Raw genomic sequence first — 72,089 nt, forward strand, 5'->3', positions numbered from 1 at the left:
GCATATACACGGTATCCATGTACACGTCGACCTATTTTCGCTTAAAAAAAACATCCCAGAATTCATAAAAATGGCATTGCGCACACTCTTGACTTTATCTTTGTACACATTGACCTATTTTCACTTAAAATGTCAAAGAAAATTGACAAAACTCCAATTCTTCTTACTCTTGTTGAAAGGGCCAAACAAATAAGTGGGCGATTCTGCAGCAAAATTGTTTCTAAGTGCTTATTAGCTAAAATCCCGATTGGAATTTTCCGAAAAATGTCGCATTACATGTCTCATGATCTCTCATTTCTCTGAGACAAAATAATCTGTGATTCGAACTGTGTACTTCTCCGATTATTGCTAAAGTCCTAGCTAGTAACCTTTATCGCCTTACCAAAATGTCGCCAAACTACCTGTTACCATATTCCAAAGATTAGCCAACTTTCCCCAAAACGAATTATAAAACAAATTGAAAATGGATTCAGAAAAGAATTTTTTCGTAGCGTCTGTACATAGCTCAAAAACGAGTAGCCTTAGGCCTTTAGAATTTTGAATATAGTTCTTTTATAATTTAAATGTGCATCACCCTTTTCCGTTGCAAACGGCTGCAACAAAAGTATCTCAATATACACCCACTCTGTTACTCGGCTCCGTGAGATCAGTTTTTTTATTCTTATATGTTGGTAAATTGTGCATTTTTTGCTTTCAAAATAATTGAATTATGTTGTTCTCATCTTCCGGTTAAGGTTTTCATGCCTTTAGTTAATCTGCAAGCAATAGTTGTAGAATTATCAACAATTTAAAAGTTGTTAAAGTGCGGCTAAGCCTAATTTTTGTTTACCATAGTAGCCATATTTCTTTACATTTGAAACTTAGCAGAATAAAGAATTCAGCACCTGCACCTTCAGTGTCTTTCTGCCCCCCCCGGGGGTCGACGTAGAGAATTCTGCGAAGCTACTGGCTAGGATCTATACCTAGGCAGTCTCGGCCGCGGGGGTATAAAATTTATTAACTTGGTGGTTATGAAGGCTCTGGGAAAGGTCGCTTATTGGCCGGCCCCGGAGTCTGGCACGTCCTAGCGCGGCGTCGTTCTAGTAACCCGGGGGTCTTTCCCTGGGTCGCTGGATAATGTCCCGCTGCGACGGGCTCGCCCAAGCGACTGGTAGGAGCATTAGACGACCGGTGCTGCCTGGGGCTTATCTCCAGGTGGTGCGCTGCTCTCCTGGAGGGTAATGGTGGAGGTTGAACCTCCACGATGTGCCCAAAGGAGGAGTAGACCTGTAGTGGGCTTAAGTTCCCGGAGCAGGGAAGCCAAAATCCTCTAGTGTCTTTCTGCCAAAATTAAACTTTCTTTTTTGTGCACGGAAAATCTACGTTGTTGCCTGCTGGCCGAATATCTGGTTTTTGCGTAGAAACTAATTTTTATAATAAACATTGTTTTTGTTGATTGTTTTAACTGCATTTGGTGTTTTATTTTATTTCTTTATTTTTCAATTTTTAATGGAGATGAGTTTTTATGCATTTTTGCCTTGCCGCAAACTGAGAACAGAATTAATTGAATGGGAAATGTAACTCTAATGAAATTTGAGGAAATCTGTTTAATGACCTGCAGCAAAAAGTGCGTATAATTTAATTCCGTACAAGGAAATCGTATGGCGTACACATCAGATTTTTTTTCTTTATAGTCACACTAAATTTTAAAAATAAAAGTACGTTAAATTACAAAAATAACGTTTTTATAAAAATGTAACATAGTAATAATATTACTTTTAATGCTAAAATCTCACAATTTGTATCAAGTTTAAACATTTAAATACCTTGAAAATATTTCATAAATCTAGTTCCAAAATATCTGCTTAAAGATATGAATTTCTTAAACTGGAAACAGCAGGACAAAATAAAATACCAGTTGTCTGCAGGGCCGGCGCTAGGCATTTTGGCGCCTTCCCCCCCCCTGTGCGATCTCTGCGGCTCCTGAATTCTTCTGCCTAAATTCTAAACATTTTGCCGCCTCTAAGTTTTGCTGCTTAGTTCCTCCCCTAAGTTATAAAAATTTTGCCATCCCTAAAATTTTCTGCTCGTTACATATCTGATTTCTAAACATTTCGCCGCCCCTATGTTATGCTGCTTAGTTCCTACTCTAAGTTATAAACATTTTGCCAGCTGGTGCGACGGCACTGGTTGCACTGTCCTAGAGCCGGTTCTGGTTGTGTAAAATTCGTGAAGGGCATAAAACCCAGCATGGATGAATAAATTTGAAATTCTAATCGTTTTATAATCAGTTGGAAGAATTTCAGTTGATTTAACAGTTTAATTTTAGAGACGTGAAAAGCTGAAGGATTCTGAGGGGTAGGTGGGATGGGTCTTTAGTTAAGAATCTAGCAGCTCTTTTAGTACAAGCTTCATAGTGATTTAACCTCTATCAGGCTCTCGAGTAATGAAAGTATTTGTATATGATGGAATTTCGTACAAGATACAATCCCGCGAAGTTAAGCCTTTCCAAATCGGGATTATTTGAGGTTCTGTTGTTGTTGCTTGACCAGCGAAGGCGTCTCCAGACTCGGCTTCGCTGGTCATCGGGGCTCATCACTGCAGAATATTCTACTACAGTCAGTGACATTCCAGTGGAATGAGCCCGACACTACTGCAAACGAGCTTGACGTTGTACAGAGGTGAATGGTAGTCGGCGCAAGGGGCGCCGTGACCTCAGCCCCCTTTCTGTGAGCCGTCCATGAATAGTCCTTGCGGTCACTGAAGCACTAGTTGCTCGTACAATCCATGATAATGATGTATCTGGGGCTGTGGTGACTGCCGCTCTGACGATTGCTCGGTCTTCACGTTCTGCCGTTTCTCTAGGCCTACTGCTTCACTCTTGACGCTGTGTGCAGCCATGGTTCACCCATTCCTGCCAACATCGTCTAATAATGGCATCGCTCCTGCTCAAATGTCGAGCTATTCGCCGATAAGCCCAAACGGCTTCTTTGAGTCCAACTAGACAACCTCTCAAATTCTGACATCTGCGCGTATAGTTCGCGCACCTGTACGCGAGGCATAGTTACTGTCTACCAGAGTACACGGAATGAAATTCGTGAAGAATTTATGACCTGGAATTTCCTTTTCCCACTATTGCCGTGTGTAGCTTGCAAATAGCAAGCTGCATACCGATCTGTTATGAATTAATAAGTACACTGCAGGTATAGCAAATGCATGAGTGTGTCCGGAGGACAGTATGCAAAGTGAAAGAGGGCGTGACTACTTTGTCACGTGAGGCTATAGCGGCGTCTGGTAGGCTGGAGAGATGCTGGTCCAAGTTTCAGGAACAGAGTGCATTTTTACAAATACTCAGTGCATTTTTCTCAGAATTAGAAAGACTATATACAAAAATAAAATACGTATTTACAAAGTAAAATTATGTAGGGAGTCCAGCAGAAGCAGTCAAAGATATCTCTTAATAGAGGTCTTTGATTGGCTGTTGAGACGTGTATGCGAAAATCATGAAAAATTTGCTATTTACAAAATATTCAATTGCAGAGACATAAAAAACATATTTTTCCAGTAAACTAGAAGTTGAAAATCGTAATTTCTCCTCTTAAATATCCTGCCAGTTGCGCAGATCAGGTGCGCTGTAGCGACCGTTCATTCCTTGGCAGCCAAACTGTAAAATGCTGCATTTTCCGTCGAAACCTGTATGCATATCAATTTGTGCCCAATTTGCTTTATATCTTCTCGGTGCGACGTGGTGCATCGTTTTTATTTATTTATTTATTTATTTGTCTAAGGGTGTACTTTTGAATAATAATTGCTATCACACTTAGATATATGCCTTTTCCGCCATATAATTGTTATTTAATCGATGTTTATACAACCTTACAGAATTGTACGAATTGCTACTGATGCCTTTGGGCGGGGGGGGGGGGAAGAAGTGATATATGGAAGTTCGGCAGTTCAGTGCGATGTTAAGCTGAACGCGGCGTTCAATGTTTTTAATTGCCTAATTTCGCTGTACTTTACGTGAAGTAAGTTTTTAATTTCGTGTCATTACATACTTTCCTGCATTAGTCCTCTCTCTGAGATATATAACTAATATCTTTCTGTAACTAGCCTTAAATAGAATTTTTGAAATTGGTAATCGCGTCACTAATAGCCTGACCCTTTTCAAGCCCCCTTTTAAAGCCTGAGCACTTTTATAGAAGGCCGAATAATTCTGTAGTCTGGATGGTGGTCTTAGATTCACTATATTTCAAAAGGAAACAAAAGAACAACGCAAGGACGTTACAAGAAATTACTTAAGAGAACAAACACTTTCGGTTTATGCATATAGATGGCAGCACAGTTTAGTGAACCGCAATTCACATTAAGGGGACGGTGGACTTTAAAATAGCTAAAAATCAAACAAAATATTGAATTTGTTTTACTCTCATAATATTCCATATGCGTAACTACATCGTATGAAGGAAACCGAGTTCAAATATTCTAATTTTTAAAGAAGTTACAAGCATTTAAAATGTGTAAACAACGTAAACTTTGTTCTTTAAATTTGGGAGAAAATGTAAAAAAATGTATTTTAACAGTTATTTACTGATGTAATAATTATATATTTGCCCAAAAGAAGTGTTTATTTCTAAAAAAAAAGGCTAGAAATATCAAGTATTGACAACTATTAATGAATTTAACTTGCGTAGAACAGGAAAAAACAAACTCGTTTTCTCTACTTGTTGCAAAACAGCGTGATCAACGTCACTTGAACCAAAGCAAAAAGAGAAGTTTACCTGCTTGGAAAAGACAGAAATAGTAAAAAATATTCTAAAGAATTAAAAGATAATGTAAATGTAATAAATGGAGATCAAACATATGATGCGAGTGAATTTTAATAGCTTCATTGTATATAATGCATAAATTGTTTCTACTTCTAACTTCGAATCACATACCAATTGGCGATATGTTTATTTTTGTCATGTTTGATATTATGAGATTAAAAATGGTTAAATGATACGAAAATGTTATCTAGTGTCTTGAAAATGCTCCTTGCGTTTCACTTTTATTTAAAAATGAGTGATACTTGGAAGAAACTATCATGTTACATGTTACAATAGATCTGTGTATGCATTTTTAGATATGAAGTTATTAAGAAGTTTAAACTTGTGATAATGTTTAACAAAAGGTGACATTTTTCCAAAAACTGGGTTTAAGTTCACAAAATTCCTTTTTAAAAGTTTCAGATCCATCGTATTCAATAACGGATACACAAAAGCTTTTGTGAAGTCTTTATAACTAATTAAACGGAAAAATTAGGAAAAAATATTGAAAATTAGAGCGCAAAGAGCATTTTAAATCTTTAAAATATTTAATTATTTGTTATAAAAATTTTATTTCAATGTAAATTGAAATTTTGAACACATATTTTTATAAACTGATGTTATAATACGTATATGTATATAATTTCTTGTTGAAAACACAAAAACTTAAAAAATAATTTTTAAAGTCCACGGTCCCCTTAAAATGATTTTAATTTTAATAGGGCGGCATTGAACCTTTTTTCAGTATAATTACGAGTACGAATCTATCTTGCATTAGTATAATTAATGTCTTTAACTAGCCTCAAATAGATTCTTGATTTATTGATTCTTATTCTTTATATAGTTTAAATGCGTACTATTGTATATATTCGTATTATATATATTGTTACGAATTTGGTATTTAAAAAGCTAATATTAGTTCAATTATAAATTAATTGGTTTTATTTCTCGCGCAGTGCAGCGCGTGACGAATATTAAAAGAAAGCTAAGCCGGAAAATTGAAAATACAAGAGCGCGTGCATTAAATAAATAAATATCTCTTTTTGATTTCGAGAAAGTACTGGAAAATTCTAGCGCGTGATTTTAAAATCTTATAAAAGGAGGAAAACATCTCAGTTTGTAGTAGTTGCTTAGTTTGTTGTTGTTTAAAAAAACTACTGTTGTTGATTGTAGCGAATTCGTGGATTAGCGTTCTTTAGCTGTTTTGAATTACGTTCTATTGGACATTTGAGTAGTTAAAAGAAAACTACTGTGAGATATTGTAATACTGCGTGATAATTTGAGAAAATTTAAGCATTTTTGTTGTGATAATAATAAATTTTTGTTCATTTTTTTTTCATCCGACTTGTGCATTCATTTCATAACGAACCCGTACGCACGCAACAATTTTTGGTGTCAGAAGTGGGGTTTGAATGCCAATAACAAGAGCGATGGAAGAACAATTCAGGCAAATGATGACTGCATTTGCTGCTTTCCAAGAAAAGATGGAAGGGGCCGTCAAATCCGTTAAGGAAGAAATGAAATTGGGCCAGGAATCCGTTAAGGAAGAAATGAAATTGGGCCAGGAATCCGTTAAGGAAGAAAAGAAATTGGGCCAGGAATCGGTTAAGGAAGAAATGAAATTGGGCCAGGAATCCGTTAAGGACGAAATGAAAGCCGTTCAAGCTGGTCAAGAAAAGATTGAAGCATGTCAAGAAGAAATGAAAAGAGAAATTACCTGCATAATAGAAAATAAATTTGAAGCTATGGAAGGCAGAATTGACACAGTTGAAAATAAAGTTGGACAAATTGAAGAAAAAGTTTCTTTCGTAAAAGATCAAATTGAAGAAAGAGTTTCTTCGGTGAAAGAAGAAATAGAAAAAAAAGTTTCTTCTGTAAAAGAACATATAGAAGGGAGAGTTTCGGCTGTGGAGGAACGAATTGAAGGAAGAGTTTGTGCCGTCCAACACCAAGTCGAACAACAAATTGATGAGAGAGTTTCTGCAGTTGCCAAAGAAATGGAAACGTTAAAGAAATTCGTAGCGACGGCAGGGAGCAAGAATGATGATTTTAAATTCTTACCGATGCCTGCTCGTCCATTTCTGAAGCTATCCACATATGATGGGAAGACATCCTGGCAAGTGTACAAGACCCAGTTTTCTATCGTTGCGGATGCGAATGGATGGGATTCCCAAGCTAAGGCCTGTCATCTCGCCGCTTCTTTAAGAGCCGACGCAGCGGATATCCTTCAGACTCTTCCCGAAAACAAAAGGTTAGATTTCGAAGCTCTGTCCGGCGCTTTGGAGCTGCGCTTTGGCGAGAAATGTTTAAAAGACTACAGCAGGCTTCAATTAAAATCCCGTCAACAGAAGCCCACTGAATCACTTCAGGAGCTCGCCACGGATGTTGAAAGGCTGTCACATCACGCCTTTTCGGAGTGCCCGACAGAAACAAGGGAAATCCTGTCCCTGCAATATTTCATCGATGGCATCCGGGATATTGAAATACAAAAAGCTCTACGAATGGCGGATGTAAAAGATTTAAAAAGCGCTCTAGTGTACGCCATGAAATTCGAGGCAGCCCAGCAAGCCACTCATCGAGACCGCCGCCACCCAGTCAGAGCTGCTCAAGTCCAGGAGCCAGGGGATCAAGTCACCGCTCGTCTAGACGATTTAACTAGACAACTGAACGCCTTGAGACGGAATATTGGTGAGAAGAAACCGACCGTTAAGTGCTGGAACTGCGGTGCTGAAGGGCACATACGACGAAACTGCAGAATACCCCAGGGTACGGATGTTAAGACCGCTTCTAACAAGCAGCAGGGAAACTAATTAGTGGCCATCTCGCGGGGCGGAGGTTGCCAGATAATGAAAAGCCCCAGTTTAAAGCGCTTCAGATTTCTGCAGTGAGAGGCGGCAGTAATGGACTTTTCATAATAGGACATATTAACGGACTCCCCTGCAATATGACGATAGACACAGGAGCCAACGTTACCATCATCCGAAAAGATTTGGCTCAACAACTGGAAAGCAAACTTATCTGGACGCCGCCCTGCGTTACCCTACAGACTGTGTCCGGTGAGAAGATCGACATCAATGGGAAAGTAAATGTTAACATCACGTTTGGAAGTGCCGCTTACCATCACACGGCATATGTAGCAGAGATCACTGATTCTTGCATACTCGGATTGGACTTTCTAAGGAAATACAATTTTTCCTTGGACTTTAAAAATAACGAATTGCATTCTGCGTCTGAGAACATAACGTTATTTGGAATTAATAATGAAGAAGTTAAATCTGTCCACAGAATCATAGCACAAGACAATATCACAATACCGGCAAGAACAGAAATTTTACTCCCTGGATCTATAGCCGAAAACAGAGATTTCCGCTACGGCATCATAGAATATCCCAATAACTGTAATAGCCCTAAAGGAGTACTAGTAGCCTCAACACTCGTCGACCTATCGAGAATGGTTATCCCGGTGAGAGTTGCCAATGTAACTGAGAAGGCGAGAGTTATTAAGAAAGGCGACGTGGTTGCAGCATGTACTCCAGTAACCAGCGTTGAAAGAAAGAGCAATATCCAAGAATCCGTGTCCTCATCAGAGAGCATTACATCGGAGTTATTGCAGAATGCGCAATTGAACGATGAAGAGAAGAATGCTGCCGATCGCGTCATCAAAGATCTTCAAGTTGTTTTCTCCTGCTCGTCTTCTGACGTGGGTCTAACTAGTTTGACACAACATAGAATAGATACCGGCGATCATCCCCCGATCAAGCAACATCCAAGACGTCTACCGTTTGCTAAACAGGAAGAGGTGCGAACACTGTTAAAAGATATGGAAGAAGGCGATGTCATCGAGCCTTCAGCAAGTCCATGGGGATCTCCCATCGTTCTCGTCAGAAAGAAAGACGGCTCAACAAGATTTTGCGTTGACTATCGCCGGTTGAATGAGGTTACGAAGAAAGACAGTTACCCTCTTCCTAGAATTGACGACATTCTAGACACTCTTTCTGGAAGCAAGTGGTTCTCAACACTTGATTTAAAGAGTGGGTATTGGCAGGTAGAAATACAGCCTGAAAACCGAGAAAAGACGGCATTTACTACGGGACAAGGGCTTTGGCAATTCAAGGTGATGCCGTTTGGACTGTGTAATGCGCCGGCAACATTCGAACGTCTTATGGAGACTGTTTTGAAAGGTCTTTCCTACGAAGCCTGCCTGATATACCTGGACGACATCATCATCGTCGGAAAGAGTTTTGAAGAACATTTAGAAAATCTTAGGAAGGTGCTTCAGAAACTGAAAGAAGCCAATCTGAAGCTGAGTCCCGCTAAATGCAAATTGTTCCGAAAGGAAGTGACTTACCTGGGACATGTCATCTCTGCAGAAGGTGTGCGCACGGATCCTGAAAAGGTATCAGCGGTTAAATCCTGGAAACGACCTGAAAATGTCCATCAGCTGAGAAGCTTCCTAGGGCTTTGCACCTACTATAGGAGATTCGTGAAGGACTTTTCTTCCATCGCAAGACCCCTTCACAAGCTGACAGAGAGCAAGCAAAGATTCTTGTGGACAAAAGAATGCGAGGATGCATTTAACAACTTAAAGGAAGCTTTAACATCTGCTCCAATCCTGACGTATCCTCAGCTCGACCGACCATTTATTCTTGACACCGACGCGAGCAATGAAAGTGTCGGTGCTGTTTTGTCCCAAGAAATAGACGGCCAAGAACGTGTAGTGGCCTACTGGAGCAAGTGCCTGTCTAAACCGGAGAGGAATTATTGTGTCACCAGGAAAGAGTTGCTCGCCATAGTCAAAGCCGTAGAACAGTTCCATCACTATCTATATGGCAGAAAATTCCTGCTCCGCACCGATCATGCATCATTGACCTGGCTTTTAAATTTCAAGAATCCTGAGGGTCAAATAGCCAGGTGGATACAGAGACTCCAAGAATATGACATCACTATCCGTCATCGTAAGGGATCATCACACGGAAACGCCGACGCCCTGTCTAGAAGATCTTTCCAAGAAAGCTGCCGATATTGTTCCAGAGTGGAAGCGAAATACGAGCTGCTGACTCCGGTCGCAAGACAAATTACAACATCAACATCGGCTGATCGAGAACCGTGGAGTGATGATGAAGTCAGGAAAGACCAGCTGGAAGACCGCGACATTAAACCGATAATTGATTTAATGGAGTCATCAACCAGAAAACCTACCTGGCAGGACATTTCTATCTGTAGTCCTACAACCAAACAGTATTGGGCACTCTGGGATTCACTTCACATTCGAAACGGCGTCTTATACCGGAAATTTGAATCGGATGATGGGAAGACGTTCCGATGGCAGCTGATACTTCCAAGATCCCGCATTCCTGATGTCCTTAAAGAACTACATAACAGCCCTACGGGAGGTCACTTTGGAATAATGAAGACCTTACAGAGAGTTCGTGAGCGCTTTTACTGGAATAATGCAAAGGATGACGTGCAAAAGTGGTGCCGATCCTGCGATGCCTGTGCAGGTCGGAAAGGACCGAAGAGACGCAGCCGAGGCAAGCTGCAACGTTACAACGTAGGGGCGCCTTTTGAACGTATCGCCTTTGACATCTTAGGACCTCTGCCACGAACTGCTGATGGCAACAAATACATACTCGTTGTCATTGATTACTTCACCAAGTGGCCTGAAGCGTACCCTGTTCCTGATCAAGAGGCTGTCACAGTAGCTGAGGTAATGATACAGCACTGGATTTCCAGGTTCGGAGTGCCTCTTCAGTTACATTCCGATCAGGGAAGGAATTTTACCTCGGCAGTAATCAAAGAACTCTGCAAACTACTCGGCATTGACAAAACTCAAACGACGCCATTGCATCCCCAGTCGGACGGCATGGTAGAGAGGTTCAATCGAACCATCCTTAATAACCTCTCATTAGTGGTTTCCAGAAACCAACAGGACTGGGACAAGAAATTACCACTCTTTTTACTGGCTTACCGCAGTGCTGTCCACGAGACTACCGGCTATTCTCCATCACAAATGCTCTTCGGTCGTGATCTTCGTCTGCCTTGTGATCTATTGTTTGGCCGCCTCCGGATGCTCCTTCATCGTCTGAGGAATATATTCAAGATCTCCAGGCCCGGTTTGAAGTGATGCACAACTTTGCACGAGAGCGAGTCAACTTGGCGACGGAGAAGATGAAGACCCGATACGACACAAGAGCTACTGAACATCAATTCCACGAAGGAGACAAGGTGTGGCTGTGGAATCCGACTCGACGGAAAGGACTTTGTCCGAAATTACAGTCACCTTGGGATGGCCTGTACACAGTCCTAAACAGGCTGAATGACGTCGTGGTTCGGATTCGTAAGTCTTCGAACTCTAAACCTAAAGTCGTTCATTACGACAGGTTAGCACATTACTATGGCCATAGTACATAATGTAAATAATTGTAAATAGTATAAGACCATGGTCCTTTTTGTTTATAAATGTGTATTTGATTTGTATTTAGTATTTGATTTGCATTTAGTATTTGATTTGTATTTAGTATTTGATTTGTATTTAGTATTTGTTTCGTATTTAGTATTTGATAGCATTTGATTTGTTCAAGTTAGTTATTGCATTTATTGTTTATATTGTTTGATATTGTAATGTAATGTTTATGCCTCAGTTGCATTTATGCCACAGTTGTAAATTTAGCTTCCTGTCCAGGGATTGTACTGCCCGGGACGTGCAGTCCTTGGGAAGGGGGCAGTGTTACGAATTTGGTATTTAAAAAGCTAATATTAGTTCAATTATAAATTAATTGGTTTTATTTCTCGCGCAGTGCAGCGCGTGACGAATATTAAAAGAAAACAAAGCCGGAAAATTGAAAATACAAGAGCGCGTGCATTAAATAAATAAATATCTCTTTTCGATTTCGAGAAAGTACTGGAAAATTCTAGCGCGTGATTTTAAAATCTTATAAAAGGAGGAAAACATCTCAGTTTGTAGTAGTTGCTTAGTTTGTTGTTGTTTAAAAAAACTACTGTTGTTGATTGTAGCGAATTCGTGGATTAGCGTTCTTTAGCTGTTTTGAATTACGTTCTATTGGACATTTGAGTAGTTAAAAGAAAACTACTGTGAGATATTGTAATACTGCGTGATAATTTGAGAAAATTTAAGCATTTTTGTTGTGATAATAATAAATTTTTGTTCATTTTTTTTTCATCGGACTTGTGCATTCATTTCATAACGAACCCGTACGCACGCAACAATATATATATATCAATGTGTAAGAATACTTATATAGGCAATAATATGTGTACGTAATACATAAAAAAATTGAATATTAATTGAGAAATTTTTATATTTTTCTTAAATTTTTAACTTATTTCTGAATTTGAAAATTTTTGCTGTATTCATGCCACGGCTTGGGTGAAGAGAAAATGAAGTTATCAGACAAAAAGATGCTCTAAAAATAATTTTCACCCAGATAAAAAATATATAAAAATCTGAAAGCTTTCAGACTTTACATTACGCCCAGAGGGGCTTTTTTTAACATTTTGTGTGTTTCCTTTATTTATTAAATATCAAGTTCTTCGCACTTAAGTCATAAATTTCAGTTCAACAGCAATGGCGCAAAATAATTTTTAAATGAGTATATCTTTACAATTTCCGATACACAGTCTCGCGCGCTGCAGATTTTTTTTTTCCTTACAGTGTTGCCATTGCTCGCTTTCAAATCGTTGAGTTTGTTAATCAAAAATTCGTTAAAGTTTTACAAAATATGAAATCGATATTGAAACCAATTCCAAATTCTGGTTTCTAGATGCCCATATTCGGGTGGAAACGTATGTTATTCAAAATTGGATTGTTCTAGTACCGTTGTTTTATCACAATGCGAGAAACCTACACATATTTATGCAGATTTTTCATTATTTAATTCCTTTAAATATAATACAGGGCCCTAACATTTGGTGGCAACAATTTGAAAAGAGAATCAACGCAAAATTCGAAAACGAATCTGGGCAAATCGCCCCATTGGACTAAAGAAAAAAAAAAAAAAAAAAAAAAAAAGATGACGAAAGTTGTAAATTATGTCAGTATTACAGAATAAGAATAATAAGAAATAATATTCGCAGAATTTTTTAACAACGAAAGCCACGCAGGCCTACTTAAGCCACTCTAGCACCAAATCCGAAAGATGTGGAAGAAAGGAAAATAATACTTTAATAAACATATAAGCAATCTTAGCAATAGTTTATTTAAAGGTGGTGGCAACAGTTCATTTTAAGATGGACCATTAGAAAATATCTCATTTTTTTCTATTGGTCTCATTATTAATACGTATGATGGATAAATAATTCTTTGCGCATGCGGAAAGTTTTATACACGTATTATTGCGATGAAATAAATTTAAGCCCTGATTATACGGTATAATGTGCTATTTCAGGGGTTGATAGATACAGAAAACATTCTTTTTCCTGCATGCCAATGAAAAAAGATAAAACAAAGTGTCACGAGTGTAAAGTGACCACACGTCCCGATTTTGGCGGGACCGTCCCGCTTTTTGGAGGACAGTCCGGCGTCCCGCCGATTTTTAAAAATGTCCCGCTTTTTAGAAAACATCTGCATTTCTTATTTTAAATGTATTGTAAAATCCTATTACCTATTATTTATTAATTATTATAGTAAATATAAAGAAATAAAAAATACATAAATAAAAAAACACATAAAATGCATGCAGAGTAAACTAAAATAGGCGATATACTGAGTAAACTAAATTAACGGAGGAACAGCTAGCATTAGCTGAAGGGCTATTTGCTTTCCACACCATAAACCAAAATCAAATCTTCAGATCAATTGATTGTACGTCGCAAACGATCAAAACATTGTACGACAAAAAATTTGCACGTGCAAGGACAAAAACCGAAGCAATTATTTGTAATGTTTTTTCACTATATTCGTTTTCACAATTACAGGAAGAATTAGATTAAATACACATTTATTAGATTAAATACACATTTATATCCATATATTATGATGCTTCCAACAACAAAGATTTAAAATTATTTCCCACAATTGTTAGACTTTTTGATCCAGAAACAGGTATTAAAATTAGAATATTATATTTTATTTCATTGCCGGATGAAACTTCACAAATAATTTTTGATTCAATAAGTATTATTTTAAAAAAATAATTTGAACAATAAAATTATTGCCTATTGTAAGGATAACACTAACGAAACTTTTGGTGGAAAAACTAGAAGAGGCATCAATAACGTTTTTACGAAACTTGACGAACATTTGAACCAAAAAATTATTGGAGTAGGTTGTGCAGGGCGCATTCTACACAATACTATTCAAACAGCATCTGACTTACTTACAGTGGATCTTGAAAATATTATTGAAAACTTTTATTCGTATTTTTATACATATACACTGTCGTGTTGAAAGTTGGAAGAATTTATGTGAAAGCGCAGAAATCTCTACATATAATAAAAGAAAGAGTCTGTCTGTGTGTGTGTGTGTGTTTCGTTTGCCCTGCGCGTAAGCTAATAGACCCACGGCTACGAAATTTAGTACATACACTAATATGCAAAAATTAAGGACGAAGTCTAAAAATTAGCATATCAGCTGAACGAAGAGGCAGAGCGGACAGAAAGACCAATCAGGAGATTAAGTAAGGTGATGTACGGTAGCCCATGCGCAGATATACAGGTAGACGTAATGGGGGAGTGTCTGAGTAGTGTTGTCGGTGTAAGATCAGTATTTCTGGCAAAGAAATTGCACGCGGTATAGCAGTTAAAATCACACCAAGTGGCTGCCTCAGCGAGAAATGGCGAATAATCAATCTGTTAGACGACATCTGGATGCTTTTACCCGAGGTCGAATAATTGGGAAGTTGGAGGAAGGCCGCAGTGTGACAAGTGTGGCTGCGGAGTTCGGAATTGCTCACAGCATCGTTTCACGACTTTGGAGACAATTTCAAACTACAGGAACAGCTATCCGGGGGTTTAGTAGTGGTCGTCCACTAGGAACCACACCCGCAGATGACCGGTATATTGCCTTACAGGCCAGAAGAAACAGGCGGCAGACAGAAATCGCTAGACACACGACACAGGCGACTGGACGACCGATATCGCGTTTTACCGCGGCCAGAAGACTGCACGGTGGTGGTCTGTTTGCACGACGCCCTGTACGGTGTGTACCTCTAACGCCTGCCATTCATTGTCCCTCCAATTCCGGTGTTCCCGGCACCACAGAGAACGCCTGCCCATCGGAGAAGGCGTTCTCTGTGGTGCCGGGAACACCGGAATTAGAGAGACAATGAATGGGGACGAGTACTCTTTACAGATGAGAGCAGATTCAGTCTGAGTAGCGATTCTCATCGCATACTCATCTGGAGAGAGCGGGGAAGCCGCAATCATCCCTCGAACATCATTGAAAGAGACAGGTATGGAGGTGGCGGTGTTCTCGTTTGGGGAGGCATCATGCTTGGTAGTTGTACAGACCTTCACATCTTCGACGCAGGTTCAGTCAACGGGATCCGTTATTGTAACGAGATTCTTCTTCCATATGTGTGTCTTTTTAGAGGCGCTATGGGTCCGCAGTTCCTTTTCATGGACGACAATGCACCATGTCATCGCACAGTAGCTGCCGAACAGCTCTTAGAGAGTGAGGATATTGAACGTATGGATTGGCCGGCACAATCTCCGGATCTGAATCCCATCGAGCATGTATGGGATTTTCTAGGCAGACGCTTGACAGCTCGTACTTTACCACCAGTAACGATTCCGGAGCTTCGATTGGCGCTGCAAGACGAATGGGCAGCAATGCCTCAACAACTCATTGACACCCTCATTCTCAGCATGGGCAGACGCTGTGAAACCTGCCTAGCAGTGAGGGGAGATCATATCCCCTATTAAAGACCGGATGTTTCTTGCTGGACACCCATCACAGGGATGTTTCGGCCTTCAGTCGCATTGCGCTCCATGCTACTTTTTCAATAAAGCTTCTTTTTATCCCTCTGATTTCTCTTTTAGTAAGTGTTGCTTACATTACTCATGTCCTTACGTATTGGGGATCTTACGGTATTAAATGTGCTGATTTGGAAAGCTTTTGTACAAAGTTATATTGAAAAAAACCGTCTCGTCCTTAATTTTTGCACACCAGTGTAGGTGCATGTAGACAAGAGCCAGTGCACTTCGAAGCGATTTTTTCGAATTTCGAATTAGAATTTTTTTTTAATTTTGTGTTTTGTGATGAAATCGCGTCATTTTGAGACATAATGGGCTATAGGAAAGCGAGATTTTACCCTACACCATTTTCACATCGTCATGAAACGTAGGCACTTAGCTATTTTACGAACTTTAAGTAAATTTCATGTTTCAATAAATCGACTCAATACGTATTTATTTGACAAAAGGAGCTTAACAAAGCTTTTTCTAAAAAAAGTTTATTTTTAAAAATGTACAGTTTATTTTTCTTTGATTTTGGGACAAGTTAAACTTTTATCCTTGCGACTACTTTTACAAAAAGAATTTTGGAAAAATGATAATATTTTGTATTTTTAAAAAAAAATTTAAATGAAGCTTCCGAGTACACTGTGATACTTCTTTGGCGAAATGAAGCAACTCCATTGATAGAACACAGCAATAATTTTTATTTAACACTAAAAAAAATGGCGACATACAAACAAGAAGAGAAAACATATTCTAACATTTAAAAATAAATTACATTCTTCGTGCGAGAGTCGCACGTGGCACTCGAGTCTGGTTTCAAATATTGCCATTCACAAATACCTTAATGTTCATCTATTTAAATTATTTAAACTACAAGATTTTAATACTATTTAAAGCTGTTACAACCTCTCCTCCAACGGAGAGACTTTTTCCGAAGGGAAAAGTTCTGTAAAATTTGACAGTTTAATAAGCTCGGCTTGCTCATTTGCTTAAAGAGAAAAGGTAACTTCTCTCATAAGTTTCCAAATTTCAGGTAAAAAATTTAAAGTTTTAAACAAATACTTTTACACCACATTTAAAAAGAAAAAAATGGAGAACGTTCAAATACATCAGTTGATCATACATTAAATAATAAAATAAATTCTGAACGTAGTTACATACACTAAGAGTTATTACATTACTTAATTCTACTCAGAACATCTACGATCTTGTGCAAAGATCCTTTGCGATGAATGACCTTAAAATTATAAGGTTGTAATGAGAGTTCCCAGCGCATCAATCTAGAGTTACATTTGGCGTTGGATTGTAGCCAGACCAAAGGATTATGATCAGTTTGAATCAAGAATTCTTGCTGACCATCCAGATAAAAATGCAGTTTCTTGATAGCGTAGATGATAGTAGCGCACTCCTTTTCAGTAGTACAATAATTCTTTTCAAACTTAGTAAATTTTTTGCTTATATACAAGATAGGATGTTCACGTTGTTCATCATCTAATTGGCATAGTACTATACCCATGCCATTGTCTGAGGCATCGGTTTGTCTAATAAACCTTTTTATCAAAGTCGGGAGCATACAGAATTGGTTTCTTGCATAGCAACTCTTTTAAATTTTTAAAAGCTTTGTCACATATTTCAGACCATTGTATATTTCCTTTTTTTGTTACCCCCTTCAAAGCGTCCGTGAGGGGTGAAGCAATTTCCGAAAATCTCGGAATGTACTGGCGATAATAGCCTACCAGTCCTAAGAAAGCACGTACTTCTGTTTTGGTTTTAGGTGTAGGATACTCCTTTACAGCCAGGATCTTTTCTTCATCCGGGGTTCGTTGTCCTTGTTCCACAACATGGCCTAGGTATCTCACTTGATCTTGTGCAATTTTACATTTTGATGGTTTTAGTCGTAAATTTGCTTTCTGTATTCTCTCTAGAGCAGAAGTTAAGTTTTTAAGGTGCTCTTCCCAGTATTCCGAGTAAATGGGAATGTCATCCAGGTATGGTACAGCGAAACCTTCGCATCCAGCCAGGACGTTAGTCATAACTTTGCTAAAAAAATATGGCGCATTTTTATCCAAAGGGTAAACGTAGAGGCCTGAAACTTCCAAAACTAGTTACAAATGTTACATATCTTTGGGCTCTTTCTGTTAACGGAATTTGCCAGTAGCCTCTAGATAAATCTAATAGGGTAGTATATTTTGCTTTTGCTACAGTTTCGATACGTTCTTCGATATTAGGCAAAGGATAGTATTCAGTTTTAGTAACAGCAATGAGTTTACGATAATCAATACAAGGCCGAGGATCCTTTGATGAAGATTCTATCAAAATCATGGGCGATGTATAGTCCGATTCTCCCGGCTTTATAATTTTAAGATCGAGCATTTTCTGGATTTCCCTTTTGAGAATTTCAGTCTGTCGGGGTGACAGTCTGTATGGCTTTATTTTTATTGGTTCGTTATTTAATAGCTCAATATCGTGACAAACTAAGTTTGTTAGTCCAGGATTACTTGAAAAATAACCAGAATATTTCCATAAAATCTTTCGTAAATCTTCTATTTGCTCGGATTTCAACCTTTTCTCGAGTTCATTCTCCTCTATGATGTCCGAGAAATTTAATATACTTGGATTGGAAGGTAAACGAGGAAGGTCCATTTCTAAGTCTCCTTCCACTTCAGTTATCATATTAATCATTTCTGGTCTTTTGTAATATGGTTTAAGCATGTTAATGTGATATACTTGATTTGGCTCATTTTGTTCCTCGAAACCTACAATATAATTGGTTTCTGAAATTTTCTGCTTTATTTTTCCAGGTCCTTTCCACTGTACTTCTAGTTTATTTTGACGATTCGTTGATAAAACAAGAACTAAATCTCCTCTAGCAAATTTTCTTTTCACTGCGTTTCTATCGTACCATGTTTTCCTCCGTTGTTGAGGTTCTTTCATGTTTTCCACGGCAAGTTCTTGGCATTTCTTCATTCGATTAATAAGTTCGAAAACGTAACTGACAACATTATTACTTTCTTCAATCGGTTCTAGCCACTGCTCATAAAGTAAAGTGACTGGCGTTCGTAGGTTTTTGCCATGAACTAATTCTGCTGGTGTAAAACCAGTGCTTTCGTGTGTGACTGTTCTGAGAGCAAAAAGAACTGATGGTAGATAATTCTGCCAATTCGAAGTCGCTCCTCTACATACGACTCTTAACACCCTTTTTAGCTTTCTATGGAATCGCTCAACGGGATTACTCTGCGGATGATACACAGAACTTCTTACATGTTTAATGCCGAAACGCTCTAAAAATTCCTCAGTCAAAGCACTGACGAAAGAGGTCCCCTGATCTGTTTGGATCACTTTTGGGAAACACATACGACTGAAAATCTGTAAGAAAGCATCAGTCACAGATGGCGAAGAAATGTCTATCACCGCAACAGCATCTGGATATTTGGACGACATACACAGAACTGTAATAATATGCTTTTTTCCAGTCTTTGAAATAGGTAGCGGACCAACGGCATCGACATTTATTTTAGTGAATATTTCGGAAATTACTGGTACTAATGTCATTGGAGCTTTCCTTTTGTGATTTCCTTTTCCAGCGCGCTGACAAGCATCACAGGTTCTTACAAAATCTTCAGTTTCTTTGTAATACCTCGTCCAGTAAAAATATCTAGCAAGTCTGTCTTTGGTCTTTTTGACACCCAAATGACCAGAAGTTCCTTCATGGCACATCTTTATAATTGACGGCTTGAGTTTTTTAGGTATAACGACAAGCTGTCTTTCAAAGCCCATTTTATCCGTCGTTTTTTAACTAAAAGTGCTTTTCCTGTCAGACTATAGTTCTCATTTTTGCATGTACCTTCTTTAACTTCTTGGATGATTTTAGACAGTTCCTTATCAGTAAGCTGAAGTTGTGCAATTTCTTCTGAGTCAATGTTTACCAGTTTCATGAGAGTTTCATCTTCCGAATTTAGCTCGAATTCGGTAAATTATCTTCTTCTTCAAAAACATCTCTGGATGCTCTATTTTCTTCCTTCATCGGTTCCAAGATCTTCTCTTCGGCTATTTCTCTTTTCTTTTGAGCACTAGTAGAGACAGCATTAACCTGGTGAGGACAACTATCAGGTTCCTTTCCTTGTTTATTCAACAGTGCAAAAGTTCGATTGCCTAATAAATACCTTCCTTTGTCGAGTTCATTTCTAATAATGGCAGGCTTAGTTATTACTCGCCCAAGATCGCAATTTAGTTTGATCTCAGCCAATGGTAAACAGGTTGGATTCAAATCTAATGGCTGTTGCACCCACACATTTTCACCTGTGAGCATTTCCGGCGTGATATATTTGTGACAAACTATATCAATACTAGCACCTGAATCCCTTAATATAGAAATTTTATGACCATTTACGTAACCCATACTAGTATAAGGTAATAGAAATTTATCCTCTAGTTTTGCACTAATTCTGTTAAGATTAGCAGGAGATTCAGTACTATTCTTAAGTTTTGGACATTGGGGTCTTTAATGTTGATAGGACTCACACTGATAGCATTGTGGCGTTTTTCGTTTTTCATATTTATCATCTGGACGTGGACTTCTAGGTCTATGAAACCAGCTTTGCGAATTAAATCCTGATGACAATTTTTTTTCAGTTTTATTTTTATTATCTGAACTCAATTTACCTTGAGTTAGTGCATTGTATCTTTCTTTCTGCCGATCCACTACAGGCCTTTTTTGAAAGTTTCCGCAAACGTTTTCATAGGCATCAAGTTTTTCAGCTAATTTTTCAGATGAAATCATCTTTACCCATTGATCAAGAAAATGATCTCGAATTTCAGGAGGAACTCGACGTTTAAGTTAGTCAATCACCATCAAATCTAGCAACTGATCAAAAGTCTTAACTCCTAGACCAGTCACCCATTATTTGCAATAATTTTCTATTTCATAATTGAAATCCACCCATGTGGATTCGGTATTCTTTTGATGTTTCATAAATTTCTGCCTACACTTTTCCGGGCTTAGTTTAAACCGTCTTAACAATAAATTTTTCACGTGTTCATAGTCTTTAGCTTTATCGGAGGGTTCTCTATCTATTAACTGGGTTACTTCGTAAGGAAGTAGTCCTAGTAAATGAGATACAAATTCTTCTTTATCAATTTTAGCCCATTCTGCTTGCCTTTCAAACAATAGCAAATATAGACTCATATCTCCTTTCTTGTCATCGAATTTCTGCATAAGGTGACGCAGCTCCGTTTTCTGCCGGATCTGTCCGGTATTTTGAGACTTTTGTCTCTGCTTCAAGTCTTAATCTCTCTAATTCATACTGTTCGTTCCTTCTCCGCTCTTCTGCTTCTTCCTGTCTCCTACGTTCTTCTCTTTCCCTTTCCTCCCTCTCTTTCCGTTCTTCTCTTTCCACCCTCTCTTTCCGTTCTTATCTTTCCTCCCTCTCTTTCCTTTCTTCTCTTTCCCTTTCCTCCCTCTCTTTCCGTTCTTCTATTATTGTGTCTAAGACTCCTTTGACGAAGACTTCATCATAATCTCTACTTTCAACAATTTTCTGTTTTAAATCAACTATTTTCAAATCTGCAGTCACATGAACTCCCAGTTCAGCCGCGAGATTTTGCAAATCTTCCTTACGAGCTCTTCCTAAGTAAGACATTGTTTCTATCTTTAAAATCTTCCTTACGAGCTCTTCCTAAGTAAGACATTGTTTCTATGTTTAAAATTAAAGAACACTGTGTTCCTTATATTTCCTCAAAATAGCTCAAAAACGAAATATTTAAATTATATGAAGTTCATTCTCTCTACCACATTGTGATTAAAATAAGAATAATAACATAGAGCAATATGTATATCTACCGTACGGACAACTAAAATGAATATTAAATATAATATCAAATACGGTAATAAAATAAGACAATTTATTATTAACAGGAAGTAATAATCTGGTATCACTAATATTGCGTTCAGTGATGAACTAATAAAGTAAAGCAATTCTATATGAACAGGAAATAATAATCTGGTATCACTAATATTATGTTCAGTGATGAACTAATAAAATAAAGCAATTCTATATGAACAGGAAGTAATAACCTGGTATCACTAATATTATCTTCAGTGATGAACTAATAAAATAAAAATACGCACGATTATTCGATCTCGGTCGGTGCCTCCAAAATAATTAAGACTGTGATACTTCTTTGTCGAAATGAAGCAACTCCAATGATGGAACACAGCAATAACTTTTATTTAACACTCAAAAAATGGCGACATACAAACAAGAAGAGAAAACATATTCTAACATTTAAAAATAAATTGCATTCTTCGTGCGAGAGTCGCACGTGGCATTCGAGTCTGGTTTCAAATATTGCCATTCACAAATACCTTAATGTTCATCTATTTAAATTATTTAAACTACAAGATTTTAATACTATTTAAATCTGTTACAACACTTCTCACATCTTTAAAAATGTGTTTTTGGCAACAATTTTCCTGTCTTATTGTTGTTGATAGATTTTTGATGAAATCGCATTATTTTGAATAGTTTCATTCTTTTAGAAATATGGGTTTGGCAACAATTTTTCATCGTATTTCTTATGTCACTGTTTTTAAGAGATAGGCATATTTCATTGTCATTTATATATATCTAATACATTTTTATTGATTTTTTTTTGATAAAGTTGTTCTGCAGAATAAAATTCTGCGCTGAATTTTATGTTTTTTGAGTTGCTTTCATGTCATTTTTTGCTTATTTCACTGTTTGTAAGATATTGAAAAGTTTTGTATGATTTCTTTCTTCAACGGAAAGTTGGTTAATTTTTTATTAGGATAATTAATGTTTGTATTAAGGGATATAACTTATTTCATTGTAATTTTTTTCTCTTGAAAATATAAGATAAAATATCATTAATTATACTTTGCTTTTCAGAATTTTTTGTATTTTATGTTATTTATTGCTCATTTCACTGTTTTTACGATATTGAAAAGTTTTGAGTGGTTGTTTTAGGAAACAAAGTTCCTAATCTCCTTTATACCATTTGAGTTCTTAAGATTTTGCAAAGCGAACTTGGTTAATTTATTTATTAGGATAATTAATATTTGTATTAAGGGTATTGCTTATTTCATTAGCACCGTAATTTTGGTGCTACTTTGGTAGACGGTTGCACGGATTTTTGGCGATTTACGTTGGCCGAATTGTTGGCGCGATTTTTACAAATGTCAGCCATCTTGAAAAACGCTGTTTTTACGCATAGTAAAGTATTCGAAACTTAAAAAATAAATAAATGAATATCATTAAAAGTAATGGATTAATTTTTTGTTGAAAATGTCATTTTTTAAGATGGCAGGCAAGTGTAAATAAATACATTTACTATGAGTATAAAATACTAAAGTAAGGTTATTATTACTTTCATATAGCAAAGAAGAAAATAAAAACACCACTATAAAAACATTGGGCCAACGTTTAATTAGATTCAAATATTACTGAAATTGAATATCGAATTAAAAACCATCATACCAACATTTAAAAGAATTAGAATATTATTAAATTCAAATACTTTAAAATACGTTATATAGAATATAATTAACATTAAAACATATGGACAATAATTATCTCAGCAATTTCTGAAAATAGTGTATTAATTTTTTTAACAAAAATTGAAGTATACAATTATAAAATAAAAGAAAAATATGTACTTACATTTTTTTGAGTGTTTAACCTGTTGTTTATTGATAAGTAGCACAATAAAAAATCAGAATCATAATTTAGATAACATCTTTGAAGGAATTGGAAGATATAAATTAAATTTTAAAACGGCGCGGAAATCCACAAATTGTCAGTAACCAATCAGGGAGCTGATTACAGCTCGTTAATGCACAAATATTCTATAACCAATCAGAGAGCTTATTACATCACGGCTAGAATTAAAATTATTTAAAAATTCATACATAATAAAATCATTTTTTAGAAAATGCAAAATTAAATTGTATTTTAATATTTAAGAGCCATAAATAATGTTTAAAACATTAGATTAAATTTATACATATTAAAACGAATTACTTTTAAAGTAAGGCGACGTCATTGATTACATCATCCACAACATAAAATTTCATAAAATATGATAAACAATAAAATTTTTATTTCAAATAAAAATGCAAAATTAAATTGATTTTTAATATTTAAAAGCCATAAATAATATTTTAAACACGGAATTTATGCACAATAAAACTCATTATTTTTTAAATAAAATGACAACAAAGTATCGGTTACCATAAATAGCTTATCCAGCAATGGGTTTACCATAAGTAGTATTACTCGCCAAAGGAAAATCGCCAAAATCCGTGCAACCGTCTACCAAAGTAGCACCGTAATTTTGTTATACGTAATAACTGTTTTTATGAAGTTCTTCTGCAGAGTAAAATTCCACGCAGTTTTTATATTTAACGTCTGGTGTTCCCATCAGCCATTTTTCCGGTACATTTAAAAGCCAGACGAAGGCTGGAAGCGAAGCTGCTAGTCAAATATAAAAGAACTGGGTGACATTAAAAAAGGAGATTTTATGAGAATATGTGGAAAAATCTTTTTAATATATTAATCACCCTTTTCCGGAAAATATTTGCAAAAATGATGTTTTTAATGAGGGGTCACTGTGGTAAAAAGATATGTTACTGATGAAAAAATTAAATGTTGGTTGTCTGCAAATGCGGAAACCGACAAAAAATGGACGGAGTTATTCCGTCATTTTAAACAGAATAATATTCCTTTTGAAAATATTTTGAAAATTGTTGAACACGCGCTCTAACTTCCAGGAACAAATGCAGCAACAGAACGTGCTTTTTCTAGTATCAATAAAATATGGACAATTGAAAAAACGCAGTTGAACATTAAAACTTTAAAATCTGTATTTAGGGTGTAATATAATTTGATCAATTCGTGTGAGAAATTTCACATTTTAATAAATGATCCGAATCTGTTGCAAAGTATTCACTGGGATAAAAAATTTCACCGTGAAAGAAAATCATGATTTTTTTTAAATAAAATTGTAAATTAATTAAAACGCATAATATTCAAATTATAGCTTTTTACAAATATTTTTATAGTTACTAATAGTTAATAATAAATATATTTTTGTATATTTATAGACAAGTATATGAATGTGTACAATAATATATATATTTTTTGAATTATTGGTCTTGTAACAGCTTTAAATAATATTAAAATCTTGTAGTTTAAATAATTTAAATAGATGAACATTAAGGTATTTGTGAATGGCAATATTTGAAACCAGACTCGAGTGCCTCGTGCGACTCTCGCACGAAGAATGTAATTTATTTTTAAATGATAGAATATGTTTTCTCTTCTTGTTTGTTCGCCATTTTTTTAGTGTTAAATAAAAGTTATTGCTGTGTTCCATCATTGGAGTTGCTTCATTTCGCCAAAGAAGCATGACAGTCTTAATTATTTTGGAGGCACCGGCGAGATTTTGCAAATCTTCCTTACGAGCTCTTCCTAAGTAAGACATTGTTTCTATGTTTAAAATTAACGAACACTGTGTTCCTATATTTCCTCAAAATAGCTCAAAAATGAAATATTTAAATTATATGAAGTTCATTCTCTGTACCACATTAATTGTGATTAAAATAAGAATAACAACATAGAGCAATATATATATCTACCGTCTGGACAACTAAAATGAATATTAAATATAATATCAAATACGGTAATAAAATAAGACAATTTATTATTAACAGGAAGTAATAGTCTGGTATCACTAATATTATGTTCAGTGATGAACTAAAAAAATAAAAATACGCACGATTATTCGATCTTGATCGGTGCCTTTGCTTCTTTGGCGAAATGAAGCAACTCCAATGATGGAACACAGTCTGCTTTCATAACTAAATTACAATTTTGATTTCTTTCCATTTGTCCCGCTTTGTCTGAAAATGTGGTCACTTTACACTAGTGAGAATATAGTCGAGTCCCTCAAACTCGACATAATGTGGACTGGGACACTGTCGAGTTTTACGGACTAAGGGGTGGGTTTTTCAGAACTCTTTAATATTTACCTGTAAATTACTCTAGACGTTTGTAGCATAATATTGGACACAGAAAAGTACAGCATACAGTTAAATTAACGTTGATTCTTTTATGCCAAGATCTAGCACAACAGGAGTCGTAAACAAAAAGGTTATTGATAGTTCTTGGTAGAAAAATATCATGTGATAGTAGATTGTCTTTCACACACATTCCGTCGTCGTGCACCTACATCCCGTAGACGACGGAGAAACAAAATGTCCATACCAGATGCCCCTTTCTCCTTCATGTAAAAATGACCGATTAACATGCATGTGTCTTTTATAAGTTCTGTCCATGTCTTCAATCCCTAATGACCTCTCTCATATAATTTTTTCATGTGTTAATATTGATATTAACTCTGGTACAGCGCACAGAAAGAATCAACATTTTTTTACTGCTCAATGATCTCTCTCTTAATGATTTTGATTATTCTTATTTTCGAAAAATTTACTTGCCCCCTCTGGGATGTTCTCTCTCAAACGTGGGGCGGAGTTGCACTGTTAATGGCATGTTACTGCACCTATACAACCTGTGGTGGAACTCCTAGTTATACACTTATACCTGCAACCGTAAATATTTAACATTTAATAAGTTGAGTGCTTCTTTAGTTTTATGTCTTTAGTTATATGAATGTAATGCAATTATTATTTTTTTAATGCCACCAGCTGCAGCGTCACGTCCATACATACACAATTCTACCTCTTCGCCCTTCTTTTTTCTTCGCCATTTTCTTTCTCTTAGTCTTTCTGAATCATATTAACCAAGACGCAGAACACACTCTAACGCTAAGAGTAATAACTAAATTAACAGCAAATAATATTTAAAGTAAACAACAAGGAATCCTATAAATCTTATAACATCCTTATAGATTATATTATTAGAATCTTAGAATTAATTAACAGTTTTAAATATATAAAAATAACATCTTAATATGTTTCCTAAAATAAAAGTTTTAAAATTTAGAAGTCCATTTTAAATTGCTTCACAAATCGTTGCGTACAATGCTTCAAAACAAAGAATTGGTATGGCTTCGTGGTTAAGAATGTACCATTTGACAAGACGAAGAAAAACATTTATTAATATAACATTTAAGGCATATAATTTTACTTGTAGCAGTACATCACTCCCACAACAAACAATAATCCAGCAGCTCCCTCCTCCGAAGCTAACATTCAACTACCGTAATTTCCGGAAGAAAGGCCGCATCAGCGTAAACGCCGCACTCGAGAAAAATGGCGGGAAAAAAATTAAAATTACACAGAAACGCCGCATCAGCGTAAAAGCCGCAATGGATTAAATTGCTGGTGACATCGTCGTGGGCCGTATAGATGCAAAAACTCAACCTAAGTCCTGATATATGACATACCAGTTAAGAAAAATGCATGAAATGAAACCATAACTCAAAAATAAATTAAAGGTAAGAAATGTATAGCTTCTGTGCCGTTTAGAGACATTTTCAAAAATTTTCCGCTCCCTAATTAAAAACTATCCAACAAGTACTTGTACCCTAACTGATGGGATCTGTATTTGGCAGAATGCCAAGAAAAATCCATTCATGCTGAAGGGGAAATACGTCAGAGTTCGTTATTGCGAGGCAGGTGGAGTCGTATCCGCCTTTGAAAAAATTGCAGAAAAGGCAGGGGTGGAAAGAGGATGGGTCCTGGAAGATTCATCGAATGGCAGAGGAGAGAGACTATTCAAACTGATGAGAATGTTGATTTGAAAGGGGGAAGAATGTTATTGTTCTGAGATCTCGTTTAGGGTGAATAAGGCATTTAGGTCCGTTCAAGGGAAGAACGTAAACAAAATAACGTTCGCAAAAAGCAACTGAGTGGTCTTTTGTGTGGGAACAGTACCAATCTATGCACAATGACAAGGCCATCCAAACTATGTACAATGACGATCATAGGAAATATTTTATTTTTAGTGCACCTAAACGCCGCATGGGTAGAAACGCCGCACCCGCTGAAAATTTAAGTTTTAAACACGTAAACGCCACGGCGTTTTTTCCGGAAATTAAGGTACTCTAAATATAGCATTCTTTTAGGAGAAGAGGCGAAACTCGCCAAGCGCGCTTTGTTGATCGCCAAACAATTGTCAGATACTACAAGAATAATTAAGGTAAACATTTTGATATTTTCCAGTGTTTTCAGATGCTCAACCACAATTTTTGTAAGTTAACATTTCATACAGACTTGTAATACATTGGGGCTTGTAATACTCAGACCCACCTGCCCACTAAGTGTCCTCATGGTCAGAGAAAGAAAGAGTGACACGCAAAAGAACACCAAATACAAAATAAATAATATATAGTACAAAATATAAATAAGATACAAATAAAACTCATATATAAAATAAAAATATGGAAAAACATATAACAAGCACTCATGAACATACAAAAATGAGCACAAAGGACATCATCAGATCAGAATTCCAATTACCTGTAGATTTACATTAATAGATTTAAGGACATCTTGTGCAAAAGATATAAAAGCCTTGATATCAAAATTATCATTATATATAGCATTATCAATTTTGTAAAGCTTGCTCTGATCGGCGGAAACAGGGCAGCCCCACACAAAATGTTTTGCGTCTCCAATTGCATTACAAGAAGCACAAAGTTCATTATTTTGTAAGTTGAATCTCTTAAAATAATAGGGAAATTTCCCGTGGCCAGTAAGGATTTGTATTGTTAAAAATAGCCATTTTGTTAGAAATTCTGATAATTTTCTTGTATCAGTTATTTTTTGGTGAATTTTCCCATAAATAAAAAGATGCCAAAAGAGCAAAAAAAGTTAAGCAAAACTTAACCCTATTAACAACTCCAAGTAGAAACTATTTTTACTGGCAAAGATACATGGAACAAATTATTCGGAAACTTTCATCAGTTTACATCCTCACTATAAATAGTACAGCAAAAGGGTACAACTCTGATATACGGCCCTAATTTCACCAAATGTGGGGATATGTGTTCTGCGCTGGTTTTTGGCGCAATTGCGTGTTGTATGGCAACCCTGTTGACGTTGAAAAATCTGTCGCTGGAGTTCGTTGGTTCCCGTCATGCTTAGTGTCTGAGAAGCTAGGGGGGAAAGAGTTAATAGTGAAAGTTGTTGAATTGAAGTTCGGCATAAGGAAATATCGTCGTGGCCATCCTGTTGAGAGGCAATGGGTATTTGGAGGTGTGGAAAGAAGGTATGGGAGAATATTTTTAGTGGCTGTGCGTGATAGAAGTAGGGATTTGTGATTATTTGTTATTTTATTTGTGAACCATAGTATGAATTTTCTGGATAGTGTGTCTGGCTGCCATATAAATACGACAGGGATTACGTGGCAGCATGAAATTGGTATTTCTGCTGTTCGAAAAAGCATTAATGGTAAGTGCATTTTATTTTATTCTTGTTCTTATTTTGTAGAATGTTATGTTCATTATTTTTTTAGTATGAATTTCTGTCGTTATTGTTGTTTTTTGAATTGTTTGAAATTTATTTTAGTTATTTTGTTGATTAGTGCGTACCGTCTAAATTGTACAATTCGTAGATGTTTTTTAAAGTTGAAACGGAACTCTGTGTACATGGTATTCTTTGAAATTTATTGTTATGTTAATTTATTAAAGCGAGGTGTGCATAGTTTGTAGATTTGTTCATTGCCTACATTGGGCCATTCGTAGATTTTTTTAAAGTTAAAACATGTCGCTGTGTACATGGATTCTTGTCAAATATTTTTTGTTAGAAACTTTGCGTTTTTGCTATCTAAATTTTTTGTTTTTATTTCGGATTTTTAGCTTAAATCGTGTGATCAAAACGTAGTTCTTGCATGTGCGAAAACTGCGTTTTTGGAGACATTTTAGACTTAAAGTTCGAAACGTAAACAATAAATTTAGATAGTAATATGGCTGCGTAAAGTTTCTAGCCAAAAATATTTGGCGACTTGAGGGCGCATATCAGAGTAGTTCCAGCAAAAGTTTAAAAAAAAAATGGCTGCACTTAACAGTCGGTAAATGTGTACGCTGATCAGCTGACTTGCGATCAGCAAGTAAGTATCCTGAATTAACCTGTAATTTCAATTTTTACTACAATGGTGTCATGCATTAGCTTCTACGCGAGGTTAACACATACGAATTTAATAGATGGTCTTTTAACTTAGTCAGTATTATCATCACAAGAAGTAACCTTATATTAGAAAATGTGAAGAGAAAAAAATGTGTGGCATGGACGCACTCAACTGATCTTTGTTTATTACTGTTTAGCATTGCTAACAATATTTGGTATTTGGTACAACTCTGATATACTCCCTAATTTCACCAAATGTGGCGATATGTGTTCTACGCTGGTTTTTGGCACGATTGCGTGTTGTATGGCAACCTTGTTGACGTTGAAAAATCTTTTGCTGGAACTCGTTGGTTCGCGTCATGCTCTGTGTCTGAGAAGATAGGAGGGAAAGATAAAATGGTGGAAGTTGTTGAACTTCGGCGAAAGGAAATATCATTGTAGTTGAGGGACAGTGGGTATTTGGAGATGTGGAAAGAGGGTCTGAGAGATTGTTTTTAGTGGCTGTGTATGATAGAAGAAGGGATTTGTGATTGTGATTTTATTTATTTGTGAACCATAGTAGGAATTTTTTGGATAGCGTGTCTGGCTGTCATATAAATACGACAGGGATTACGTGGCAGCATGAAATTGGTATTTATGCTGTTCGAAAAAGCAGTAATTCATGGTAAGTGCATTTTATTTTATTCTTGCTCTTATTTTGTAGAATGTTATGTTCATTGTTTTTTTAGTATGAATTTATGTCGTTATTGTTGTTTTTCTGAATTGTTTGAAATTTATTTTAGATATTTTAATTTATTTTGTTGATCAGTGCGTAGTGTCTAGATTGTGCAATTCCTAGATGTTTCTTAAATTTGAAACAGAAAGCTGTGTACATGGTAGTCTTTCAAATTTATTGTTATGTTAATTTATTAAAGGGACGCGTGCGCAGTTCGTAGATTCGTTCGTTGCCTAGATTGCGCCATTCGTGGATGGTTTTAAGTTAAAACATATCGCTGTGTACATACATATCGCTGTGTACATGGATTCTTGTCAAATATTTTTGGTTAGAATCTTTATTAAACGTTACTAAACTAAATTTTTTGTCTTTGTTTCAGAATTTTAGTTTGAATTGTGTGTTCAAAACGTGGTTTTTGCGTGTGCGAAAACCGCGTTTTTGGAGACATTATAGGCTTAAAGTTCGAAATGTAAACAAAAAATTTAGATAGTAATATGGCAGCGTGGAGGTTCTCGTCAAAAATATTTGTCGTGAAATTTGGCGACTTGAGGGCGCATGTCAGAGTAGTTCCCAACATTTTTATTTGACCCCATATGTACACCTCGCACAAAAAATGGAACAGTTCTATATATCGCGTTCAACTGGACAGATTGTCGAAATTTAACTTCTGTTTTCCATGTCTCGAAAGCGCGACTTAAGGTATATATTAGATTTATATATAGCATAGTTCTAACATAGGTATTCTGACACCAAATCAGACTTTTTATGAAATAGCGTACTAAGTTTTTTCCATATTTAGTTTCAACAATTTAAAAGTTGTTTAATTGGAACTAAGCCTAACGAAGCTGCCATTTCTTTATATTTGAAATTTATAGTAGAACAGTGAATTAAGTCAGTTTGTGCACCAACTTCAGTGTCTGTTTGCCGAGTGAGACCAAAAGTAAACTTTCAGTTTTGTACACCGAAAAATCCGTCTTCCTGCGTGCTGGCCGAAATGTTTATTTTTACCCAGAAACTCTAATTTTAATTTAAAAAAAAATTTTTAACTGTATTTGATGTTTTAGATTATCTGTATTTTACAATTTTTTACGAAGGTGTTTTGAATTTGTTTGTAATTTTGCCTTGCTACGAAGTGAGAACTGAATTAATTGAATGCGAAATATATCTCTGACGAAATTTGAAGAAGTAAGTTTAAATGAAGCGCAGCAAAATATGTGTAATTTAATAGGTCGTGCAAGTAACTTATGTGGTGTCCACACCACATTCTGTCTAAAGTATTTTAGATGAAAAATTTGAACTTCTCTTATTCAGGTACGTTCTTGTGAGTGTTGTGTACATTATTCTGAGTACTGAAAGTACAAAAATTAGGGAGAAAATTTTTGTTCATCTTCCTTTTAAATAATTACATGCATTTCGAAATCCATTATTCCTTTGAACCGAACATTTCTCGAACAATTTTTTAATCAGTTAATTTTTATTCTCATGTATTGTTCATGATCAGTGGTGAACTAAGTTGAAATCTTGACGAAATATTTACTTGCTATTTAATTTCTTTTCAGGAAAGCTGTTAAGGCAACTGCTCTGCTTTTCCCTCTCCTCGGCCTCACTCATTTAATGTTCTACGTCAACCCCAAAGATGATGCCATGTTTGAAGAAGCCTGTATGATTACAAACGCTATTTTACAATCGTCACAGGTATGTGTAATATCCTAAGGAGTATCCAAGTGAATATAAATATACATTAGGGGGACTTAGACTCGATAATTGACCGAACCATTGCGAAGAGCAACGTTGCCGGTTCCAGAAATAAAGGCCTAGGTACATGACATAATGCAATTCGGACGTGGAAGCAATCTCAGAAGAGAAAAGGGGAAAAAGAGAATTACTAAAAGGAGCAATGCAATCTAATCAGACAAGTTCTCGAAACATGACGAGCCATCAGGGTTTTCTAGAAGAATACAAGACAATGCAGGTTCAATGACAACATGAGAAAATACAATATAGCAATGGCTTCAATGACAAACTCAAATTCTTCAATACAACTAAGTACAACACAATTCAATACAACAATACAACACAGTTCAATACAGCAATTATACTACAACCTAGGCTACAAAGTTCATCACAACAATGCAATTTACATCACAGCAACAGTAACCATAATTTCCAAGAACTATATTCAAACAGCAGAAATACTATTATCAAGATCAGATGCATTAGAAGTATAAACAGCTACCAATTGATGAGCTAAGTGATAAAGCTGTCATCTCCTCCCATGAAGGTGTGAGCTGCCAGTGGAGTCAAGCATCGATCTTCGAAGAGAATTTCATAATTAAAAACTTGAGATTAATTTACGAAGTAACACTGTACAGCTTTTTTGAAGAAGTTTTCATTGGATCTTCTGATGTAATCTGGAATTGTTTCAAGCTTTACATCTCTATGTAAAAGTTCATTACGAATAAGATAGTGGGAGTCAGTAATAATGCGCAGAAATTTGTTTTGTACAACTTGCAATTGATGAAGCTGAGTTTCAGTAACCGTGTTCCAAGCAGGAGCAGTATAGCAAAGTATTGGTCGAATGCAGGTAGTATAGATATGTTTTTTGGTACGCAAGCTAAGATTTTAGTATTTTCCTGTAACAGGGAGAAACATGCACATGATGCCAATGGCCTTGGTCTTGGCAATTGTAATGTGGTTGGACCATGTAAGTCTTTGATTTAAAATGATTTCTAAACATTTAGCCTTTGTGATAAAAATCTACAGTTAGTTTAAGAAGTTCATATTTCCTTTATAGCTGTAAAAAGAGTAGTAGATATTTAAAAAAATATAAAAATCTACAGCTAGTTTGAGAAGTTCATATTTCTTTTATAGCTGTAAAAAGAGTAGTAGATATTTAAAAAAATATAAAAATCTACAGCTAGTTTGAGAAGTTCATATTTCCTTTATAGCTGTAAAAATAGTAGTATATATTTAAAAAAAATATGCAAATGTTCTGTTACTTTTTTCTTCTCACGACTCAATGGTTCACTCAAGTTATTTCCCTTTCACACAAGTATAATAGTAACAAGTTTTATTGAAACTGAAAATTCCTCACGTTTTCAAAACGTATTCAGATCTGTCGGAACGTTTCTTTTGTAGGACAGTAGTTATACAGTGTTATTCGTAAGTAGAGGAATAAACTTCTAGTAGGTGTAAGGTACATCTAAACGACTCGGAATCCTGTAGCAATGCAATCATAACAAGACAGGGAGGTTGCCAATGTCTGTCACAGGAAAACATCCTACAGGTGACAGGTGACGGAGGACGGGGCGCCTGGTGTCTAACATAGGTAAACAGGCATATACCCCGCGTCCTCCACTGTGTAGAGGCAACAACTCCCTGGAGCCCCATGAGGCCGCCCCGGGAGTTTATTAGGATCTTAAAAGTTAACATGGCCATACAAGGGCTAGACTACATGTAGTACATTGTAAGAACGTGAGACAACTGAAGGTTATGGTTACAGAGGTAGAACAAAATAAGACATAAACATAAAACATAAATGGAAACATAAAGAAAAACATGAAGAAACATATAAAGCACTAAAAACACAAAAAGGTACACTAAGATACACTAAAATACACGTAACTAAATAAACACCGAACACACATAGATAAACACGATGCAGACAATTAAATAATGTGGACACATAAAAACGAAACACTTGATGTTATGAGACGCATAATAGCACGTAATTATTTAAACAGCGCGTGTGATACTGAGAGGACACTCAATAAGGCACGCATATATACGTGAAGCAATGTGATGACAGTAGTTCATGAAGCCATGATAATAATAGTACGCACAAGAAAACGCGTAGATATACAAGATGCAAGTAAGGACTAAGGTACATGATACAATGATATGCAGGATGCAATATAATGGTAATAGTACATGATGCAATAAAGTTAGTAATTCACATAACAGGTAATAGTACACACATGTGAGAATACAAAGATACGTGTTACAGCATAGTGACAAGAGTACTTGACGTAATGGTGCTAATAGTTCACACTGGAAAACATCCGACAGCCACATGTAAAGCTATTATAACGAATACATTGTGATTGAAGATTAACTTTTAAAGGCAATAAGCTTAAGTCATGACTTTTAAGGCAATAATTTGCCGCTGGGCACAGCGTGGAATCTTTGTCGTTTTGAAATACGCCCGAAAACCTTCGGACGTGCACAGTACATTTTGAAACGTCCGACATTCCATGTCTTACGTCCCGTTACGAAGAGTCGGCGACCTTTACCATCAGGAAAGTCAGGACTTAATTTCATGGTCTTCAAATGTCAGTTTGCGACTGCAGTATATTCCTATTTTTCATTCTACCACCTCTTGTATTATAATAGTTATACTATTGCTTTGATTCGTATTATGTTCTTGATTATCTTTTTATTGTATTTTATTATTATTTTAATATAAAATGATGATCATGCTCCGGGTGGTGGTCTTATAATAGTTATACTAATGCTTTGATTTCTATTATGTTTCAGATTATATTTTAATTAAAGGGTCAATATAAATTGATGATTATGCTCCGGTTTGCATTGTTTTCGTTTACGTTATTTTAATTACTTAGTCAATACTAGTTGATGATCATTTTTCAATTTTTATTGCTTTTATTTCAGTTTGTGGTGATTTGTTGATGATCATCCTACAGTTTACGTTATTTTATTTACTAAAGCGCTACTAGTTGACGATCATTTTTCAATTCTCATTGCTTTTATTTCAGTTTGTGTGATTTGTTGATGGACTGATACCATTTGCTGATCGTACTCTAACTTGGGTGCTACTTTGGTAGATGGTTTCACGGATTTTGGCGATTTTTTTTTCTGGCGAGGGATACGTCTCATGGTAAACCCATTGCTGGACAAGTTATTTATGGTAACCGATACTTTGTTGTCATTTTATTTAAAAAATAATGAATGCGTTTTATTATGTATAAATTCAGTGTTTTAAATATTATTTATGGCGTCTAAATATTAAAAATCAATTTAATTTTGCCTTTTTATTTGAAATAAATTTTTTTGTTTATGATATTTTATATAATTTTATGTTGTGGTTGATGTAATCAATGACGTCACCTTACTTAAAAAGTAATTGGTTTTATTAATATCTATAAAAATTAATGTTGTAAAATCTAACGTTTTAAACATTATTTATGGCTTTATAATATTAAAATACAATTTAATTTTGCCTTTTGTTAAAAAATGATTTTATTATGAATGATTATTTAAATAATTTTAATTCTATGCGTGATGTAATCAGCTCCCTGATTGATTACTGAATATTTGTGCTTTACTGCGCCATTTTAAAATTTTATTATTAATCTCTTCGAATTCCTCAGATTTCAAAGCGAATGGATATGTCCGTTTCGAAGATGAATGTTGTTATTGGTAATTGCCAAGAATTATTGGTATCGGAATAAAAAAAACTGGCTCTTTATTTTGGCCAACATGGCTTTCCTAATCAAAGATTTATTTATAAATTGTTAGAAGGGTCAGAGGAAATTTATTTTAAATTTTTGGAAGAAACCTCGCTAATTGCTTCTTCAATGAAGTGCGAGAGATGTGGATCACAGATGAAGATAGTTAGATCTTTTTTCAGTACATATTTTTCTTTTACTTTATACTTGCATACTTCAATTTTTATTAAAAAATTAATACACTGTTTTCAAAAATTGCTGAGACATTTATTTCCACATGTGTTTTAATGTTAAATAATATCTTATAAAACTTATTTTAAAGTATTTGAATTTAAGTAATATTTTAAATCTTTTAAATGTTGGCGCAATGTTTTTATAGCCGTGTTTTTATTCTATTATATGAAAGTAATAATTTAATCTTGCTTTAGCATTTTATATTCTTGGTAATTGTATTTATTTTCATTTGCCAGCCATCTTAAAAAAAACAACGTTTTCAACAAAAAATTAATCCATTATTTTTAACGATATTTATTTTTTAAAGTTTAACACTTTACTAAGCGTAAAATACGTAAAAACAGCATTTTTCAAGATGGCTGACGACTGTAAAAACCGCGCCAACAATTGCGCCAATGTAAATTGCCAAGAATCCGTGCAACCGTCCACCAAAGTAGCACCCTAATTTGAATTGATACTCCAATTTGAAGTTTCTATTTACGCTATTTGTATTTACTAAGTCGCTACCAGTTGATGACCATTTTGCAATTTTCATCGCTTTTGCTTCAATTTTTGTTGATTTTTTGGATTGATACCAGTTGATTATCATCCTCCAGTTCATATTGTTTTTGGTTTCTGTTTAAATTATTTTATTTACTAAGCCGATACTAGTTGATGATCATTTCGCAGTTTTCATTGCTTTTGTTTCAATTTGTTGGTGATTTGTTGATGCACTGATACCAATTGTTGAATCGTACTCCAGTTTGCATTGTTTCTGTTTACATTGTTTTATTTACTAAACTGCTATTAGTTGATGGTCATTTTGCAAATTGCATTGCTTTTGTTTCAGTTTGTAGTGATCTATTGTTGGACTGATACCGATTGTTGAATCATGTTCCAGTTTGTATTGTTTCTGTTTACGTTATTGTATTTACTAAGTCGATACCAGTTGATGATTATTTTGCAATTTGCATTGCTTGTGTTTCAGTTTGTAGTGATCTGCTGATGGACTGATACCAGTTAATGGGTATGCTCCAGTTTACGTTATTTTATTTACTAAGACGATACTAGTTGATGATCATTTCATAACTTTCATTGATTTTATATCGATAATTCGCTGCTATTTTCAGTCATTTTAGTTTTTAGTCAGTGGAAGTTTACGTTTACATAAGGCTTGCTTAGAGTTTTTTTATCATAATTCTTCCTAATTTCCTTTCATCGTTATTCCTTTCATTGCGAAAAGTCGTATGTTCCATATAATTTGATTCTTTTTTATACTACAGAATTCAAATTAAATACTATTTTCCCTGAATTTCAACTGAATCATTTTATGGTACAGAATTTTAACTCAATTGTTTACCTTTATTCTGTACTCCTAATAGCCTATCTAATATCTGTGTATTTTAACAGAGAATTTCTCGCATATCGAAATATGCTCCTAGTTTCATTGCAAATGTTTACAGAACGCTTTCTTAAACAGTTCGTAACTTCTTCGTAATTTCTTTTCATTATTTTTATAATCTGTAATTTTTTATACTGCACAATTTAAAATGAATCTTTTTTTTAACCTGAAATTAAACTGAAGCTTCTTATGGTACATAATTAAAACTGAATCTAATTTTGTCATTTTGCTTAGTGTCCATATAATATCTGTGTATTTTAACAGCAACTATAGGTTATATGCCTAAATATTTGTTTCTGTTACCATCGCGGAAGATTACATTTCCGGGATATTTTCTTAAACAGTTTTGTGCCAAAATTTCTATATATTTATTTTGATTCTTCTGATAGTGTGTGAATTCATTTTATACTACAGACTTTAAAGCTTTTTTTTTTTCAGGTCTTTTTTGTTGGACTGCTCTACTCTTTTATGAATTCCGAGGTAATGTTTTTACTCTTAAAATATAATATTAAAAATGAATGAATTTAATTTATGTGAAAATTAATCATAATTAACTTCAAAGCATGAGATCACTTTAAAAGTAACACAAACAATTGATAAAGTGCAAGTAATTAACATGCCAAGAGATTAAAAATTAAAGCATTTAATACTAAGCAACTGAAATTAACTTAATATGACTAAATTTACGAATTGTGTGTGTTTATCAATCTTTTGTATTCTGCAGTTTGGAATTCTTTGGCGAGTTAGATTTTCTTAGAGCATTTGAAGTCTTTCGTTGTTCTACGTGAACTAAGCTTTTCATGAATTTGTTTCTTTGCTCCTTTTTTTCCTTTCAATAAATGTCTGAAAGGGCTTTGACTTTCGGTTTGAACATTCTCGGATTCTTCTGTGTTGTTTCCACGTTGTTATATTTTCCTTTTCGTCAGTTTAACCGAAGCAGTTGAAAAAAGCAATCCTATTTAATTTTAGAAATTACATTAAAATAGTGTGAAACAGCCGGTCCACCGACAGGAGGCGGATTGCGAATTAGGTAGCAAATCGATAAGTAGAAAGGACCGAGGTACGAGAGAATTTGATAAGAGATTATCTTTTACAGAATTTCCTGTGGTAATTGCCATAATTTTAGTATTTTTAGCTTCTGTACTTTTTTTCGTATTCCAGCTATTTTACTGCGTACAGGATGGTTATTTCTTAGGTACACTTAGCGGCGCTTATTTTCGAATTTAGTGATTGATTCAGAAAGCCTTAATTTTTTAAATGCAATTTTTTAATTTTTCCGTATGTTTTAAGCCTTATTGTTTCCTATATGCTCAGAATTTTACCCTATTTCTTAAATCTTCTATTTGTGATACAACATTTACTTTTCGTAATCTTAATTACATTATTAATTTTTATTATATTTCATTTTACCCAGAATTTCTTTCATACAATAATTTTAATGTTAACGTACTTGCTGTATTTTACGAGTGTAATTACTACGAGTGTATTATATTATTCAATTTTAGATGTAATTTTTTAACGTTTTCGTACTTTTTAATGTTTCTGATCGTCTACATATTCTGTATTTCAACTTAGTTCTCATATTTTCTCATCATATAGATGACTTTTACCTAATTTTAGATCTAAACGTTTTAACTTGTTTTCTACATTTTAGCCTTCATAATATTTAATTTTTAACTCATTTATAACATTTTTGCACTACATATACAACTTTTATTTGATTTTTAATTTCTTTCATACATTTTAACTTTCGTAATTTCCAGTGCAGTCTTGATTTTAATAAAAGTCCTTTATTTTCAGATCATGTACCTGACTGTTATTTAATTTTAGATGTAAATTTTAACTTCTTTTCTGCATTTTAACGTAGAGAGATTCCAACATACTCTGAATTTCAAGTAATTTGTTATATTTTCTTACTACGTACATGCTTTTCATTCCATTTTAAACTACTTTCATATGTTTTAACTTTCGTAATTTCAAATATGTTCTTAATTTTAGCTTAATTCCTATATTTCCTGACCACGTATATGAATTTTATTTAATTTCGGATGTAATTTTTAACTTGTTTCCTGCATTTTGTACTCTCATAATTTTTGAACTACTCTAATTTTGAACTTGTTTATCACATTTTCTCACCATACATTGACTTTATTTAATTTTAGATGTAATTCTTATATTTTTTAGAATTGTTTTCCTTTACCTTTTCCGACATATCTTTATTTATTACTTTTCTCTTTATGGTATCGCATTTATTTTACTAAATTTTGCAAATTGTTTCACATAAATTTATATGTTTAAATATCTTAAACGTCCTGATAGTTTTCAATGAAGCAATTTAAATTTATGGTTGTTAATTGTTTTCCCATATATATTTCATTGAATAGCTTTTAATCAGTCTAGATTATATAGTATTATTTTTAAATTATGTATTCTATAATAGTCGCACTATGACTATTTCTACTCTTTTCCTTCACTATTGCCATCACTCGTATTTTCAGCCTTTAATATTTCCTGAATATTCAGGTATTTCCTTATTACTTTTTTATGCACTTTGTTTGAATGTGTGAATTCATTTCTCATACATTTTTAAGGTCTTCGATACTAGCAGTGTTTAGTTTTGAACCTCAATTTCAAGCTAGATTGGTAAAGTCCGAACTTTAGAATGAAATCTCAACTTTTATCCATAATTTTAGAATCCCGTTTACTATTTTATGTACTCATACAAAATTATTTACCTATTATTTGTAACATATCATACCATTTATTTCAGCATGTTTTGTTAATTTATCTCATTCATACCATTATTTTCACATTTATTTGAATAAACTATATTTAGCTTACTGTATTTTCCTATGCAAGGTAATCACGAATATTTCAGCTTTCATAGATAACTTTCTGAGAAAAGATACCTTATTTGTATTGCATATCTAATGAAATAACTAAACGCTAACACTTTCAGAATTAGTCTTTTACTATGGAAAATCTACTAAATAGTACTAAATTCGTAAATATATCAGATAAAATTAATTATAATATTTTATGAGTGATATTTTCAGTAATGCTTCAGATTACATAAAAGTCAGCATTCACTATGTTAGCACATGTATCACCAGTTACTTACATTAATCATTACACTCGCATCACATTGTTATATCATTACATACACACACGCATTACATTACCATCATTCGATACATGTATATATTTTATTCTTTTTCCTTTAGTAATTACAAAATTACTTTTACATTAATAATTAACTGTTACACAGAAAGGCTCCGTATTTGACCATATTTATTTCCCACTAAATAAATTTTTCCAGAACCCACCCTGAGCCATTTTCAATAAATTCATCATAGGACTTTTTTTATTGTTTCGAAAGCTTCGTTAATTTCTCTTTGTTTATCATATGCTTTAAGTAATTGCAAACAATTGCTATGGAAATGTGGGTAACTGTATTCATGTTCCCCATTTTCACGCTCACAACACATTTTAATGGTAACAACTACATACCATTTCAGACACCGATATATTGCTACATTATCACTCAATTTTTCTACAAGTTGTGACTTTATGTACTCAAACTCATCTAGGTCTTGGATCAGTCTCTGTACCAGCGAAATTCGACTCTGTAGCGAACATACTCTAAGACTTGTGATTTTAGCACCCATACATGAATTGACGGAATCAACATATCTTCATTTTTCTAAGGTTCGCATTAGGCCACGATCCACGCGAAAGTGATGTAAAAGATCGCTTTTTCTTTTAAAAGCTTGTGAACATTGGGTGCAATTTTTAACATGAGAAACTTCATGCTGCTCCAAAGTACCATCGCTAGTGAAACTCTTATAGCAACTACTGCGTTTAAAAACAACGTCCTGTGTTTTCATATGTCTTCTTGAATCCCTTTAGCTTTCAAAAACTTCCAAACATTCTATGCAACTTTCGAGATGAAATCTTCATGTTGTTTTAAATTCTCAAGTTCACCAAATACCCTTATGCAGGATACATACAAATAAGTACTCTTTTCTCAGAAATTTATCTATGAAGGCTGATATGCTTGTTATTATCTTGCGTAGAAAAGATACAAATAGCATATTGAGGCCACCTAAAATGTAAACGTAACTGCATGATAGAGATAAATTCACAAAATATGCTGAAATAAACAGTAAGATATGTTAAAAATAATAGGTAAATATTTCTGTAGTACATGAAATACTGAATGTGGCTCTAAAATTATGGATAGAAGTTGAGATTTCATTCTAAACTTCGGAATATATCAAGCTAGCTTCAAATACAGGTTCAAAACTTAACACAGGTAGTATCGAAGACCTTAAAAATGTATGAGAAATGAATACACACATTCAAATATAAAGTGCATAAAAATTAATAAGGAAATGTTAAAGGCTGAAAATACGAGTGATGACAGTGAAGAAAAAGAGCAGAAATAGTCATAGTACGACTATTATAGTATACATAATCTAGACTAAGTAACGGCTATTCAATGAATTGTATATGAAAAATAATTAACAGGCTTAAATTTAAATCGCTTCATGGAAAACTGTCAGGACGTTTAAGGTATTTAAACGTATTTGTATGAAACAATACGCAAAATCAAGTAAAATGGTGCAAAATAAATGCTACACTATAAACAGAAAATCTAATAAATAAATTAAAATTCGGGGTATGTTGGAAATGATAAAGGAAATACTAATAAAACGTTAAAATTACGTCTAAAGCTATATGAAGTCCATGTTTATGGTGGGAAAATGTACTATAGCAAGTTGAAAATTAGTGTACTTTAAAAATTATAAAGGTTTAAAATGCACGAAGCAAGTTAAAGATTACATCTAAAATATATATCGCCATACATATGTATAGCTATATATATTTTAGATGTAATTTGGTAATTTGAATTAAGAGTATGTTTGAAATTACGAAGGTTAAAACGTATGAAAGTAGTTAAAAATTAAAGGTTTGTACATACTGGGAAAATGTGACAAATTACTTAAAATTCAGAGTATGCTGAAACTACAGCCATTAAAAAGCAGAAAAAATTAATTTAGGTGTAAAATTAAACAAAAGTCAGATACTTGATCTGAAAATCTAATATATCGAAGATTTAGAATGCCCCCTCGAAGACATAGAATGCCCCCTCGAAGACTTAGAATGCCCCCTCGAAGACATACAATGCCCCCTAGAAGACTTAGAACGCCCACTCGAAAACATAGAACGCCCCCTCGAAGACTTAGAACGCCCCTTCGAAGACTTAGAACGCCCCCCTCGAAGACTTAGAACGCCCCCCTCGAAGACTTAGAACGCCCCCCTCGAAGACTTAGAATCCCTTCTCGAAGACTTAGCAGCCCTTCTCGAAGACTTAGAAAGCCCCCTCGAAGAATTAGAATCCCTTCTCGAAGACTTAGAATGCCCCCTCGAAGACTTAGAATGCCCCCCTTGAAGACTTAGAATGCCCACCTCGAAGACTTAGAATGCTCCCTCGAAGACTTAGAATGACCCCCTCGAAGACTTAGAACGCCCCCCTCGAAGACTTAGAACGTCCCCCTCGAAGACTTAGCGAAGACTTATAACGCCCCACTCGAAGACTTAGAACGCCCCCCTCGAAGACATAGAACATCCCCCTCGAAGACATAGAACGCCTCCCTCGAAGACTTAGAACGCCCCCCTCGAAGACTTAGAACACCCCCCCTCCATGACTTAGGACGCCCCCCTCCAAGACTTAGAATGCCCCCTCCAAGGCTTAGAACGCCTCCCTCCAAGACTTAGAACGCCCCCCTCCAAGACTTAGAACGCCCCCCTCCAAGACTTAGAACGCCCCCTCCAAGACTTAGAACGCCCCCCTCCATGACTTAGGATGCCCCCCTCCAAGACTTAGAATGACCCCCTCGAAGACTTAGAATCGCTCCCCTCGAAGACTTAGAACGCCCCCTCGAAACATAGAACGCCCCCCTCGAAGACTTAGAGCGCCCCCTCGAAGACTTAGAGCGCCCCCTCGAAGACTTAGAGCGCCCCCTCGAAGACTTAGAACGCCCCCTCGAAGACTTAGAACGCCCCCTCGAAGACTTAGAACGCCACCCTCGAAGACTTAGAACGCCCCCCTCGAAGACTTAGAATCCCTTCTCGAAGACTTAGAATGCCCCCTCGAAGACTTAGAATTAGATATTTTTACAAATTTACACCCTTTTTCCGATTAAAGAACAGTGATTCGTCCATTAATGTCACATGACATATCTCATGATGTCTCATTTTCCTCACACAAAATAATGCGTAATCGGAACTGAGTACTCACATTATTCCCAAAGTCCTAAATAGTAACCTTTATCGCCTCCAAAATGTCTCCGAACTACCTGTTACCATAATTTCAAAGATCAGCCGGAAGAAAGGTTCAGATGGTCACTATGTGAAGCGTTCGATCAGAAAGAGTACCTGGTTTGAAAAAAGTCATTTGAGTATGATTGATATTTTGATTTTTACGTGGCTCTGGGTGTACGAAGCGAACTCAAAAAGCATGGTAAGTGAATATTTGCTTTTGGTAGTGCTTAAAAATGTATAACATGTTTTTCTTTGTTTATGTTATTTTATTGTTTGGTTTAAAATGTATTTTATTGACACTATGTATTTTTTTTGTTTGCCTATATTGTAGAATTGGGTGCTCCTTTGACTTTTTAGGTGAAAATACATCGATGTGTACATACAAAGTAAAGGGAGTGAGCAATGCAAGTTTGTGCAATTCTGGGATTAAGTGAAAATAGGTTGACGTGTACATGGATAAAGTTAAAAGAGTGCGCAGTGCCATTTTTGTGCAATTCGGGGATTTTTTTTAAGTGAAAATAAGTCGATGTACACATGGATACCGAGTTTGTGTAATTGTTTGGCTTTGTGTAGCCCCAAAAATTTTTTTGCCCCAAAAATCGCCGCTTCTCATGTCAAAATAACGAGTCAAAGAAATGCACAAAATCGGTATCCATGTACCGCCAAAAATCGCCAAGTTTCGCCAAGGGGTACCCTAAACTATACTTTTACCTTGTTTTTAATTTTACTTTGTCAGTTGGTAGTGTCATTCTGGCTAAATATCGAAAAGCATATTATGTCTCGTAAAACTTTCAGAATTCTTTCATTCCGGCTGAAACACTTTGTTCAGCCAAACAAATATGGCTATAATATATTATATTTACAATTCTTCTAATAATATATTTACAATTCTTCTTTACTTTATTTTTATTAATCAAGTATTCAATGAACCATTTCTCTTGCTGCTTTTTTGAATCCTGAGCTAGTCAAGATCTGTACTTCGACTGTGATTCGAGTTCATCATCTTTTGATATGTTCGATAGAATTTTGCTACTGAAGTTTGTTCAACACCAACTGAGGGGATCTAATCAAGGGGTTCTCAACCGGTGGTACGCAAAGAAGCAAAATAATTTCAACTATTAAATTCAAAAATTAAAACTCCAATATCCTGATTGAGTTTTTTCTCTAACACTCGAAAATTTATGCGATCTGAGCTTCGTTCAAGAGTGGTGGTGGTAGTAGTAGTACTTTGTAGTGGTGGTACTAACGGTTTTCAATTTTTGTTTAGGTGGTACGCGTTAGTCAAAAGGTTGAGAACCGCTGGGGTACAATTCTGATATACGCCCTAATTTCACCAAATGTGGCCATATGTGTACTGAGCTGGTTTTTGCCGCGATTGCGTGTTGTATGGCAACCCTGTTGACGATGAAAAATCTTTGGCTGGAGCTGGTTGGTTCGCGAAGATAGGGGGAAAAAATAAAATGGTGGAAATTGTTGAATTGTAGTTCGGCAAAAGGAAATTGGTATTTCTGCTGTTCGAAAAAGCATTAATTCATGGTAAGTGCATTTTATTTTATTCTTGTTCTTATTTTGTAGAATGTCATGTTCATTGTTTTTTTAGTATGAATTTCTATCGTTATTGTTGTTTTCTGGAATCGTTTGAAATTTATTTTAGTTATTTTAGTTTATTTTGTTGATTAGTGTGTAGCGTCTAGATTGTGCAATTCGTAAATGTTTTTTAAAGTTGAAATAGAACGCTGTGTACATGGTATTCTTTGAAATTTATTGTTGTTATGTTAATTTATTAAAGTGAGGTGTGAATAGTGCGTAGATTCGTTCCTTGCCTAGATTGTGCCATTCGTAGATGATTTTTTAAGTTCAAACATATCGCTGTGTACATGGATTCTTGTCAAATATTTTTGGTTAGAAACTTTACGCTTTTGCTATCTAAATTTTTTTGTTTTTGTTTCGGATTTTTAGCTTAATTTGCATGTTCAAAACGTGGTTTTTGGAGACATTTTAGGCTTAAAGTTCGAAATGTAGACACAAAATTTAGATAGTAATATGGCAGCGTGGAGTTTCTCGCCAAAGATGTTTAGCGAGAAATTTGGCGACTTTGAGGGCGCATATCAGAGTAGTTCCACCGCTGACCTGATCCATTAAGAGTTCCCTTTTAATAGAGAACCGTTAAAAAAATCTTGTTTTTAAGAAACGAACACATCATTTATAGATAAACAATTTTACCCCTAGCCAAAAAGCGTGTGGCCAGTCTTTTCTCATTTTTGTTTGAATGTCAGTGGATGAGATATGTTTTCAAAAGCATAATTCTAAGAATCTTATCAATTATATTGCTCATCAAAATCTCGGGTTTTGTTAATTATGTTCAAACCACAGAAGGGTATCTGCCTAAGGAGTAAAAATCTGCAGTGGCGCACACAAAGATAAGCAAGTCATGTGTGGTCCCCCCCACAGGAATTCGAGCTGTTACGAGATTCTAACAGTTATTACCTATAACGGCATTGGCCACTACTTAAGGCCAGAAGTTGGTTTTATTGCGGAGGCGTTTAATAGGCGGCCCCCGTTACCTCCTATGAAGGGGCAGACAATTTTACATTCATGCCTTCTTCAGGATTCGAACCCGGGCTCTTTGGTATCGCCGCCAGGATCCCCTAGCCACTATACCATCTGGGCAGCGCACCCAAAATCTTTATAGAGGCGAATATTGCAGTAACATTTATTTATTTATACAGACCTCAGTTCAGAGGCATTTTAGTTTAAATAATTCCAAACCTTCTAAAATAAAGCGTAAATATCTCCGGCTCATGTTGATTCATTTTCAACGTGAAGTTTCACAAAGAGTTCCTTTGTTAATACTATTGACACCATTCTCTCGTTGCTTTATTTGTAAACAACCCAGGTATGAAGAAGTTAAAAATGCTATAAATTATAACCGTGACGATAAATAGCCTTGCCAAAGGCATAAAACTGCTGGTTGATCTTTACATTATGGTAACTTGGCGTTTTTTTGGCGAAAATTTGGCGACCAACTCTCCTACAGCAACCCTCTATTTTTTTTTCCCGCCGCCATTTTGTCTTCACTAAGTAAAGACATGTTTCTTTTCCTTTTATCTACTGAACATTTCTTCCAACAATCTACTAGCCGAATTACACTTATGCTAGAAATTTTATCTAACAAAACTGCTTAATCATGACAAATATTCACTGCAAAATTGGGAAAAAGTGCACAATACCATACTCCTTACGCGTTTTTCAAAATAACACATACACATAAACCATGTACACGCCGACTTATTTTTACTTAAAAAAAATCCCAGAATTGCACAAAAATGGCATTGCGCACACTCTTCACTATATCCATGTACACTGCTTTTTTCTTATAAATTAGAAAAATTTCACGAAAATACATGACAATTTTCTCAATCTTTAAACCCGGTAAAAAGAACATATATGAAATTCCCTGATCGCCAAAAAGTAATGAACATTTCCACATATAAAATAAATAAAATATCCAAAAACTTTTACCTCTAAATCATCTATTACATTATACACGTCACCAACGAATTCATACCGCAACCATTACAAATACTTAATGTCAGATATTTAAATTATTTCCATGCACGTTTACTTCAACTAAAACGTATACCAAATTCCTACAAACATAAAATTCACAAAATAACTATCATTTAATTAAAATATAATTAAATTCAAAAACACTACTTAAAATATAAATGAGCACATACATTAAATTAATACATACATAAATACCCATTTCGAATTCACTTTAGTTACGGCCATGGGATCCAAAAATTAATCAACACTGTTTCACACAACACAGAATAAAGCCAAATACAAAATTTCCAGATTTTTTCCCGATTGCCCCCTTTTTCCGATTAAAGAACCGTAATTCGTCCATTAATATCACATGACATATCCCATGATCTCTCATTTCCCTCACACAAAATAATGCGTAATCGGAACTGAGTACTGCTCACATTATTACCAAAGTGCCAGGTTACCTTTATCGCCTCCAAAATGTCGCCAAACTACCAGTTACCATATTGTAAAGATCAACCAAACTGCTTTCCACATTCTCCGAATATAATCCGCTTTTTCATTTTTGATTTAACATCTCTGAAATTTTACTGCCATCTCTAACTGTTTAGTTGCTCGCTTTTAATTATCTTTCGTCACCTCCGTAGTCCATTATTTATGATTTTCAGAAAGAAGCGCACAAACCAAATTTGAACTATTTGCTATCATCTAGTAGGTATTCCGAAGTCATAAAAAATGGGGGGGGGATCTGAATGTTTTCAGGTTTTATATTATGCCTAAAGGTGTTTTTTAAACGTTTTGTGTGTTACCTTTATTTATTAAATATCATGTTTTTCGCACTTAAACCATAAAATTCAATTCAGCAGCGATATCGCAAAATAATTTTAAAAGGGAATATCTTTAGAATTTCCCATACAGAGACTCGCGGGCTTGAGATTTTCCCCTACCTATAGAGTGTTGCCATTGCTTGCTTTGAAATCGTTGAGCTTGTTAATCAAAAATTCGTTAAAGTTTTATAAAATAAGAAATAGATTAAAACAAATTCGAAATTCGGCCGTCCACCCTCTTGACGTTGAAAAATCTTTCACTGGAGCTCGTTGGTTCGCGTAATGCTCTGTGTCTGAAAAGATGGGGGAGGGGGAATAAAATGGTGGAAGTTATTGCAATGAAGTTCGGCAAAAGGAAATATCATCGTGGCCATCCTGTTGAAGGACCAGTGGGTATTTGTAGGTGTGAAAAGAGGGTCCGGGAGATTATTTTTAGTAGTTCTGCATGATAGAAGTAGGGATTTGTGATTATTTGTTATTTTATTTATTTGTGAACCATAGTATGAATTTTCTAGCTGTCGTATAAATATGATAGTGATTACCTGGCTACATGTTAAAGGCAGTATGAAATTGGTATTTCTGCTGTTCGAAAAAAGCATTAATTCATGGTAAGTGCATTTTATTTTATTCTTGTTCTTATTTTGTAGAATGTCATGTTCATTGTTTTTTTAGTATGAATTTCTATCGTTATTGTTGTTTTCTGGAATCGTTTGAAATTTATTTTAGTTATTTTAGTTTTCTTTGTTGATTAGTACGTAGCATCTAGATTGTACAATTCGTAGATGTCTTTTAAAGTTGAAATAGAACGCTGTGTACATGGTATTCTTTGAAATTTATTCTTGTTATGTTAATTTATTAAAGCGATGTGTGCGTAGTTCATAGATTCGTTTGTTGCCTAGATTGTGCAATCCGTAGAAGTTTTTCAAGTTTAAACAGGATGCTGTGTACATGGTATTCTTTGAAATTTGTTATGTTAATTTATTAAAGCAAGGTGTGCGTAGTTCGTAGATTCGTTTGTTGCCTAGATTGTGCAATCCGTAGATGTATTTTAAGTTAAAGCATATCGCTGTGTACATGGATTCTTGTCAAATATTTTTGGTTTGAAACTTTACATTTTTGCTATCTAAATTTGTTGTTTTTGTTTCGGATTTTTAGCTTAAATTGTGTTCAAAACGAGGTTTTTGCATGTGCGAAAACCGCGTTTTTGGAGACATTTTAGGCTTAAAGTTCGAAATGTAGAAATAAAATTTAGTTAGTAATAAGGCAGCGGAGAGTTTCTCACCAAAAATGTTTGGCGAGAAATTTGGCGACTTGAGGGCGCATATCAGGCTAGTTCCAAATAAATGTTTAGACGGTGGATAATTAGCGCCATAGTTTAAAATTTTCGTCTAGACTGAAATAAGTAATTAAAATGGCTAAGAATTGGATTAGAGTCCGTACCTTACGAAACCATTGACTTCAGAAGTCCTAAGAACTTATGTAACTATGACGACATCAAAATTACCTGATGTCTGACATCGTGTGCTACATTTTGCCACTTTTAGATTCTTGTTCGGCTACTTTAGTTGAACAATTTCTGGCAACACAGCAGTGCCAACGGACACCGAACGATCGAAGTCAATGTATATGTGTGAACATATATGCTATCACAGTAAGGTGCAAACTTGTTTCCTTCTCAATCTCTTAGTAATATAGACCGAAAGCAAATTGGAATATCTTATTGATGAACTGATTAGGATTTCTATTTTGCTAACTAGCTTTCGAAATGACGTCATGCATTTCTAACTGAAGAAATTATTGTTATAAAAGTCATTATTTGATTTCGTGATATTTGTAACTATTAGCATTTGTTGCTGAAATCTGATGAGAGTATATATTGAAATTTTAATTTCTGAAGACTGCTACGAAAATGATACAAAGTCGAGTGAAAGGGGAAAAAAGTAATGAGGTAAGTTTTATGTGTTATTTTTAATTTGTTTATATAAATGTTCGAATTATTTTTTATACGTTCCGTCCCCATATTTTAGAACTAAGAATCCTGACGTATGATCCTGCAGGAATTCAGTAAAGAAATGTGTTTTTGTATTGATGCAATACTGTGTTCTATAATCTACTTGTGAACTCCCAGGATAAAAAAAAAGTATTAAAAACGCACAAATTATTGATTTTGGAAGATTATTCCTTTTATAGTAATTATTTATCAACGATCTTCCGCCACTTGAAAATTTTCTAGGCATGCCCAAATTCAGGACACTTTATGGAAAATTGATTTTCAGTAATTAAAAAACCACAACTTTAACCTATACAACAGATAAAAGCTGGTATAAAGAGATGAAAGAAAATCGTTTGGCGAGGATTATAAAACATTCAAGATATGGATAAGTTAATTATGGCCTAATGGTTTTTGGGTCTTATTAGGCCCAACAGCAAAACTAAAATATGTAAGAAAATTGTTAATCATTTATGAATTATCGGTTTTATTCTTTTCAAGATTGTGTAATTTAGCATATACGCGTGATTTTTGGTAATGTCTTCAACGCAGCAATCTAAAATGGTTTATCGCATTCTTGAACTCTTATTTGTGTAGCAAACCAATATTGACGTTGCACCATACTTTCATTCCTGTTTTTTATATTATTACTTCCGTATACGAAGTCAAGGAAATATTGTAATCATGAAAAATTTCGGGTACCATACTTCAATGAAAATATCGATTTTGACGGCTATCGAATGCAATTTAAAGATGTTTTTGCGAAAGATCTGTACTTAAGAACAGAATAAAGAATTTTTCGGTGAATCTTCCGATTATGGTAACTTGGCGAAACTTTGGCGACCAACCCTGGTACAGCAACCTGCTTTTTTTTTTTTTTTTTTTTTTTGACGCCATTTTGTTTTCACGAAGTAAAGGCATGTTTTTTTTTTTTTTTTTTTTTTTTTTTTTTTTACTCAACATTTTTTCCAACAATCTGCTAGCCGAATTACGCTTATGCTAGAACTTTTATGGAACAAAAGTGCTTAATCATGACGAAGATTAGGTGCGAAATTGGGAGAAAGTGTAGGATTTGCGCACTGCTTGCCGCGTTTTTAAGAATTGCATATACACGGTATCCATGTACACGTCGACCTATTTTCGCTTAAAAAAAACATCCCACAATTCACAAAAATGGCATTGCGCACACTCTTGACTTTATCTTTGTACACATTGACCTATTTTCACTTAAAATGTCAAAGAAAATTGACAAAACTCCAATTCTTCTTACTCTTGTTGAAAGGGCCAAACAAATAAGTGGGCGATTCTGCAGCAAAATTGTTTCTAAGTGCTTATTAGCTAAAATCCCGATTGGAATTTTCCGAAAAATGTCGCATTACATGTCTCATGATCTCTCATTTCTCTGAGACAAAATAATCTGTGATTCGAACTGTGTACTTCTCCGATTATTGCTAAAGTCCTAGCTAGTAACCTTTATCGCCTTACCAAAATGTCGCCAAACTACCTGTTACCATATTCCAAAGATTAGCCAACTTTCCCCAAAACGAATTATAAAACAAATTGAAAATGGATTCAGAAAAGAATTTTTTCGTAGCGTCTGTACATAGCTCAAAAACGAGTAGCCTTAGGCCTTTAGAATTTTGAATATAGTTCTTTTATAATTTAAATGTGCATCACCCTTTTCCGTTGCAAACGGCTGCAACAAAAGTATCTCAATATACACCCACTCTGTTACTCGGCTCCGTGAGATCAGTTTTTTTATTCTTATATGTTGGTAAATTGTGCATTTTTTGCTTTCAAAATAATTGAATTATGTTGTTCTCATCTTCCGGTTAAGGTTTTCATGCCTTTAGTTAATCTGCAAGCAATAGTTGTAGAATTATCAACAATTTAAAAGTTGTTAAAGTGCGGCTAAGCCTAATTTTTGTTTACCATAGTAGCCATATTTCTTTACATTTGAAACTTAGCAGAATAAAGAATTCAGCACCTGCACCTTCAGTGTCTTTCTTCCCCCCCCCGGGGGTCGACGTAGAGAATTCTGCGAAGCTACTGGCTAGGATCTGTACCTAGGCAGTCTCGGCCGCGGGGGTATAAAATTTATTAACTTGGTGGTTCTGAAGGCTCTGGGAAAGGTCACTTATTGGCCGGCCTCGGAGTCTGGCACGTCCTAGCGCGGCGTGCTTCTAGTAACCCGGGGGTCTCCCCCGGGGTCGCTGGGTAATGTCTCGCTGCGACGGGCTCGCCCAAGCGACTGGTAGGAGCATTAGACGACCGGTGCTACCTGGGGTTTATCTCCAGGTGGTGCGCTGCTTTCCTGGAGGGTAATAGTGGAGATTGAACCTCCACGATGTGCCCAAAGGGGGAGTAGACCTGTAGTGGGCTTAAGTTCCCGGAGCAGGGAAGCCAAAATCCTCTAGTGTCTTTCTGCCAAAATTAAACTTTCTTTTTTGTGCACGGAAAATCTACGTTGTTGCCTGCTGGCCGAATAGCTAGCTGGTTTTTGCGTAGAAACTAATTTTTATAATAAACATTGTTTTTGTTGATTGTTCTAACTGCATTTGGTGTTTTATTTTATTTCTCTATTTTTCAATTTTTAATGGAGATGAGTTTTTATGCATTTTTGCCTTGCCCCAAACTGAGAACAGAATTAATTGAATGAGAAATGTAACTCTAATGAAATTAGAGGAAATCTGTTTAATGACCTGCAGCAAAAAGTGTGTATAATTTAATTCCCTACAAGGAAATCGTATGGCGTACACATCAGATTTTTTTTTCTTTATAGCCACACTAAATTTTAAAAATAAAAGTACGTTAAATTACAAAAATAACGTTTTTATAAAAATGTAACATAGTAATAATATTACTTTTAATGCTAAAATCTCACAATTTGTATCAAGTTTAAACATTTAAATACCTTGAAAATAATATTTCATAAATCTTGAATGAGAAAATCTAGCTCCAAAATATCTGCTTAAAGATATGAATTTCTTAAACTGGAAACAGCAACACAAAATAAAATACCAGTTGTCTGCAGGGCCGGCGCTAAGCATTTTGGCGCCTCCCACCCCTATGTGCAATCTCTGCGGCTTCTGAATTCTTCTGCCTAAATTCTAAACATTTTGCCGCCTCTAAGTTTTGCTGCTTAGTTCCTCCCCTAAGTTATAAAAATTTTGCCATCCCTAAAATTTTCTGCTCGTTACATATCTGATTTCTAAACATTTCGCCGCCCCTATGTTATGCTGCTTAGTTCCTACTCTAAGTTATAAACATTTTGCCAGCTAGTGCGACGGCACCGGTTGCACCGTCCTATACCGATTCCTTGTTGTGTAAAATCCGTGAAGGGCATAAAACCCAGCATGGATGAATAAAGTTGAAATTGTAATCCTTTTTTTAATGAGTTGGAAGAATTTCAGTTGATTTAACAGTGATTTTAATTTTAGAGAGGTAAAAAGCTGAAGGATTCTGAAGGGTAGGTGGGATGGGTCATTAGTTAAGAATCTAGCGGCTGTTTTAGTACAAGCTACAATCCATGATAATGATGTATCTGGGGCTGTGGTGACTGCCGCTCTGACGATTGCTCGGTCTTCACGTTCTGCTATTTCTCTAGGCCTACTGCTTCACTCTTGACGCTGTGTGCGGCCATGGTTCACCCATTCCTGCCAACATCGTCTAATAATGGCATCGCTCCTGCTCAAATGTCGAGCTATTCGCCGATGAGCCCAAACGGCTTCTTTGAGTCCAACTAGACAACCTCTCAAATTCTGACATCTGCGCATATCGTTCGCGCACCTGTACGCGAGGCATAGTTACTGTCTACCAGAGAACACGGAATGAAATTCGTGAAGAATTTATGACCTGGAATTTGCTGTGTGTAGCTTGCAAAGAGCAAGCTGCATACCGGCTGTCATGAATTAATAAGTACACTGCAGGTATAGCAAATGCATGAGTGTGTCCGGAGGAAAGAGGGCGTGACTTCTTTGTCACGTGAGGCTATAGCGGCGTCTGGTAGGCTGGAGAGATGCTGGTCAAAGTTTCAGGAACAGTGTGCATTTTTACAAATATTCTGTGCATTTTTCAAAGTGCATTTTTTTCAGAATTAGAAAGACTATATACAAAAATTAAATACGTATTTACAAAGTAAAATTATGCAGGTAGTCCAGCAGAAGCAGTCAAAGATATCTCTTAGTAGAGGTCTTTGATTGGCTGTTGAGACGTGTATGCGAAAATCATGAAAAATTTGCTATTTACAAAATATTCAATTGCAGAGACATAAAAAACATATTTTTCCAGTAAACTAGAAGTTGAAAATCGTAATTTCTCCTCTTAAATATCCTGCCAGTTGCGCAGATCAGGTGCGCTGTAGCGACCGTTCATTCCTTGGCAGCCAAACTGTAAAATGCTGCATTTTCCGTCGAAACCTGTATGCATATCAATTTGTGCCCAATTTGCTTTATATCTTCTCGGTGCGACGTGGTGCATCGTTTTTATTTATTTATTTATTTATTTATTTGTCTAAGGGTGTACTTTTGAATAATAATTGCTATCACACTTAGATATATGCCTTTTCCGCCATATAATTGTTATTTAATCGATGTTTATACAACCTTACAGAATTGTACGAATTGCTACTGATGCCTTTGGGCGGGAGGGGGGGGGAAGAAGTGATATATGGAAGTTCGGCAGTTCAGTGCGATGTTAAGCTGAACGCGGCGTTCAATGTTTTTAATTGCCTAATTTCGCTGTACTTTACGTGAAGTAAGTTTTTAATTTCGTGTCATTACATACTTTCCTGCATTAGTCCTCTCTCTGAGATATATAACTAATATCTTTCTGTAACTAGCCTTAAATAGAATTTTTGAAATTGGTAATCGTGTCACTAATAGCCTGACCCTTTTCAAGCCCCCTTTTAAAGCCTGAGCACTTTTATAGAAGGCCGAATAATTCTGTAGTCTGGATGGTGGTCTTAGATTCACTATATTTCAAAAGGAAACAAAAGAACAACGCAAGGACGTTACAAGAAATTACTTAAGAGAACAAACACTTTCGGTTTATGCATATAGATGGCAGCACAGTTTAGTGAACCGCAATTCACATTAAGGGGACGGTGGACTTTAAAATAGCTAAAAATCAAACAAAATATTGAATTTGTTTTACTCTCATAATATTCCATATGCGTAACTACATCGTATGAAGGAAACCGAGTTCAAATATTCTAATTTTTAAAGAAGTTACAAGCATTTAAAATGTGTAAACAACGTAAACTTTGTTCTTTAAATTTGGGAGAAAATGTAAAAAAATGTATTTTAACAGTTCTTTACTGATGTAATAATTATATATTTGCCCAAAAGAAGTGTTTATTTCTAAAAAAAAAGGCTAGAAATATCAAGTATTGACAACTATTAATGAATTTAACTTGCGTAGAACAGGAAAAAACAAACTCGTTTTCTCTACTTGTTGCAAAACAGCGTGATCAACGTCACTTGAACCAAAGCAAAAAGAGAAGTTTACCTGCTTGGAAAAGACAGAAATAGTAAAAAATATTCTAAAGAATTAAAAGATAATGTAAATGTAATAAATGGAGATCAAACATATGATGCGAGTGAATTTTAATAGCTTCATTGTATATAATGCATAAATTGTTTCTACTTCTAACTTCGAATCACATACCAATTGGCGATATGTTTATTTTTGTCATGTTTGATATTATGAGATTAAAAATGGTTAAATGATACGAAAATGTTATCTAGTGTCTACATATTCATATTTAAAGTTAATTTGCCGTTTCTCATGCCCATGTGTTAAACGAAAGTTTGAAGAAAAACTTTAAATTTGGTTTTGTCAAAACAAAATTTTTTGCACTTCGTATGTCTTGAAAATGCTCCTTGCGTTTCACTTTTATTTAAAATGAGTGATACTTGGAAGAAACTATCATGTTACATGTTACAATAGATCTGTGTATGCATTTTTAGATATGAAGTTATTAAGAAGTTTAAACTTGTGATAATGTTTAACAAAAGGTGACATTTTTCCAAAAACTGGGTTTAAGTTCACAAAATTCCTTTTTAAGTTTCAGATCCATCGTATCCAATAACGGATACACAAAAGCTTTTGTGAAGTCTTTATAACTAATTAAACGGAAAAATTAGGAAAAAATATTGAAAATTAGCGCGCAAAGAGCATTTTAAATCTTTAAAATATTTAATTATTTGTTATAAAAAATTTTATTTCAATGTAAATTGAAATTTTGAATACATATTTTTATAAACTGATGTTATAATACGTATATGTATATAATTTCTTGTTGAAAACACAAAAACTTAAAAAAATAATTTTTAAAGTCCACGGTCCCCTTAAAATGATTTTAATTTTAATAGGGCGGCATTGAACCTTTTTTCAGTATAATTACGAGTACGAATCTATCTTGCATTAGTATAATTAATGTCTTTAACTAGCCTTAAATAGATTCTTGATTTATTGATTCTTATTCTTTATATAGTTTAAATGCGTACTATTGTATATATTCGTATTGTATATATATATATATCAATGTGTAAGAATACTTATATAGGCAATAATATGTGTACGTAATACATAAAAAAATTGAATATTAATTGAGAAATTTTTATATTTTTCTTAAATTTTTAACTTATTTCTGAATTTGAAAATTTTTGCTGTATTCATGCCACGGCTTGGGTGAAGAGAAAATGAAGTTATCAGACAAAAAGACGCTCTAAAAATAATTTTCACCCAGATAAAAAATATATAAAAATCTGAAAGCTTTCAGACTTTACATTACGCCCAGAGGGGCTTTTTTTTTAACATTTTGTGTGTTTCCTTTATTTATTAAATATAAAGTTCTTCGCACTTAAGTCATAAATTTCAGTTCAACAGCAATGGCGCAAAATAATTTTTAAATGAGTATATCTTTACAATTTCCGATACACAGTCTCGCGTGCTGCAGATTTTTTTTTTTTTTCGTACAGTGTTGCAATTGCTCGCTTTGAAATCGTTGAGTTTGTTAATCAAAAATTCGTTAAAGTTTTACAAAATATGAAATCGATATTGAAACAAATTCCAAATTCTTGTTTCTAGATGCCCATATTCGGGTGGAAACGTATGTTATTCAAAATTGGATTGTTCTAGTACCGTTGTTTTATCACAATGCGAGAAACCTACACATATTTATGCAGAATTTTCATTATTTAATTTCTTTAAATATAATACAGGGCCCTAACATTTGGTGGCAACAATTTGAAAAGAGAATGAAAGCAAAATTCGAAAACGAATCTGGGCAAATCGCCCCATTGGACTAAAGAAAAAAAAAAGACTCCGAAAGTCGTAAATTATGTCAGTATTACAGAATAAGAATAATAAGAAATAATATTCGCAGAATTTTTTAACAACGAAAGCCACGCAGGCCTACTTAAGCCACTCTAGCACCAAATCCGAAGGATGTCGAAGAAAGGAAAATAATACTTTAATAAACATATAGGCAATCTTAGCAATAGTTTATTTAAAGGCGGTGGCAACAGTTCATTTTAACATGGACCATTAGAAAATATCTCATTTTTTTTCTGTTGGTCTCATTAGTAATACGTATGATGGATAAATAATTCTTTGCGCATGCGGAAAGTTTTATACACGTATTATTGCGATGAAATAAATTTAAGCCCTGATTATACGGTATATTGTGCTATTTCAGGGGTTGATAGATACAGAAAACATTCTTTTTCCTGCATGCCAATGAAAAAAGATAAAACAAAGTGTTACGAGTGTAAAGTGACCACACGTCCCGATTTTGGCGGGACCGACCCGCTTTTTGGATGACAGTCCGGCGTCCCGCCGATTTTTAAAAATGTCCCGCTTTTTAGAAAACATCTGCATTTCTTATTTTAAATGTATTGTAAAACATATTACCTATTATTTATTAATTATTATAGTAAATATAAAGAAGTAAAAAATACATAAATAAAAAAACACATAAAATGCATGCAGAGTAAACTAAAATAGGCGATATACTGAGTAAACTAAATTAACGGAGGAACAGCTAGCATTAGCTGAAGGGCTATTTGCTTTCCACACCATAAACCAAAATCAAATCTTCAGATCAATTGATTGTACGTCGCAAACGATCAAAACATTGTACGACAAAAAATTTGCACGTGCAAGGACAAAAACCGAAGCAATTATTTGTAATGTTTTTTCACTATATTCGTTTTCACAATTACAGGAAGAATTAGATTAAATACACATTTATTAGATTAAATACACATTTATATCCATATATTATGATGCTTCCAACAACAAAGATTTAAAATTATTTCCCACAATTGTTAGACTTTTTGATCCAGAAACAGGTATTAAAATTAGAATATTATATTTTATTTCATTGCCGGATGAAACTTCACAAATAATTTTTGATTCAATAAGTACTATTTTAAAAAAATAATTTGAACAATAAAATTATTGCCTATTGTAAGGATAACACTAACGAAAATTTTGGTGGAAAAACTAGAAGAGGCATCAATAACGTTTTTACGAAACTTGACGAACATTTGAACCAAAAAATTATTGGAGTAGGTTGTGCAGGGCGCATTCTACACAGTACTATTCAAACAGCATCTGACTTACTTACAGTGGATCTTGAAAATATTATTGAAAACTTTTATTCGTATTTTTATACATATACACTGTCGTGTTGAAAGTTGGAAGAATTTATGTGAAAGCGCAGAAATCTCTACATATAATAAAAGAAAGAGTCTGTCTGTGTGTGTGTGTGTGTTTTTTAACGAAAAACACACACACACACACAGACATAGCCGTGGGTCTATTAGCCCTGCGCGTAAGCTAATAGACCCACGGCTACGAAATTTAGTACATACACTAGTATGCAAAAATTAAGGACGAAGTCTAAAAATTAGCATATCAGCTGAACGAAGAGGCAGAGCGGACAGAAAGACCAATCAGGAGATTAAGTAAGGTGATGTACGGTAGCCCATGCGCAGATATACAGGTAGACGTAATGGGGGAGTGTCTGAGTAGTGTTGTCGGTGTAAGATCAGTATTTCTGGCAAAGAAATTGCACGCGGTATAGCAGTTAAAATCACACCAAGTGGCTGCCTCAGCGAGAAATGGCGAATAATCAATCTGTTAGACGACATCTGGATGCTTTTACCCGAGGTCGAATAATTGGGAAGTTGGAGGAAGGCCGCAGTGTGACAAGTGTGGCTGCGGAGTTCGGAATTGCTCACAGCATCGTTTCACGACTTTGGAGACAATTTCAAACTACAGGAACAGCTATCCGGGGGTTTAGTAGTGGTCGTCCACTAGGAACCACACCCGCAGATGACCGGTATATTGCCTTACAGGCCAGAAGAAACAGGCGGCAGACAGAAATCGCTAGACACACGACACAGGCGACTGGACGACCGATATCGCGTTTTACCGCGGCCAGAAGACTGCACGGTGGTGGTCTGTTTGCACGACGCCCTGTACGGTGTGTACCTCTAACGCCTGCCATTCATTGTCCCTCCAATTCCGGTGTTCCCGGCACCACAGAGAACGCCTGCCCATCGGAGAAGGCGTTCTCTGTGGTGCCGGGAACACCGGAATTAGAGAGACAATGAATGGGGACGAGTACTCTTTACAGATGAGAGCAGATTCAGTCTGAGTAGCGATTCTCATCGCATACTCATCTGGAGAGAGCGGGGAAGCCGCAATCATCCCTCGAACATCATTGAAAGAGACAGGTATGGAGGTGGCGGTGTTCTCGTTTGGGGAGGCATCATGCTTGGTAGTTGTACAGACCTTCACATCTTCGACGCAGGTTCAGTCAACGGGATCCGTTATTGTAACGAGATTCTTCTTCCATATGTGTGTCTTTTTAGAGGCGCTATGGGTCCGCAGTTCCTTTTCATGGACGACAATGCACCATGTCATCGCACAGTAGCTGCCGAACAGCTCTTAGAGAGTGAGGATATTGAACGTATGGATTGGCCGGCACAATCTCCGGATCTGAATCCCATCGAGCATGTATGGGATTTTCTAGGCAGACGCTTGACAGCTCGTACTTTACCACCAGTAACGATTCCGGAGCTTCGATTGGCGCTGCAAGACGAATGGGCAGCAATGCCTCAACAACTCATTGACACCCTCATTCTCAGCATGGGCAGACGCTGTGAAACCTGCCTAGCAGTGAGGGGAGATCATATCCCCTATTAAAGACCGGATGTTTCTTGCTGGACACCCATCACAGGGATGTTTCGGCCTTCAGTCGCATTGCGCTCCATGCTACTTTTTCAATAAAGCTTCTTTTTATCCCTCTGATTTCTCTTTTAGTAAGTGTTGCTTACATTACTCATGTCCTTACGTATTGGGGATCTTACGGTATTAAATGTGCTGATTTGGAAAGCTTTTGTACAAAGTTATATTGAAAAAAACCGTCTCGTCCTTAATTTTTGCACACCAGTGTAGGTGCATGTAGACAAGAGCCAGTGCACTTCGAAGCGATTTTTTCGAATTTCGAATTAGAATTTTTTTTTAATTTTGTGTTTTGTGATGAAATCGCGTCATTTTGAGACATAATGGGCTATAGGAAAGCGAGATTTTACCCTACACCATTTTCACATCGTCATGAAACGTAGGCACTTAGCTATTTTACGAACTTTAAGTAAATTTCATGTTTCAATAAATCGACTCAATACGTATTTATTTGACAAAAGGAGCTTAACAAAGCTTTTTCTAAAAAAAGTTTATTTTTAAAAATGTACAGTTTATTTTTCTTTGATTTTGGGACAAGTTAAACTTTTATCCTTGCGACTACTTTTACAAAAAGAATTTTGGAAAAATGATAATATTTTGTATTTTTAAAAAAAAATTTAAATGAAGCTTCCGAGTACACTGTGATACTTCTTTGGCGAAATGAAGCAACTCCAATGATAGAACACAGCAATAATTTTTATTTAACACTAAAAAAAATGGCGACATACAAACAAGAAGAGAAAACATATTCTAACATTTAAAAATAAATTACATTCTTCGTGCGAGAGTCGCACGTGGCACTCGAGTCTGGTTTCAAATATTGCCATTCACAAATACCTTAATGTTCATCTATTTAAATTATTTAAACTACAAGATTTTAATACTATTTAAAGCTGTTACAACCTCTCCTCCAACGGAGAGACTTTTTCCGAAGGGAAAAGTTCTGTAAAATTTGACAGTTTAATAAGCTCGGCTTGCTCATTTGCTTAAAGAGAAAAGGTAACTTCTCTCATAAGTTTCCAAATTTCAGGTAAAAAATTTAAAGTTTTAAACAAATACTTTTACACCACATTTAAAAAGAAAAAAATGGAGAACGTTCAAATACATCAGTTGATCATACATTAAATAATAAAATAAATTCTGAACGTAGTTACATACACTAAGAGTTATTACATTACTTAATTCTACTCAGAACATCTACGTTCTTGTGCAAAGATCCTTTGCGATGAATGACCTTAAAATTATAAGGTTGTAATGAGAGTTCCCAGCGCATCAATCTAGAGTTACATTTGGCGTTGGATTGCAGCCAGACCAAAGGATTATGATCAGTTTGAATCAAGAATTCTTGCTGACCATCCAGATAAAAATGCAGTTTCTTGATAGCGTAGATGATAGCAGCGCACTCCTTTTCAGTAGTACAATAATTCTTTTCAAACTTAGTAAATTTTTTTGCTTATATACAAGATAGGATGTTCACGTTGTTCATCATCTAATGGGCATAGTACTATACCCATGCCATTGCCTGAGGCATCGGTTTGTATAATAAACCTTTTATCAAAGTCGGGAGCATACAGAATTGTTTCTTGCATAGCAACTCATTTTAAATTTTTAAAAGCTTTGTCACATATTTCAGACCATTGTATATTTCCTTTTTTTGTTACCCCGTTCAAAGCGTCCGTGAGGGGTGAAGCAATTTCCGAAAATCTCGGTATGTACTGGCGATAATACCCTACCAGTCCTAAGAAAGCACGTACTTCTGTTTTGGTTTTAGGTGTAGGATACTCCTTTACAGCCAGGATCTTTACTTCATCCGGGGTTCGTTGTCCTTGTTCCACAACATGGCCCAGGTATCTCACTTGATCTTGAGCAAATTTACATTTTGATGGTTTTAGTCGTAAATTTGCTTTCTGTATTCTCTCTAGAACAGAAGTTAAGTTTTTAAGGTGCTCTTCCCAGTTTTACGAGTAAATGGCAATGTCATCCAAGTATGGTACGCGAATCCTTCGCATCCAGCCAGGACTTTAGTCATAACTTTGCTAGAAAAATATGGGGCATTTTTATCCAAAGGGTAGACGTAGAGGCCTGAAACTTCCAAAACTAGTTACAAATGTTGCACATCTTTGGACTTTTTCTGTTAACGGAATTTGCCAGTAGCCTCTAGATAAATCTAATAGGGTAATATATTTTGCTTTTGCTACAGTTTCGATACGTTCTTCAATATTAGGCAAAGGATAGTATTCAGTTTTAGTAACAGCATTGAGTTTACGATAATCAATACAAGGCCGAGGATCCTTTGATGAAGATTCTATCAAAATCATGGGCGATGTATAGTCCGATTCTCCCGGCTCTATAATTTTAAGATCGAGCATTTTCTGGATTTCCCTTTTGAGAATTTCAGTCTGTCGGGGTGACAGTCTGTATGGCTTTATTTGTATTGGTTCGTTATTTAATAGCTCAATATCGTGACAAACTAAGTTTGTTAGTCCAGGATTATTTGAAAAACAACCAGAATATTTCCATAAAATCTTACGTAAATCTTCTATTTGCTCGGATTTCAACCTTGTCTCGAGTTCATTCTCCTCTATGATGTCCGAGAAATTTAATATACTTGGATTGGAAGGTAAACGAGGAATGTCCATTTTTAAGTGTCCTTCCACTTCAGTTATCATATTAATCATTTCTGGTCTTTTCTAATATGGTTTAAGCATGTTAATGTGATATACTTGATTTGGCTCATTTTGTTCCTCGAAAATTACAGTATAATTGGTTTCTGAAATTTTCTGCTCTAGTTTTCCAGGTCCTTTCCACTGTACTTCTAGTTTATTTTGATGATTCGTTGATAAAACAAGAACTAAATCTCCTCTAGCAAATTCTCTTTTCACTGCGTTTCGATCGTGTCATGTTTTCCTCCGTTGTTGAGCTTCTTTCATGTTTTCCACGGCAAGTTCTTGGCATTTCTTCATTCGATTAATAAGTTCGAAAACGTAACTGACAACATTATTACTTTCTTCAATCGGTTCTAGCCACTGCTCATAAAGTAAAGTGACTGGCTTTCGTAGGTTTTTGCCATGAACTAATTCTGCTGGTGTAAAACCAGTGCTTTCGTGTGTGACTGTTCTCAGAGCAAAAAAACTGATGGTAGATAATTCTTCCAATCCGAAGTCGCTCCTATACATAGGCCTCTCAACACCCTTTTTAGCGTTCTATGGAATCGCTCAACGGGATTACTCTGCGGATGATACACAGAGCTTCTTACATGTTTAATGCGGAAACGCTCCAAAAATTCCTCAGTCAAAGCACTGACGAAAGAGGTCCCCTGATCTGTTTGGATCACTTTTGGGAAACCCATACGACTGAAAATCTGTAAGAAAGTATCAATCACAGATGGCGAAGAAATGTCTGTCACCGCAACAGCATCTGGATATTTGGACGACATACACAGAACTGTAATAATATATTTTTTTCAGTCTTTGAAATAGGTAGCGGACCAACGGCATCGACATTTATTTTAGTGAATATTTCGGAAATTACTGGTACTAATGTCATTGGAGCCTTCTTTTTGTCATTTCCTTTTCCAGCGCGCTGACAAGCATCACAGGTTCTTACAAAATCTTCAGTTTCTTTGTAACTCCTCGTCCAGTAAAAATATCTAGCAAGTCTGTCTTTGGTCTTTTTGACACCCAAATGACCAGAAGTTCCTTCGCGGCACATCTTTATAATTGACGGCTTGAGTTTTTCAGGTATAACGACAAGCTGTCTTTCAAAGCCCATTTTATCCGTCGTTTTTTTAACTAAAAGTGCTTTTCCTGTCAGACTATAGTTCTCATTTTTGCATGTACCTTCTTTAACTTCTTGGATGATTTTAGACAGTTCCTTAACAGCAAGCTGAAGTTGTGCAATTTCTTCTGAGTCAATGTTTACCAGTTTCATGAGAGTTTCATCTTCTGAATTTAGCTCGAATTCGGTAAATTATCTTCTTCTTCAAAAACATCTCTGGATGCTTTATTTTCTTTCTTCATCGGTTCCAAGATCTTCTCTTCGGCTATTTCTCTTTTCTTTTGAGCTCTAGTAGAGACAGCATTAACCTGGTGAGGACAACTATCAGGTTCCTTTCCTTGTTTATTCAACAGTGCAAAAGTTCGATTGCCTAATAAATACCTTCCTTTGTCGAGTTCATTTCTAATAATGGCAGCCTTAGTTATTACTCGCCCAAGATCGCAATTTAGTTCGATCTCAGCCAATGGTAAACAAGTTGTATTCAAATCTAATGGCTGTTGCACCCACACATTTTCACCTGTCAGCATTTCCGGCGTGATTCACACTGATAGCATTGTGGCGTTTTTCGTTTTTCATACTTATCATCTGGACGTGGACTTCTAGGTCTATGAAAGCAGCTTTGCGAATTAAATCCTGATGACAATTTTTTTTCAGTTTTACTTTTATTATCTGAACTCAATTTACCTTGAGTTAATGCATTGTATCTTTCTTTCTGCCGATCAACTACAGGCCTTTTTTGAAAGTTTCCGCAAATGTTTTTATAGGCATCAAGTTTTTCAGCTAATTTTTTAGATGAAATCATCTCTACCCATTCATCAAAAAAATGATCTCGAATTTCAGGAGGAACTCGACGTTTAAGTTGGTGTATCACCATCAAATCTAGCAACTGATTAGAAGTCTTAACTTCTAGACCAGTCACCCATTATTTGCAATAATTTTCTATTTCATAATTGAAATCCACCCATGTGGATTCGGTACTCTTTTGATGTTTCATAAATTTCTGCCTAAACTTTTCCGGGCTTAGTTTAAACCGTCTTAACAATAAATGTTTCACGTGTTCATAGTCTTTAGCTTTATCGGAGGGTTCTCTAGCTATTAACTGGGTTACTTCGTAAGAAAGTAGTCCTAGTAAATGAGATACAAATTCTTCTTTATCAATTTTAGCCCATTCTGCTTGCCTTTCAAACAATAGCAAATATAGACTGATATCTCCTTTCTTGTCATCGAATTTCTGCATAAGGTGACGCAGCTCCGTTTTAGGCCGGATCTGTCCGGTATTTTGAGACTTTTGTCTCTGCTTCAAGTCTCAATCTCTGTAATTCATACTGTTCGTTCCTTCTCCGCTCGTCTGCTTCTTCCTGTCTCCTACGTTCTTCTCTTTCCCTTTCCTCCCTCTCTTTCCTTTCTTCTCTTTCCCTTTCCTCCCTCTCTTTCCGTTCTTCTATTATTGTGTCTAAGACTCCTTTGACGAAGACTTCATCATAATCTCTACTTTCAACAATTTTCTGTTTTAAATCAACTATTTTCAAATCTGCAGTCACATGAACTCCCAGTTCAGCCGCGAGATTTTGCAAATCTTCCTTACGAGCTCTTCCTAAGTAAGACATTGTTTCTATCTTTAAAATCTTCCTTACGAGCTCTTCCTAAGTAAGACATTGTTTCTATGTTTAAAATTAAAGAACACTGTGTTCCTTATATTTCCTCAAAATAGCTCAAAAACGAAATATTTAAATTATATGAAGTTCATTCTCTCTACCACATTGTGATTAAAATAAGAATAATAACATAGAGCAATATATATATCTACCGTATGGACAACTAAAATGAATATTAAATATAATATCAAATATGGTAATAAAGTAAGACAATTTATTATTAACAGAAAGTAATAATCTGGTATCACTAATATTGCGTTCAGTGATCAACTAATAAAATAAAGCAATTCTATATGAACAGGAAGTAATAATCTGGTATCACTAATATTATGTTCAGTGATGAACTAATAAAATAAAAATACGCACGATTATTCGATCTCGGTCGGTGCCTCCAAAATAATTAAGACTGTGATACTTCTTTGGCGAAATGAAGCAACTCCAATGATGGAACACAGCAATAACTTTTATTTAACACTCAAAAAAAATGGCGACATACAAACAAGAAGAGAAAACATATTCTAACATTTAAAAATAAATTACATTCTTCGTGCGAGAGTCGCACGTGGCACTCGAGTTTGGTTTCAAATATTGCCATTCAGAAATACCTAAATGTTCATCTATTTAAATTATTTAAACTACAAGATTTTAATACTATTTAAAGCTGTTACAACACTTCTCACATCTTTAAAAATGTGTTTTTGGCAACAATTTTCCTGTCTTATTGTTGTTGATAGATTTTTGATGAAATCGCATTATTTTGAATAGTTTCATTCTTTTAGAAATATGGGTTTGGCAACAATTTTTCATCGTATTTCTTATGTCACTGTTTTTAAGAGATAGGCATATTTCATTGTCATTTATATATATCTAATACATTTTTATTGATTTTTTTTTGATAAAGTTGTTCTGCAGAATAAAATTCTGCGCTGAATTTTATGTTTTTTGAGTTGCTTTCATGTCATTTTTTGGTTATTTCACTGTTTGTAAGGTATTGAAAAGTTTTGTATGATTTCTTTCTTCAACGGAAAGTTGGTTAATTTTTTATTAGGATAATTAATGTTTGTATTAAGGGATATAACTTATTTCATTGTAATTTTTTTCTCTTGAAAATATAAGATAAAATATCATTAATTATACTTTGCTTTTCAGAATTTTTTGTATTTTATGTTATTTATTGCTCATTTCACTGTTTTTAAGATATTGAAAGGTTTTGAGCGATTTTTTTTAGGAAACAAAGTTCCTAATCTCCTTTATACCATTTGAGTTCTTAAGATTTTGCAAAGCGAACTTGGTTAATTTATTTATTAGGATAATTAATATTTGTATTAAGGGTATTGCTTATTTCATTGTAATTTTGGTGCTACTTTGGTAGACGGTTGCACGGAGTTTTGGCGATTTACGTTGGCCGAATTGTTGGCGCGATTTTTACAAACGTTAGCCATCTTGAAAAACGCTGTTTTTACCCATAGTAAAGTATTCGAAACTTAAAAATAAATAAATGAATATCGTTAAAAGTAATGGATTAATTTTTTGTTGAAAATGTCACTTTTTAAGATGGCAGGCAAGTGTAAATAAATACATTTACTATGAGTATAAAATACTAAAGTAAGGTTATTATTACTTTCATATAGCAAAGAAGAGAATAAAAACACCACTATAAAAACATTGGGCCAACGTTTAATTAGATTCAAATATTACTGAAATTGAATATCGAATTAAAAACCATCCTACCAACATTTAAAAGAATTAGAATAATATTAAATTCAAATACTTTAAAATATGTTATATAGAATATAATTAACATTAAAACATATGGACAATAATTATCTCAGCAATTTCTGAAAATAGTGTATTAATTTTTTTAACAAAAATTGAAGTATACAATTATAAAATAAAAGAAAAATATGTACTTACATTTTTTTGAGTGTTTAACCTGTTGTTTATTGATAAGTAGCACAATAAAAAATCAGAATCATAATTTAGATAACATCTTTGAAGGAATTGGAAGATATAAATTAAATTTTAAAACGGCGCGGAAATGCACAAATTGTCAGTAACCAATAAGGGAGCTGATTACAGCTCGTTAATGCAGAGAGCTTATTACATCACGGCTAGAATTAAAATTATTTAAAAATTCATACATAATAAAATCATTTTTTAAAAAATGCAAAATTAAATTGTATTTTAATATTTAAGAGCCATAAATAATGTTTAAAACATTAGATTAAATTTATACATATTAAAACGAATTACTTTTAAAGTAAGGCGACGTCATTGATTACATCATCCACAACATAAAATTTCATAAAATATGATAAACAATAAAATTTTTATTTCAAATAAAAATGCAAAATTAAATTGATTTTTAATATTTAAAAGCCCTAAATAATATTTTAAACACGGAATTTATGCACAATAAAACTCATTATTTTTTAAATAAAATGACAACTAAGTATCGGTTACCATAAATAACTTATCCAGCAATGGGTTTACCATAAGTTGTATTACTCGCCAAAGGAAAATCGCCAAAATCCGTGCAACCGTCTACCAAAGTAGCACCGTAATTTTGTTATACATAATAACTGTTTTTATGAAGTTCTTCTGCAGAGTAAAATTCCACGCAGTTTTTATATTTGACGTCTGGTATTCCCTTCAGCCATTTTTCCGGTACATTTAAAAGCCAGACGAAGGCTGGCAGCGAAGCTGCTAGTCAAATATAAAAGAATTGGGTGACATTAAAAAAGGAGATTTTATGAGAATATGTGGAAAAATCTTTTTAATATATTAATCACCCTTTTCCGATAATATTTGCGAAAATGATGTTTTTGATAAGGGGTCACTGTGGTAAAAAGATATGTTACTGATGAAAAAATTAAATGTTGGTTGTCTGCAAATGCGGAAACCGACAAAAAATGGACTGAGTTATTCCGTCATTTTAAACAGAATAATATTCCTTTTGAAAATATTTTGAAAATTGTTGAACACGCGCTCTACCTTCCAGGAACAAATGCAGCAACAGAACGTGTTTTTTCTAGTATCAATAAAATACGGAAAATTGAAAAAACGCAGTTGAACATTAAAACTTTAAAATCTGTATTAAGGGTGTAATATGATTTGATCAATTCGTGTGAGAAATTTCACATTTTAATAAATGATCCGAATATATTGCAAAGTATTCACTGGGAAAAAAATTTCACCGTGAAAGAAAATCATGATTTTTTTAAAATAAAATTGTAAATTAATTAAAACGCATAATATTCAAATTATAGCTTTTTACAAATATTTTTATAGTTACTAATAGTTAATAATAAATATATTTTTGTATATTTATAGACAAGTATATGAATGTGTACAATAATATATATATTTTTTGAATTACTGGTCTTGTAACAGCTTTAAATAATATTAAAATCTTGTAGATTAAATAATTTAAATAGATGAACATTAAGGTATTTGTGAATGGCAATATTTGAAACCAGACTCGAGTACCTCGTGCGACTCTCGCACGAAGAATGTAATTTGTTTTTAAATGATGGAATATGTATTCTCTTCTTGTTTGTATGTCGCCATTTTTTTAGTGTTAAATAAAAGTTATTGCTGTGTTCCATCATTGGAGTTGCTTCATTTCGCCAAAGAAGCATCACAGTCTTAATTATTTTGGAGGCACCGGCGAGATTTTGCAAATCTTCCTTACGAGCTCTTCCTAAGTAAGACATTGTTTCTATGTTTAAAATTAACGAACACTGTGTTCCTATATTTCCTCAAAATAGCTCAAAAATGAAATATTTAAATTATATGAAGTTCATTCTCTGTACCACATTAATTGTGATTAAAATAAGAATAACAACATAGAGCAATATATATATATACCGTATGGACAACTAAAATGAATATTAAATATATCAAATACGGTAATAAAATAAGACAATTTATTATTAACAGGAAGTAATAATCTGGTATCACTAATATTGCGTTCAGTGATGAACTAATAACATAAAGCAATTCTATATAAACATTAAGTAATAGTCTGGTATCACTAATATTATGTTCAGTAATGAACTAAAAAAATAAAAATACGCACGATTATTCGATCTTGATCGGTGCCTGCTTTCATAACTAAATTACAATTTTGATTTCTTTCCATTTGTCCCGCTTTGTCTAAAAATGTGGTGACTTTACACTAGTGAGAATACAGTCGAGTCCCTCAAACTCGACATAATGTGGACTGGGACACTGTCGAGTTTTACGGACTAAGGGGTGGGTTTTTCAGAACTCTTTAATATTTACCTGTAAATTACTCTAGACGTTTGTAGCACAATATTGGACACAGAAAAGTACAGCATACAGTTAAATTAACGTTGATTCTTTTATGCTAAGCTCTAGCACAACAGGAGTCGTAAAAAAAAAGTTATTGATAGTTCTTGGTAGAAAAATGTCATGTGATAGTAGATTGTCTTTCACACACATTCCGTCGTCGTGCAGCTACATCCCGTAGACGACGGAGAAACAAACCAGATGCCCCTTTCTCCTTCATGTAAAAATGACCTACCAACATACATGTGTCTTTTATAAGTTCTGTCCATGTCTTCAATCCCTAATGACCTCTCTCATATAATTTTGTCATGTGTTAATATTGATCTTAACTCTGGTACAGCGCACAGAAAGAATCAACACTTTTTTACTGCTCAATGATCTCTCTCTTAATGATTTTGATTATTCTTATTTTCGAAAAATTTACTTGCCCCCTCTGGGATGTTCTCTCTCAAACGTGGGGCGGAGTTGCACAGTTAATGGCATGTTACTGCACCTATACAACCTATGGTGGAACTCCTAGTTATACACTTATACCTGCAACCGTAAACATTTAACATTTAATAAGTTGAGTGCTTCTTTAGTTTTATGTCTGCAATTATTATTTTTTTAATGCCACCAGCTGCAGCGTCACGTCCACACATACACAATTCTTCCTCTTCGCCCTTCGTTTTTCTTCGCCATTTTCTTTCTCTTCGTCTTTCTGAATCATATTAACCAAGACGCAGAACACACCCTAACGCTAAGAGTAATAACTAAATTAATAGCAAATAATATTTAAAGTAAACAACAAGGAATCCTATAAATCTTATAACATCCTTATAGATTATATTATTAGAATCTTAAAATTAATTAACAGTTTTAAATATATAAAAATAACATCTTAATATGTTTCCTAAAATAAAAGTTTTAAAATTTAGAAGTCCATTTTAAATTGCTTCACAAATCGTTGCGTACAATGCTTCAAAACAAAGAATTGTTATGGCTTCGTGGTTAAGAATGTACCATTTGACAAGACGAAGAAAAACATTTATTAATATAACATTAAGGCATATAATTTTACTTGTAGCAGTACATCACTCCCACAACAAACAATAATCCAGCAGCTCCCTCCTCCGAAGCTAACATTCAACTACCGTAATTTCCGGAAGAAAGGCCGCATCAGCGTAAACGCCGCAGAGAAAAATGGCGGGAAAAAAATTAAAATTACACAGAAACGCCGCATCAGCGTAAAAGCCGCAATGGATTAAATTGCTGGTGACATCGTCGTGGGCCGTATAGATGCAAAAACTCAACCTAAGTCCTGATATATGACATACCAGTTAAGAAAAATGCATGAAATGAAACCATAACTCAAAAATTAATTAAAGGTAAGAAATGTATAGCTTCTGTGCCGTTTAGAGACATTTTCAAAAATTTTCCGCTCCCTAATTAAAAACTATCCAACAAGTACTTGTACCCTAACTGATGGGATCTGTATTTGGCAGAATGCCAAGAAAAATCCATTCATGCTGAAGGGGAAATACGTCAGAGTTCGTTATTGCGAGGCAGGTGGAGTCGTGTCCGCCTTTGAAAAAATTGCAGAAAAGGCAGGGGTGGAAAGAGGATGGGTCCTGGAAGATTCATCGAATGGCAGAGGAGAGAGACTATTCAAACTGATGAGAATGTTGATTTGAAAGGGGGAAGAATGTTATTGTTCTGAGATCTCGTTTAGGGTGAATAAGGCATTTAGGTCCGTTCAAGGGAAGAACGTAAACAAAATAACGTTCGCAAAAAGCAACTGA

This window comes from Stegodyphus dumicola, chromosome 7 (genome assembly GCF_044657685.1).
Source record: "Stegodyphus dumicola isolate Sdum_Otavi_A_Nest chromosome 7, ASM4465768v1".
Lineage (NCBI taxonomy): Eukaryota > Metazoa > Arthropoda > Arachnida > Araneae > Eresidae > Stegodyphus > Stegodyphus dumicola.